The sequence below is a fragment of the Oncorhynchus nerka genome, linkage group LG5, assembly GCF_034236695.1.
Source record: "Oncorhynchus nerka isolate Pitt River linkage group LG5, Oner_Uvic_2.0, whole genome shotgun sequence".
NCBI classification, from domain to species: Eukaryota; Metazoa; Chordata; class Actinopteri; order Salmoniformes; family Salmonidae; genus Oncorhynchus; species Oncorhynchus nerka.
Genome location: NC_088400.1, coordinates 58292387 through 58364475, shown reverse-complemented (window position 1 = coordinate 58364475; position 72089 = coordinate 58292387). Strand labels below are relative to the sequence as shown.

General features: G+C 42.6%; 1 protein-coding gene across 1 annotated transcript; it reads right to left on the bottom strand.

Moving 5' to 3' along the window:
- Positions 1–22426: 22426 nt before the first annotated feature.
- On the bottom strand, positions 22427–51083 carry LOC115129727 (inactive dipeptidyl peptidase 10-like). Its single transcript, XM_029660392.2, has 26 exons — positions 50726–51083; positions 44689–44803; positions 44311–44406; positions 40434–40528; positions 37634–37708; positions 36599–36651; positions 36337–36418; positions 34365–34485; positions 33483–33637; positions 32033–32130; positions 29963–30086; positions 29808–29846; positions 29504–29611; positions 29270–29361; positions 29028–29075; positions 28678–28799; positions 28295–28342; positions 27673–27771; positions 27417–27486; positions 26944–27138; positions 25507–25561; positions 25322–25418; positions 24976–25034; positions 23899–23995; positions 23694–23767; positions 22427–23400 (listed from the first exon to the last, which is right to left on the bottom strand). The coding sequence occupies exons 1-26, from the start codon at positions 50750–50752 to the stop codon at positions 23260–23262; spliced, it is 2385 nt and encodes a 794-aa protein (XP_029516252.1). The 5' UTR covers positions 50753–51083; the 3' UTR covers positions 22427–23259.
- Between the last annotated feature and the right edge of the window lie 21006 nt (positions 51084–72089).

Below are 72089 nucleotides of genomic sequence, written 5' to 3'. Positions count from 1 at the left end.
GCTCTTTAATAAGCTTTAGGTATCACGCCAAGCTTATTAAAACGGCAATGATCCTATCAAGAGCAGTGCGCAGTCTTCTAGTTTTGCAGTCTTTTGGTTTTGAATTGAACCCTAATGTGTTTGTTTACACACTGCAAAATATACACTGCAAAGGTCAATGAAGCAGATTCTGTCCAAAGCCTATTTTAATGTGGCATTTTAATTAAGGCACTGCAAAGCCAGGCACACACACACGCACGCACGCACGCACGCACGCACGCACGCACGCACGCACGCACGCACGCACACACACACACACAGACACACACACACACACACACACACACACACACACACACACACACACACACACACACACACACACACACACACACACACACACACACACACACACACACACACACACACCAAGGCCCTTTAACAGTTAGCGCCGAAGAGGTTGTTGTGCATTGGGCCCTCCCTCCCTCAGATAACGATTCCAGCCTCCTTGACACCCTAATAGAATGGCTCTCCCCCTACGAGTGCAATTGAGCTGGGCGCTGGAGCAAAAATCATTAGGTAAGCAAGATAATCAAAACCAAATCAGCCATTATCCCCAGTGCATCTGTGTATCCTGTGCTCTGACAAGCTACCGGTATCTCAAGTCTCCCACTCAACATTTTCGTCTCCCCTCCTTCGCGGCTCAACCCACCTCAACCCACCTCTCATCCTCCCCTTGTCTTCTCAGGCTACTTGTCACATTCCCCCGTATTCATTTCCGAACGTGTAAAAGAGATGCTGACTTTGCAGCCTGCGCAATCTGGGAATGACTATGACCCTCAGAGTGGCTGAGGAGGAGCGGCGAGCGCTATCGGAGCCATAGAACTATGTTATCACCGCTATTAGGGAGCTTTAAACAGTGGCTGGGAGTGGGGAGACACAGGCGAAATTGGAAGCTTATTGTGATTGATGGGTTCCTATTAGTGGCTGTGGGTTATCACTATGAGGGTGGGGCGAGATGGGGGGGGGAGAGAACGGGCACTGAGTTGTAACACAACAGATTACCTGAACCTCCAGTCGCTCCCGTCTCTCCCTCAAGGATGTTGAAATAAAACAGAGCATCCTTCTTTTTTTTTTTTTACCGAGACTCTCATTTTCACTCTCTCGGGCACTCAAACTGTTTCACGTCGGGTGCAATTTTCCGTCGCCACTCAATAAACTGACACGGGATTCATATTTTCCATTCATTTCCTTCAGGTAACGGCGAGCCTATTTCGTCAGAGGTTTCTGTAAAACAGGAACAGCCAACAGGAATTGTGTTTCGGGTCCAAGTTGCTTCACTCTGATTTTTTTTCTCTCCCTTTTATCCTTTTTTTTGTTTGTTGCCAGTTTTTCGGTGCACAGTTGCCAAAATGATTGATTGTGACTAGCAAACTGGGTGTCCGGCATCATCCAACAAATGACTTTGGCCCGTACCGGCAGACCTTGGCTGGACAGAAATCAATAATTCACCATTAAAATCTATCAAAGAAGAGTTAAGGCTCCAGCTGTCTTGCCCGCCTTTTTTGCGGCCCTCCGACATGAAACCCGACACTTGTAGTACATGAGTAATCAATATATAGTGGTCCACAGATCATCTGTGGTCACCTCGTAGCCAGTGATGGATGCCTTGAGTAGTTGTGATTCATTTTGTCACCCCCATTAAACTGGATTCGGCCGAGTTCTTCCCCTGATTTCACTTTAGAAGAGAGGCAGAAGGGAAAGGAGAGAATAGAGACCGATGCTTTCAGTTTTTTTCCATTTCCCTATTCCAATATGTCAGGTTATAGAGATTTTAAAGCTCACCAAGTGTGAAAATCCCATGGAGGGTCGAACAAACATGCTTTCGGAGCCACTTACTGCATGACTTATGCTGAGTGCGAAGTTACCTATGGTAAACACATTTACCTATCTACTCGCTTGCGTGCCTAACCCATTCACTCTGCTCAAAAGATGTATTTTCACTCTGTGTAAAAGTATAAGGGGGTAAATGGGTTCTAAGAGCTATATTATTGTATATTTAAAGGTTGCTGAGTACAATTTTCACACGGAGAAGTATGCTACACTACCGCAAACTCTGTCCTTCTTTTAAAACAAACATGCTCAATGTAAGACCACATAGCCTCATTTGCAGAGAGCACCATCTTGTACACAGAAATTGACCACCTATTAGCAACGAACGAGAAAATGACAGAAAAACAAGTGTGTTGTTGATGCAGAGCGGGACATTGTTTTCTCTCTTATTTCTCTCTTTCCCTTTTCACCGCTCATTTGCTTCAAGGACAGACCGTGTGTGTGTGTGTGTGTGTGTATGTGTATACCTGCTTGCGTATGTGTGTGTGTCCTTCCCTGTCTGCCTCCCTGTGTTGGACCGCAGCCCAAAAACACACTGAGCGTGCTCCGTAGCTCACTGACTCAGCTACAACAAACAGCTGCTGGAGTAGTTGTCCTCCTTCAGCTCACCCCATATGTTCTTCCTCACCTGCTGCCGGTGCTGAGAGGATTATTAGGTACAACCCTTATTAAAAATGGATTTGTTTCACCCTAACTGGGGGGGCCGCATGTGTGTGTGTGTGTGTGTGTGTGTGTGTGTGCGTGTGTACACGCTTTAACCCACATGACTCGTTCTAGGCCCACGCCCTTTACAAAATCACCTACCCAATTCCGAGCACATGTACACTCAGCCCTGTGCATGTTGACATACTCACACGTAGACACAATAACACACATACATACTGTACAATAAGCCTCAATTGACAACCTCTTTAAGTAATTGTAATTCCCCTTTGTCAGCTGAATGTTTCTCTCGAACCAATCACGTACCGGTATCCCATCATGTAATGATGGCATAGCAGAAGCATCTTTTCTCATTGTGGATCATGATGCCTGAATACGATGCCTGAATACGATGCCTGAGCTGAGCCCTAGAAGAAGCGATCTGTGTGGTGTTGTTGTAAGCTCAGTATGTACAAATGATCTTGACCCATTCAGTTTTAGTACTAGATACTGTACTGGCGCAGTAATGATTCTGACTATCATCGTTGGCAGCTAAATAGCTACTAACAAAGATTGCTTTCAATTGAATTGTTTCTTATGGAACACACTCCTTTCATTTGTATTTCCAAAACAATTCACAGTTGTATTGTGAAAGAGATGATACCAGATGGACTGCCAGTTTAATTCTCTAAGTAGATGCAAATGTAAACCAACCCCATTCACAACCAGCAGGAGGGCTAATGGCTTTTCTGATTTGGTCTAAATGGCAGAGACTCCGATTCAAAAGAGAGAGAAGAAGATATAATATGTGCAGTCAAATCGGTAGCGTGCAATACAGCTGCATCACCAGGGTTGAAAAGGGATACACAAAATGTTTTAATAGGAAAAGAAGACAAGGGAAAGTTACTCATCTTTCAAGCACACCAAAGGTTTTGGTGCAAGCACTTTCTCCTTGGAGTTGACCCTCATCGACTGAACATGATTTTTGCAGAACGTCAAGAGTGAACCAGGACTCGTATGAACTAATAACCTGCAATAATAGACTGTTTAAGCTTTTCAAACAGTGAGCAGCAGTGTCATACCACTTACTCTATTTCACACTCCTGATGAAAATGACTCCACAAAACAACTACCCTTGAAACTTTCCACATGATCTGCTTTTCAAAAGGGGAGAGGAGATAGGGGAAATTGGGGATTATCGCACACACAGAACAGCCCTAAATGGAGAATATTCATCTTAATTGCTTGTGGTGGTGGCAGCCAAAAGGAGGCCGGCAGCATTCATTTGCATTAGGACAGGCAGACAGAGGAAAGGACACTCTGGCTTGAGTCCCAAAATGACACTCTATTCCCTATGTAGTGCATTACTTTTCACCAAGGGCCCATAGGGCTCTGGTCAGAAGTAGTGCACTGCATATGGGCTAGGGTACAATTTGGGACGTAGCCTCAGTGCTGATTCATGGTCATTTAGGCTGCATGTTACTAAAGTGATAATACTGGACCTTGAATAAAAGATCAGGGGATTTATTAATCCACCTTCCAGTCAGGGGAGTAATATCATTCCAATTTTCAATACACGCCAGTGTTAGAAACCAGTGAATGAGGGTTTATCATAAGCATTGGAGAGGTGATGTCACGCTATTTGCAGTTTGGTGCGATTTTTCATATTCTTCTGTTGCTGTGCTTGAACATAGAGGACTAGAGGACTGAGTGTGTGTGTGTCACAAAGGCCAGTCAGTAGGCTGTGTGCGTGTGTGTGTGTGTGTGTGTGTGTGTGTGTGTGTGTGTGTGTGTGTGTGTGTGTGTGTGTGTGTGTGTGTGTGTGTGTGTGTGTGTGTGTGTGTGTGTGTGTGTGTGTGTGTGTGTGTGTGTGTGTGTGTGCGTGCGCGCAAACCTGTGTGTGCACCGGTATCATCCAAGGTGGTATCTCTGGGTGAACTGAAGCCTGTCTACCACACACGATGAGGGATGGGCCGATAAGGTCACACAGAGACACAATATTAATGTAATTAAAGGTAATCCACTTAGCTCAGGTTTTATCTGCTCACAGGGTCCTGCTCAATCTAGGATTTACATAATTTACTGAGACCCAATGTCAAAGAGCAAACTCCAGCACTACGCTGAAATGTGGCCCGGATCAACAAAAGGGATTGGGGGGAATGGGACAATGTCACAGTCGGAGAGGACGAGAGAGGGAGAAGAAAGAGAGAGGGAGAAGAACGAGAGAGGGAGAAGAACGAGAGAGGGAGAAGAAAGAGAGAGGGAGAAGGGGGGTTGAGGGAAGTAGGGGACGATTATTTTCATAATGCCCATATTTTGAATGATTGTATTGCTAATCAACCTTTGAATTTATGGATGACTGACATCATACAGGAAAATATTGACTACTTAATAACAGTTGAAAATGTACTAAATAAGACATAATGACAGGGACAAAAATGCTAAATCAGAGGCAAAAAACACACAACACTGTTGTTTTCTATAGGAAATGTTCAGCGTTTTCATCACTCAAGGTTACCCTACATGGCTCCTAAGGGCCACTGCATTAACTTCTAGGAGAGGGTCAGACTGGAGGTGAGGTGAAGTGACTGCACGGCTCTGGAAGGACCGTCAGACAGCTCGAGTCGAGCAACATGGAGGACGTTAGTCGTGGGAGGTCTGTCTGCTGCACTGCTCTACTGGCGTTCCACAGACAAGTGTTTGGCACCTGCTGAGGCTTGCTCAAAGACCCGGCTGTGGATCATGGAGGAGGGTCACAACATCCTTTTTAAAAGCACATCTTGTGTGACGCTGTTGATTAGAAATATTCAGGGTAGTCCTCACAAGATTCTGCTGTCATTTGTTTTGTTAGGTGTACTCTATTTATTTTTGTATTACATTTCTTAATTGAATACAAGAAAATAATCCCAATATGCTAAAATATTATGTATTTATTATAGTGGGATTCCTTTTCATAGGAAGATTTTTTTTTTGCGGATTACGTTTCTGATAAATGATATGACATAAATCATTGCAGCAAGAAATCAAGGCGCCAAGCGGTCAGTCTGACCACAATCCCAGCCAAATTGATTACAGGGTTGGAAAAAATATATATATATATGCTGGAGAGCACTGGTTCACACCAAACAAAACACAGAACTATCAAATGTGTGTGTGTGTGTTAGCGTGTGTGTTAGCCTTCCAGTGTGAGAGCGTATGAATGTGAGTGCCCAACTGCCCATCGTTTGAACTGTAACAACATCTTAACAAGGCATGGCACAAGCTGCCAAGGGGTAGTCTATGGAGAATGAGTCAAATACACAGAGGCAGGACACAAGTGAGACAGTTGTGCTTTTGGATGCTACAGATGTAGAATCTTTATTTGAGCCAGTTTGCTACAGCAGGAAAATAATCCTGCAGAAACAGGAAATGTTCATTAATATGTGGATTGTAAATGAATGGACATTTTTGTTGGGATCGTCACATTTTCGTGAGGGCAAATCAGTCTGAAATTTCAAAGTGTAAAGGACAAGGTTCAGAAGACATGTTAGATCTCAAATTCACTACAGGTTTTACATTTCCTACATACAGGGTGATCAAATTAAGATCCTACACCTGTACGCTGGCGGTATGGTAAGTAGATGGGGCTCCAGTAGGCAATGTCTGACAGACAGGTGCACATTTTCTAGGCCTGTTCACAGCGGATCAAGGCGTTTGGTCCTTCTCCGCATCACCCCTCACCGGCCTCCAGGGTCTCTACAGGGGCTCACTACAACACCCCGTGGACAACACACTGCTGCTATTGTTGCCCCCCGTCAGATGAACTGCAAACAGCTCATGATTTATCAAGCTGTCTGACTGCATGACTCTGGCTCTAATGGAGTATTTCAGCTTTTGGATTTCACATCTTGGGCTGAGCCAAATACTCAAGAGGATGAAAACAAGTTGGTCTCGCAAGAGTTCAGCAATATGATACTGGCACTGCAGTCCCTGTAATGAGAGAGCACAGGGGTTACAAAAAGACACGTACTGGGCAAAATAACCGTAACATTTCAGATAGATGGGATGGCACCTTGTCCGAGGTGAGTTCTGAATACTCGAACCAAGCGGTTAGACCGACATCACATGGAACAGAGTTGACTTTTCAACCGTGTAGTGCTACTTTGCATGAGTCCATCTAATGTACTAGCCTGCTCAATGTGGCAATCAGGAAGAGCACAAGGGGTTGCTACATGTCTACCAGGCCCTATTGTATGTTGCCTGGGTAATTTATGACACGATGCCTGTGTCGACCAGTTGAACTTCCTTCACCGCCGTGCGACTCCCACCCGCTGCAGCTGCCCGCCAAATGCAGCCTTTGAGAAATCGATCATTTCACACCTCGTAAAGCATTTTTCTTCAAAAAATGTGGATCAAGTCTGCCCCCCCCCCCAGCGCCCCCTTAGCCCCAGCCCCTTCAAAATGCATAATCCAACCGACACCGCAGCAAATCCAAAACTCATATTAGTCTCAGGCTCCCAGTAAAGTTTAGAATTGAGGTGGCCTACACAAAAGTGGCCATTCCCTTGGCGGCACCATTTCATGCATTTGGCAAATGGATACCCCTACACTTGGCAATGCAACGTTTTACAGGTGTACCGTAAAGCCTGACCCATAAAGTCATAGGGTGAAATATTATGAGTGTACAACTCAAAACATGGAAATTAGATTAGAGCAAAATCGTCTGCTATGAGCAACTCCAAATGCACTGATCCTCATGCAAGCCTCTTTTCTTGTATGGGTTTCTATAAGGATTTCTAAACCGTTAACCCTGCACAATACACACTGTGTAATACCCTCTAAAGTATAAATGGTAAACTCTTGGAGTGACTAACAAAAGCAGGAATCAAGTGCAAACTGCAGAGATTTCCTTAATCCACCTTGATTTTTGGTTGTTGTTGTTACTTAGCAGCTTAGCCTTAAATCCTTTAGACCTCATGCTTGGGTAAATCATATGTGTTAAGTGAGTAGTTGTGAGAGACTAGAGGGGAACAACAATTATCACGCACGCACACGTTTTCCAGGGATTCAGTGTGCTCTGCTGGAAACAAGTTAGGGACATTCAGATTAAGTGGAGCCAGGCCGCCATTCAGTAAAACTGTCCCTATGCCTCTCTCTCTGGTCAATCCAAATACTGAAAATGTTCCCACTCGCTGTCCTGTAAGTTGCCTCGAGTCGGATAAGAGCGCCTGCTAAGTGGCATATAATTCCTATTTCCTGGAACCCTAGGAAGAAGACAGCAAGACACAGTATTTCTGTCAAGGCTGAAAAATAGTCACGGTTGTATTGTAATGGAGGATCCATGTTCAAAGCCTTCTCATCCTCTCAACAGCACACATCATGACCTAGGTTGAGAGGCAAGTGCAATCAAATGATAATGCAGCATTTGCAATAAAGCAGAGCCCCGGTCCTTCTCCCATATAATTACAGTGATACCGCGGCTCCTGCTCTTCAGCGGGAGGCTCAGAGGTGTTGTTCCTGTCCATATATATGAAGGGGTTATCACTGCTTAATGGCATCATTGCTTGTAAATTAATTCAGGGCTGTCAGCAGCTCACCGCACTTATCAGTTAATGTGAACGAATAGGCTGGGGGGGGTTATATCTCTAGAGGATAGAGGGAGGAAAAAGGGGGATAAGGGGAAGGATGAGATGGTAGAAAGAGGGAGAGCGAGAGGGAGGGAGGAGGAATAGAGAGTGAAGAGATAGAGATAGAGAGAGAGAGAGAGAAAGTGAGAGAGAGAGAGAGAGAGAAAGTGAGAGAGAGAGAGAGAGAGAGAGAGAGAGAGAGAGAGAGAGAGAGAGAAGATGGGTGGAGGGATCCCTATTAGGGTGTCAGATGGGTCGGTAGTAGCAGTAGCCTCCTCCGGATGATAAGTGAATCCGACCTGGCACCCGATTCATCATCCCGGCTGGCCCAATATTGAGGGTCCTTCAGCTATCAGCACTATTTGTCCTGTGTCACAACCCTGGCATAAATCTTCTACCGGGGTCCGTCTCGTTAAAATGACCCCCCTCAGAATGAGTAGTGCAGTTGCCCCCACATGATCAGCCACCTCCAGCCCCCCGACCCCTCAGTTGTTTCTTATTAACCCTTCACCCCCTGCATGTAAGTTCAATCCCCTGACGAAGATTTTGTATTTAAACAACCTTAGCCCAGATCCCATTGACGCCGAAGCTCCGGTGACAAATTGGGACAGACAGTGACAAATTGTTGGGAAAACACTCACTGCAGGGATTACATTTAGCACGGTGGAGGAGCCATTGGGAATTGGATTATGTGGGATAATGATGATCCAGAATAGTGCAGAAAATGCAGATGTAAATGTGAGTTAATTACCATTAGCTGATGTGTTTTTTTTCTTTCACAAATCAATTTTACAGGAAGAAGATAATATGAAAATAGATAGAGCATTACGAAGTCTTTATCAAAATCCATTTAAAGAAAACAATGTCAGAACTACTTGAAGTGACTGTCCACACACGCATCTTCTTCGGTTTGGAAGTGAGGCACGAGTACCATATGGCCAATTGTTCTGGTTGCCTCACATCCTCAAGTATTTTGTTGTTCAATAACATTTCCCACCCTTTTTTACACAATGGAAAGTGGGAGATACAGTGGGGCAAAAAAGTATTTAGTCAGCCACAAGTTCTCCCACTTAAAAAGACGAGAGAGGCCTGTAATTTTCATCATAGGTACACTTCAACTATGACAGACAAAATGAGAAAAAAAATCCAGAAAATCACATTGTAGGATTTTGAATGAATTTATTTACCTGTATTAATGGCACCTGTTTGAACTTGTTATCAGTATAAAAGACACCTGTCCTCAACCTCAAACAGTCACACTCCAAACTCCACTATGGCCAAGACCAAAGAGCTGTCAAAGGACACCAGAAACAAAATTGTAGACCTGCACCAGAATGGGAAGACTGAATCTGCAATAGGTAAGCAGCTTGGTTTGTAGAAATCAACTGTGGGAGGAATTATTAGGAAATGGAAGACATACAAGACCACTAATAATCTCCTTCGATCTGGGGCTCCATGCAAGATCTCCCCCCGTGGGGTCAAAATGATCACAAGAACGGTGAGCAAAAATCCCAGAACCACACGGGGGGACCTAGTGAATGACCTGCAGAGAGCTGGGACCAAAGTAACAAAGCCTACCATCAGTAACACACTATGCCGCTCTAGGGACTCAAATCCTGCAGTGCCAGACGTGTCCCCCTGCTTAAGCCAGTACATGTCTGTCTGAAGTTTGCTAGAGAGCATTTGGATGATCCAGAAGAAGATTGGGAGAATGTCATATGGTCAGATGAAACCAAAATATAACTTTTTGGTAAAAACACAACTCGTCGTGTTTGGAGGACAAAGAATGCTGAGTTGCATCCAAAGAACACCATACCTACTGTGAAGCATGGGGTGGAAACATCATGCTTTGGGGCTGTTTTTCTGCAAAGGGACCAGGACGACTGATCCGTGTAAAGGAAAGAATGAATGGGGCCATGTATTGTGAGATTTTGAGTGAAAACCTTCCATCAGCAAGGGCATTGAAGATGAAACGTGGCTGGGTCTTTCAGCATGTCAATGATCCCAAACACACCGCCCGGGCAATGAAGGAGTGGCTTAGCCAGTCTTCAGATCTCAACCCCATAGAAAATCTTTGGAGGGAGTTGAAAGTCCGTGCTGCAGCAACAGCCCCAAACATCACTGCTCTAGATTTTTATTTTTTTATTTTACCTTTATTTAACTAGGCAAGCCAGTTAAGAACAAATTCTTATTTTCAATGACGGCCTAGGAACAGTGGGTTAACTGCCTGTTCAGGGGCAGAACGACAGATTTGTACCTTGTCAGCTCTGGGGTTTGAACTTGCAACCTTCCAGTTACTAGTCCAACGCTTTAACCACTAGGCTACTCTGCATGGAGGAATGGGCCAAAATACCAGCAACAGTGTGTGAAAAGCTTGTGAAGACTTACAGAAAATGTTTGACCTCTGTCATTGCCAACAAAGGGTATATAACAAAGTATTGAGATAAACGTTTGTTATTGACCAAATACTTATTTTCCACCATAATTTGCAAATAAATTCATAAAAAAATCATACAATGTGATTTTCTGGAATTTTTTGTCTAATTTTGTCTGTCATAGTTGAGGTGTACCTATGGTGAAAATTACAGGCCTCTCTCATCTTTTTAAGTGGGAGAACTTGCACAATTGGTGGCTGACTAAATACTTTTTTGCCCCACTGTATATGCGAGAGCCCCCAATCTCCTACAGAGTAAGGACAGATCAAGAAATCGTTCTAACTACTTGTGACAAGTTGCGGAGACCAGCTAGACATCTGCTGGGCAGCGTCTGAGCCAGGGAAGAAGCAGTGGAGGGGAAACGACAGGTCCAAATGAATAGAGAAATATGACTAATAGGACTGTATCTTCCCAGGAGTCTCCAGGGGAAGCTATATGTATGCATAGACCTAATCTGATCTAGCGTCTCCTTACCCATATCTATCCTGTTAACATCGTGAAGGCACATAAAGAATGGTATTCCCTCTCTAGTCAATGTGTTTGGTTCAGAAACTACAGATGAGGCCGTCTTTAGTCGGAGCGTTTACTTGACAAAAAAAAATAAAAAAAATAGTCCTCTCATTGTACTTCCCGAAATGTCTGTCTTTCTGTATTTAAGTAATCGGTGTATTCGCTGCTGTGCAGGACATTAATTTCACCCCAGAATAAAGTGCAAATGTCCTCACAAATACATTCCAACATACCCTTTAACTGACGGTATGAATGGCTGAAATATATTCACAGCAAAATGGGTTTGGCAAAACGTCAAAGACTAAACAATGCCAGCTTTTTAGCCACTGTAAAGACAACAATAAGGTACTATGCATCATCCTTAGTGATCGATTCTGTGGGACCATTATAGGCTATGGTTTCTGAGACAGCAACCCACAAAGCATTAGAGAGAGGTAATATCGGTGGTGATTTCTGCACATTCTGCTTGACTCTAAAGCCGCATTTCAGCTGTAAGCAAATGAAGCCAAATGAATAAAGCAGTCAAGCCATAAATGTATAAAAATTAAAAAAAACATGCTGTTTGTTTAACATGTTGAAACTCCTGTGGATCGTCACTATTGGAGCGCTGGCCACCTTGTGCCCCCTAGTGCTAGTGTCTGAGCACACACACACGTGCACACACCTCGATTGAGAGGGGAAAACAACACAAATCATCTCAAGTAATAAAAGTCACAGGAACAATAGCAGAAGGCCGCCACTGCAGTGGTTGCAGCTGTGTTTTCCCCTTCTGTGTGCAGCTGGTTTTCAGAGGCCTCATCTCAGGGTTTGCCTCTACTGTTTGCTGCCCTGCCAGCTTGAAACGCCTTGCTAGCTGTTTAAAGGTATCATTTGTTAAACAGTAGCACCGACTACTGCCTGAGATACAGTTATATAGGCTGAGGAAAGGAAATACTTTTTTGTTCTGTCTGCTGGCTGGCACATTTAGGTACTAGAGTCCACGCAAGCACGACCACTAGCCAGTACATCCCCCAGCCACTCCCCCCACCTCAGTTATCTAATTAGCCCAGACCCATCCATTAAGAATACTGGGCAGCAGGCCGGCAGCCATACGCGCATTACGAACCATACTAACCGTGCTACTTAGAGCCCATGAAGGCAATACATTCTAGTCTTAAAGCTGCGTTCTGCCCTCCTGCACCTATAATGATCGCTAATTGAATGAAGAAAGAGGAAGTCTGCGCTCTTGAGAATGGTGGATTCTGATTGGCTGGCGGATTGCGAGCCTTTCGGTTGCTCCAAACTGTCAGTGTTAATCAAGTCTCATCTCTTAACACTGGGCTGGTAGTTATCAATGAGGTTGAGATTAATATTCGGGGCGAAACAGATGATAAATCATTTGTGCGTAATTAGTGCACACGGCAAGGTTACAGCTGACATGAATTTTTATCTTAATTACGTGGGAAATTTGTTCCATTAATTTAATTTGGCTTGCTCGAATGAGTCCGACACCTAACAAAGTTAATCTTACACCTGTCATTGGCAGCAGGAGAGGAAAGGACTATGTGGGTTTGGGAGGAAGAAGGAAGTAGGTTCTTCATATTGCTAGCTCTTTTAAGGGGTGTGTGTGTCTGTTTGTTTGTGTGTGTGTGTGTGTCTGTTTGTGTGTGTCTGTTTGTGTGTGTGTGTGTGTGTGTGTGTGTGTGTGTGTGTGTCTGTCTGTTTGTGTGTGTGTGTGTGTCTGTTTGTATGTGTCTGTTTGTGTGTGTGTGTGTGTGTGTCTGTTTGTATGTGTCTGTTTGTGTGTGTGTGTGTGTGTGTGTGTGTGTGTGTGTGTGTGTGTGTGTGTTTGTTTGTGTGTGTGTGTTTGTGTGTGTGTCTGTTTGTGTGTGTGTGTTTGTGTGTGTGTGTCTGTTTGTGTGTGTGTGTGTCTGTTTGTGTGTGTGTGTCTGTTTGTGTGTGTCTGTTTGTGTGTGTGTGTGTGTGTCTGTTTGTGTGTGCTCGTGAGTAAGTGCGTGCGTGCATATGTGCATGTGGCCATAAATAAGCCAAGCAGGAGCACCTCAGCCTCTGCCCATCTGTTCTAGAATTTCCCCCAAATCACCAATTCTCTTAGTTAACAACTAGGGCATCATGTTGTTGGAAAATTATAACCTTGATTTGTAGAACTGACGTATCGAATCAGACATTTTGCAATGGAGGGTTTAATGAGCTCCGTTTCATGGAAGTCACAGAGTGTGACAGTACATTGAGTGTATTATTATGTCTGGTGTCACCAGACAGTGTCAAGGCTGTTCATTGGCTCTCATCAGGGAGAGGAGGCCGCCACAAGGCCCTTTGTCATGGATAGCTGCTTCATATAATTAGCATACTTGATTAAAAAGTAGGAATTGGACAATAACCCTGGAATTATTCAATCAGATGCCTCATTTTTCTCGGTACCTAACAGGCTGACTACACCGCTCGCGTCATGTGCGCGAGCGTTGCAAAATAAATTTAGAAATCTATATTATTCAATTATTGCACCCACACTGCTCGCGCGCACCAACGAGCGTCTGTGTTGCCAAGGGCTAAAATAGAAGTCAGTTCTATTTCTGACGCAGATCGTGCTGCAAGTCCTGCCTCTCCCATCTCCTCATTGATTTATAGAAGCAGGTACCCACATGCCATCTCCTCATTGGTTATACCCACGTGGGTGACTGAAAGACGAACGAGGTCGGTGGTGGTAATGCACCTAATTTACGAAAGTTGCCAATCGCAATATAAAGTCAGGAGAAGAAAAATTCTGGAAGAGGAGAGATGACTAGAAATGATTCGGTTGACCATTTTATGTGTGGATTAATTGGCGGAGTAGAAAACATTGTGCCTTTCAGGTAAAATAACAACTCAATGTTTATATCCCAGGACAAATTAGCTAGCAACAGCAAGCTAACTAAATAGGACAAATTAGCTAGCAACAGCAAGCTAACTAAATAGGACAAATTGGCTAGCAAGTGCAAGCTAACTAGCTCAATTGCCATAAATGTTTAATGCTTTTCGACCTGTCCCCAAATTAATATAACTGGTTCAGAGTTTGTTTTGATATTTGAACCTGAATGTCGTGATCGCGTTTGGTGTGGGGGGAAAAAATCAATTTATGCACGATGGCGCATGATGGCGCACGATGGCGCACGCGTGCAGCCGGTTTGGGTTTCGTGTATGAATCAGATCATTTAGTAGCAATATTGCAACAGTTTTTGTGAACATAATATCGAAATGGGCAACACAGAAAACAAGATAACAAAATAATAAGACTTCAAAACAAATCATAGTTTTAAAGTGGATGTCCTTTGCATTTAACATTTACATTTAAGTCATTTAGCAGACGCTCTTATCCAGAGCGACTTACAAATTGGTGCTTTCACCTTATGACATCCAGTGGAACAGCCACTTTACAATAGTGCATCTAGGTCTTTTAAGGGGGGAGAAGGATTACTTTATCCTATCCTAGGTATTCCTTAAAGAGGTGGGGTTTCAGGTGTCTCCGGAAGGTGGTGATTGACTCCGCTGTCCTGGCGTCGTGAGGGAGTTTGTTCCACCATTGGGGGGCCAGAGCAGCGAACAGTTTTGACTGGGCTGAGCGGGAACTGTACTTCCTAAGTGGTAGGGAGGCGAGCAGGCCAGAGGTGGATGAACGCAGTGCCCTTGTTTGGGTGTAGGGCCTGATCAGAGCCTGGAGGTAGTGAGGTGCCGTTCCCCTCACAGCTCCGTAGGCAAGCACCATGGTCTTGTAGCGGAAATACACCTTTGGTCAGAATGTCTTTTTTTAAGTAGTGCTTGTAGTCCATTAGTGCCATAATAACAAGCACAATAGTACTACAGGAAATAACTGAATTTAATGACCTCAAAACCTTACTACCGATTAGAAGAGAAGGGGGAACCTGAAGGGAGCATCAGACATCCCACTCCCTGAGGGGGTCTCAGGAGTTGGGATATGCAAAATACACATATTTCTAATTCACACATGCTATACTACCCGGGACAGGTATAAGCATCCACGAAATGAATAATTATTCATATTATTATCACGTTCGACATTAAGCCATGATAATTACACGACCAATCCCGTGACACTGAAGGTTAACCGAACGGGAAAGCCCCGAAAATGACTGATTTAAAAACAAAGGGGCCTCACCTGCTCCTCAGTCATTAAAACTGGCAACTCTATTACCTGGCCGTAATTCACAGTCCATGATGGCCTCTGCCATTCTAATAGAACGTCTCTCCCGCTGTAATACAGACACCTCAGGTTTTGGAGCCATTTGTCAAGCCTGTGATTTCACCTGGAAACTAGGTTTTTACCCCACGGAGCAGCTCTCAGCTCCTCAAACACTTACTCTGGCACGGAGCAGCTCTCAGCCCCTCGCCCGTCACTTACCCTGGCACGGAGGAGGGCGAGCTAATGATCGACTGATTCAGAAAGAGACACGCAGGAAAATAAAGGGGGATTGGTCAGTTCTAGGTTACATTACTGTCTTGATATTAGATCAGATGGTGATGCTTGAAGACGCTGCTGAGGATGATGACGAGGGGGAGGAAGATGATGACGAAGAGGACTCTGAGTATCACAAGTAATATTATTGATTTGAAGTTTTTCACACATTTTTACCTCAGACTGCAGCCTCAAGACACCGCGTCAGCATATAACGCCATAGGGAGTCTCAGAGCTGCTCTTGAGACCAGGTGAAGACAGGTTGAAGCCAGATGAAGGAGGCTCCCTGATTAGAAACAGACTACCGGAGAACATCTCCTCTCTCTAGTTCTGCTTCATTGGCCAGGTGATGACCTCTAAGAGCTGGAGAGAACATCATTATGGAGCTGCCTCAGTACTAAGAAGACAGACGGGAAAGAGGACGGAAGATCTTAGTCTTGCTCAAGTATCCAAGGATTTCAGGCTCTGTGGGATAGTAGGAACACCAAACTACAGATCATCAATACAGTGTCTTAGAATCCTATGTGGGCACTTGATTAATGAAATCAATGTAAAAAAAAAAATCCCTATAATCCAATGTTTTCTGGGAGGGCAATGTATAAGCAGATGTAGGTAGTCCTATTTCTATTAAATGAACGTCTTCACAGCGAATGTGCCGCTATTGTTTTCACAGCGGTGCTGTATTAGGATTAAATTACATTTATAATAAATGAGTAACTGCATAAAAATAAATGCATGTTGTTCCCTTCTGGTGAATGTATAAGGATTACATTACAAATACAATTTGACTTTGATAGATTAGGATATCCAGCATTTAGCCTAGGCTTGGACAGCATGTGGACAACAGCGCTCTCCTGTGGTGAGCAAAAATACTCAAACGCACCTGTCCAAAACGAAATAGTTAGATTAGAGCACCACCTGCAGGTGAAAAGGCACCATGTCCATATAACATGTTCAGCACTGTAATTTCATCCTTAGCTACAGTCTTTATCTCCATTCTACTCAGTGTCATGCAAGACAACATGCGTGTATTGTAACACTGCACTCACATCTCTATTTCATTCATAGACTGTTACATATTTCTAAATGTCAAGTACTTAGTTCAATTGTTTATAACAGCAGTGGTTGATGAACGCTGACTGCTGAGCTGTCCATCTAAGCATCAGTCCCCGTCACTGTGCCCAGTTTCCACCCTGGCATTTTTCACACCAGAGTTGAGGTGGCACTGGCAAATGTATCCACCATTATGGCTCTGGCTCTATAAATCCCTAGAGCCTCCGTTGCTCATTAATCTAGCAGTGTGTTTAGGATGACTGGGACACAGATGGCATTGAACTAGAGCCACTGGAGCCCTGCTAGCTCTTCAGTAGGCCTGGCTAGTTGTCACCAATGGGGTGTGAAGGTGTTTAGAGCTGAGCAGACCTCCAGACCTCTATGTCCTGCAGAGTACCAGATAAGCAGCCTCTTTCTATCTCGCTTTGAGGGGAGCCTGGAGGGGCTGTCTTGGCGAATTAGAGAGCCAGGAATCAGTGGTTACATTCCACTCACTGTAGTAACATCATATGCACAGTAAGCTGTAATCTATCAAGTGGAATGAAAAGAAGGATACACCTGTATGGCAGGAACTGACTGATAATGTCGTCTGTCCCTCGTTGTAAGATCGTAGATGGAATTCATTTGTATTGAATCAACAGACAATCTATTGTCAATCTAGTTCATGTTCAGTGGCTATTGTATACGTGTGTTCATATACAAGCCTGATGAATGCGCAGGTCGAAATGCACTCATGCACGCAGGTCGAAATGCACTCATGCACTCATGGTTTGTGCTTTCAGCAGCTGAAACACTGTCCAAGTGGACTGTCTGGTTCTCTGTTTCTGGAATGACAAACTGTGGCAAGAGACCTGATTGGTTGACCAGAACGAGATGGCTTGATGCAACCTGGGCATAACAGGTGCCCCACTAGCTATTCAGGACTCATGGAGGTCCCACCCTGGTCCCTCCCCCTTCCTTCCCACCCACCCTCAGTAGCTGAGAGCAGCTGCTCCAGCATACAGTAGAGCTGATCTGCAATAGCCACGGCTCCAGATGTCTCTGCTGGGAGGTATTAGTGGAGGGTCATGCTCTGGAATTTACTGCAAATCTTCCCCATCCTTCACTGCCACCAGAATGCGCAGACCCCCCTGGAGTTTGGCCCTGAGACGAGTTAGGGGGAAGCATTTCAGTGCGACACCTACTGGATTTTTGTAGATCCTAGCATTAGGCCTAGGCTATATGTGTATGAGGTATGGTGAGTTTGAAGGGAAAGCACTGATTAATAATGGTTTACTGACTGTAGTGGCTCCCACATGTGTGACAGGTCCAGTGAAATCCCCATCCAGTGAAATACAAACCTTGTTAAAGCTCAACTCTGTTTGCTTTTTAAAGCCAGGTGGTGATGGCGATGGTCACTTAAAGGTCAGAGGCCGAGAGAATGGGCAATCTATTACTCGGCACTGACGGGCACTATTTCCACCGCCAGGTGTGGTGAGCGCTGTGACAGCGATTGTTAATGGTTGGCATGGCACTAATATGGTGCAGATGTCTTCACATGTGGTTCCCTCACCGCCGAAAGTGAACGAATTAGAGTGAACGAATTAGGCAGGCGGCCGCAGAACTGAAACTCAGACACAACTGGAGGTTATTCCTTAGGGCACATCGTAGCAAAACGCTTCGCAAGAAACAAAGATAAATGTCTTATTGGAGGTGTTCAAATAGTCCCTCCCGGTTTCAGTCAGTTTTCTTCTGTTTGGTGCCGAATGAATACAACCCTGACAATCAAAAGTGATAGGCCTACTTCCTCTCTCATAACTGTCTGTATGGATATTCCGTGAGAAAACCTATACCAACATGCTGTTTAGAGGCAGGTCTCCATTATGGAATGTATGACAATGTATGCTATTACACCACATGTTTACTGAAGAAAATAGGCAGGTTGGTTGAACAGCTGAAAAATATAGGCCTACATCAGGAACATGATTGTGTCCAAAATGGCACCCTATTTCCTATATAGTGCAATACTTTTGACCAGAGCCCTATGTGTTGTGATCAAAACTAGTCCACTACACAGGAAATCGAGCGCTATTTGGGACGCAAACCTGGTTTGAGGAGCATTTCGCTAATGACAAGAACTGAGCCCTTGGTCATGGTGAAAGGATGCAAATTGTTGAGTCATAAATCCTCATCTTGTCATCCTCTCGATTTTTTCTTGTCTGAGGTAAGAGGGTTTGCAGAGAAACACGCCATCAGGCCCACAGGGCTTTCATTCTCTCCCCTGTCTGGTCTTGTCTGGAGAGCCAGAGCAATAGGACAAATTGTTATTCTGTAGGGAAGACTGATGGTGCAGCAAGTTGAGCAGTGCTTTCGCTTTTATCAGAAAGGAAGATATATTGAGCAATGCATACACGTCTATGGCTTGGCTTTATGTCTGTACTGGTTACGTTTGGCTTTCGGCTTTGCTATCCCCATCTTTACCTGAGGATGGGATTGGAAGCTTCTTCCTTATAGGAAACATATTTCTGGTCACTGGTCTTATCACAAAAATAACGTCATGTTTAATAGTATTAAAAACCTCCACCACAATAATACATCTGTTGGCCGTCTGCTGTAAAGGGTTGTGTGTAAGGGTTCACGTTGGTAGGACTATTTCAGTACATGAGTTCAGGGCACTTTACTCAGAAGTCAAATGGACTACGAAACAAATCAATAAAGTTGATATTACACACAAGTATGTAATACTGAACCGACATTTTGGCACAAAGCCTGTGTTTACCCAGGCAGCACAATTCTAATTAGTCTTTTGACCAATCAGATCAGCTCTTTTGACAATAATTGGAGAAAATATCTGAATTGGGCTGACTGTCTAAACGCAGCCATAGTGACTGCCTGAGGGCTATGACTTCGTTGAAACAGGTTATTTGTATGCAGTGCAATCAGCGCAACCAATGGCAATAGTGAGAGGTAACACAATCTTAGTGGTGTACTCTGTGATTTTTTAAAACAATTCATATCTGGCTTCCATTCGATAATATCCAAAATAATTGAATGAAATACTCTTTTATTGAGTGTTTATTGAGTGTGGTTTGTCTGAGGCTGAGGGAGGAACCAACATGCAGCCAACTAAGCCACATTCCCTCTCCCCACTCCCCACCACAGAGTGAGACATCCGACCAGGTAGGATCATAGCCTGACAGATAGGATCAGGGAAGACCCGGGGCCCCGTACACTGAAATGGAATCTGAACCTTGGAAGGGCATTTGAGAACTACTTGCAAGCCAATTGATCCCATTTATTTTAGATGGCAGGCTTATGAACTCGATTTCAGCCATTTATTCAACATAGGAACATAGCATAGGTCTAGGTCTGGAACCAAAAGTGTTCTACCTTGAACCTGAAAGGGGTTCACAAAGGGTTCTCCTATGGGGACAGCCTGTAGTGCTAACATCCTTCTTTGAGCCACTTAACCATGACATTAGCTTCCTTGGAAAAAGGAAGAAATAGGTCAATGGAATGTACAGTACATAATGTTAAGTACATGCAAACAACAATACTGTGTGTCTACTCAGATTTAGCTAGTGCAAAGGGCTTGGAGATGTTTTTCAAATGTTTTCCCCTCCAGATAATCCAGCCAATATAGACGGAATAATCCATTTGTACGCATGCATACACACACTGTCGGTATAGGTCGTGCATTGTTGTATTCATTCAATTACATAGCAAGATGATAGGAACGGGAGGAGGTGTTAAGTAACACGAATAAATATATACAGCTAATCATTTATGGTTGAGGCAACATCTATTCCTAAGGAGAGCTTTAACAGCATGGAGATGTGTGACTTTTAGTTTAAACTTCACATTGCATACACAGCGCAAGTGGCAAGTGAGTAGGATGCAGAGCGTGGAAACAGACCCTCAGGGCCTGCAGAGGCTAACATGGCCCACAACAACCCATTATTATTTACAGCTTTGATACAGGTGTAGGATCTTAAATGGATCACCCTGTTGCAAGAGAACGTTCCTGCATGCAAGACATGTTCAACGTGCAGTGTATTTGAGGTTTAAAAAGGCTTCTGAAGTTTGTCATTTCCACTTTGAAGATGCAGACCAGATTTTCCCTTACGAAAAATGGATCAACCCCTACAAAAATAGCCATGAATTATAATCCACATAATAATTCAAATTTCCTGTTGTTGCAGGATTATTTTCCTGTTGTAGCAAACTGGGTCAAATTCAGATCCTACGTTTGTATAGGGGCTGCAACTGTAAAAACATGAGGAATATGGGGGTAGAGGAGGATAAAAAGCATAGCTGCTGACAAAGAAAAATGTCCTCAACATCTCTCTCACAGACCTTCACCAGAACTGACAGTGGACATAAGAGTATTATCAAGGCATTGGGAAGGATCGCCTCAGAACCAGGTTATTTGTCCTATCGTACCAACTCCTCGCCACTCATTGTCATTGCCAAACAATATTTGTCTCGACAATGAAAGCAACGGAGTTGGCAAGAGAACAGACAGATCTGGGACCAGAGTATGAGAAGGAGGCTTCAGGTGTAAGAATGAGAAAGGGATCTTACAGACGCTCCATGTACTGTATGATAAGATGTATTCTGGAGATAAGCAGCTCTTCTGTTTTGAACAATACAATAAACCAATCCAGCTAGCACAGTTTAGGCTCTTCCGTTGATCCATGTGTAAAAGCGTCCTCTGGCTAAGTGGCTAGGATTGCTCATAATAGCCTAACAGGCTAACAAACCATGCAGTGCTATGGTCAATGTCCATTTGACATAGTATCAGCCAGGTTGGAATTGTATTCCTATCTAGGGTGGTGAGAGCGACCCCCTACGTCACAATGATGAATGACCTCATGGCGACGACTTTAAAGAGAAAGAGGCAACCGACAGAAACCCTAAAATGCATGAATGGTAACGAAGTGCAATGCCCATCGCAAGTGAATCCGTCGTGCTTACAGTGGGATCTCCTCATATAGAGATGGGAGAAGTGTGCTATTGTCATTTGGCTCTGTATCCCTCCACATCACAAAAGCTCAAGGCCTATTTTGTAGCCTGGTTAAACCAGACTGAATGCTTCGCTCACCATTGTCTCACACAATGGGGAAGCCTAGACAACTCTGTGTATTTATATACATGGCTCTGAGGCTACCTAATTGCACTTTCCTTCTCTCAAATAGGTTCATTCGGTCAGAGGAGACGCGGTATGAAGCTGACTCACAGGGCAGTGTTTAATTTGTCCTGTAAAGTAATTACATTTCTCTCAGTTACTGCGTCCCAAATGCCACCCTATTCCCTATGTAGTGCATTACTTTTGACCAGAGCTCTATGGTTCTGCAGGTAGTGCACTGAAAAGGGTGCCATTCAGGACGCAAACAGTCAGTCTGTCTGTAAAATAATCACACAGGCCACTGGCTAGATCCGTGGGACTACAGTAGTCGGCTGGCTAATCTGGCACAGATATTTTCACACATGTTGATTAATGTGCATTGCCCCTGTCAAATCAAATCAAGTGAAGATGAATGGGAAACAACTACTATAACAGGGATATCATACCCAATGTGTGCATTTGCTTGTATTATATGCAATAAATGAGGAGAACAGCAATAACCTCCAACCTGTATGCTCTCATAACTTACCCTCTGAACCACTGGGACACTGAGTAGCCAATGGTTACTCAAGCAGGATTAAAGACCTCAGATTCACGGTCGTTCCAGACATCTGAATTCTGTGCAGAATATATCATTTTGAGCCCCATATTTACTTGGCTCTCAGATGGAAAAGTCAAACAGAAAGTCTCTCAATATGGGACCCAGAGAGACCTGTCATGGACATTTCATTGGCAGAACATAGTTGTTTTCTTAAGTTCTTTATTGTTCAATTAATCCAAAGACAATGGCTATTCATCTGAAGTGTAACAAACCGCAGCAAAAACAAAGACTATTCATTCACACAATAGTCTAATAGATCACCCCCCTGTAACACACATCTCAAAAATATACACACTGTATACTGCAAACGTACAGCTGAACACAGCGTATCATAAAGACATGAAAAATAGCACTTTATCAAATAATATGGACGCTATATCGTATGTAACGTCACCTAATATGTGTGCATGTCAGTAACTGAAAGTCAAATTGAAGCATTATTAGTGCACAGATAGGAATGGGATAAGACAGACGGAAAGCGGTGGAATTGTGTTGATGATGCTTAGTACAATTGGAATAATGTGGGTAAACGTGGGCTTCAACAAAAGCTTTTCACAGTATGACGATACAGCTGATGGTAAAAGCTGTGGAGGGAGAAACCAGTGTATCACTAAGTGGAATTTAAAAAATGTCAAAAATAACATTTAACTCTCAGATTTTGTCCATCAACCATTGTGCTGTTCTACCAATAGAAAGCCTCCATGATCTGTAGTCCTGCATTTTGCAAGCACGCACGCACGCACACACCAAACACACACACACCACATTACCCCACATCAGCTATGTCTTGCCTACATTGGACACCTAATCAACAGCCAACAGCCCTCGCGAGGGCAGAGCAGTCACTGTACTGCTTCAACATAGCGATCCCAGATCCACACACGGCCCGTCTGCACGTCCTCCTGTCAGTCACCATCTAAACCTAACCCTGTCAGTCATCATTTAACCCTAAACCTGTCAGTCACCATCTAACCCCAACCCTGTCAGTCATCATCCTCTTTGCCTATCTCTTCAGGTAGCGGTGTGCTGAAGTCCTGAAAACATGTTCTGAAGTAGCCAACCAGGGACTCAGACAGGTGCTGTAGGCTCTGCAGGGACAGGAAGTGGCCCTCGTCTGGGTAAAGCTGTCTCAAACAAAGGTCAAAGGTCAAACACAAGGTCATTGGGACTGTCATTCCTGTAGTGAAGTGTGGTTACTCGTTTATTAGTTAGAAGGAACAAGAAAGTCACTTAATGTTTTTCCTGAGTCGTATTGTGTGTGTGTGTGTGTGTGTGTGTGTGTGTGTGTGTGTGTGTGTGTGTGTGTGTGTGTGTGTGTCGCAAATATATTGGCTAGCAATCAAATTCACTTCAATAATCACATTATGTAATCACTCATTCAACATTTTCATTCAAATTTGTGGATCACGGCTCGTACCTGCATTGTGTAGTTCGCTCCAATTTTGATCAAGTGCTTAATCAACTCCGCTGAATGTTGGAAATGAACATTTGCTGAGAAAAGAACAAAAAATACACCAATTGGTTTCGCAAATTGTCTTTGAAAACAACACAAGGCCAACCGCTGATTACGACGTACTTAGGATCGTCTATTTTCCATTTCTGTTGGACGAAAGGGTAATTACCATCAGCTGTTCCGTGAATCAACAGAAAATCCGGTCCTTGGGGTCCTTTCATCATGTTTCCTTGCAGTCCTTTCATATTTGGAAGCACTCTAGAAACCTTAGAGAATAGACATGGGAGACAGTGTAACCTCAAGGTTTTCTATTTTATTGAACCTTGATCTTGACAGGCAGGGAGTCATGCTGAGACCAAGGTCTCTTTCACAGATGAGCCCTGTAAACAGTTCAATACACACATCAATGTTCCCATCAATATTCACACCAATATACACATCAACACACACATCAATGTTCCCATCAATATTCACACCAATATACACATCAACACACACATCAATGTTCCCATCAATATTCATACCAATATACACATCAATATACGCATCAATAGTCACATCAATATTCACACAGCAATATTCACATCAATATACACTATACACATCAATATACACATAAATGAGAAAAACAAAACCTCAGGTTTGAACAGAAAACAATATCTGAGGGAAAACCAACCACAGCAGTGAATAAAGAGTTTGTGAAAAGATTACGATATACAACTAGCCTTGTTGAATCAGACTGCTCACTTATTCCTTCACTTCACAATCAATGCTGAGCACAGTGTCCAGTCTGGTTGAGCCAGGCTACAATACAGGACTGGATCAAACCTGTCTAGCACCCCCAGGCGATCCAGTGTGTTGCTTCATTAACAGAACGTGTTCATGTCTTTTTCCATCTACCTCTCAGGACTGTATGAGTGATGCCCTGCTGTTTGTTAACGATCATTTTGACCTGCTTCTCTGGACTAGCATCATTTACATTTGAAATGGCTCGAACTGTGTGGCCCACATATCAACAACCCACTTTCAGGGGAACACTTTCACCGATTACACTGTAATCTCCGACAAGTTATTATTCTGACTGATGAACAATACCTGGCCCATGAACACCCGACACACACACACACACACACACGCTTCAGTGTGACAGTTCCCACTGTTCCCCAATCTGCTGTGATAAACTGTAGAACCCACAAATAGAAAACCATCAATAACACCAACAGATTGACTGTGACAAACAACTTACTTGATATCTGTTGTCGTTCTTTGACGTCAGGCCAAAGTACCGCTCTGAAAATGCCGAAGCTTCGTGTAGAGAAAGTGCACAACGTTTCAAAAAAAGTATTCAGTTCTTTCAACTCCAAGTTCATTGATAATCAAATTTGTACAGTATTTCATGTCATTTGTTGTGGAAAATGTACTCACACAAAACACACAGCACCGGTCTCCCAATCCTTGATTGAGCCTAAACCTAGACTGAAAAGCTATTTCAATGGAGATGGTCCATTCAGCTTGCTTTTCAATCCAGGACTAGGTCTAATCTCTGTCAAGGAAGCTGAACGAAAGGGTAAGATCATGGAAACATTACTCACCGTAAAGTTTCCAGTCAATCACTGGGGAATTAGCAGCTGCACACTTAATCAGCGCAGTGGACCTCAGAAGCATCAAGGTGAGGTAAGCACCGTATCCCTGGAAAGAGAAGAAACACCTTCACTTGTTGAACACGCACGTGAGTGTGAAGCATGGTGATCAACTGAAAGACAGCAGTTAAACTTGCCTTTCCGTAGATTCCGATCCGCGCGCGGTCAATGTATGGGAGTGTCATCAAGTATCTGTAATAAGTCAATAAAAACAACCCAAAACCGAATGACTAATTCTTTTTCCAGACATTTCATGAGGGCTTTAACACAGATGACTGACAGGGAAGTTTAAGAGTGTACAACCATGCCATACATTTTCAATGGATTTCAATGGAAAGGGGAAAATACTGTATCATATTACATCATATTGTATCATATCACATCCTGTCTTATCTTATGGTATTGTATTATATCATATTGTATGGCATCATATTACACTGTATATCACATCTCATATATTGCATTGTATATAGTATATTATCATCTAATAGTGTATATCGCATCGTATATTTTTATTTTATTTGACCTTTATCTAACTAGGCAAGACAGTTAAGAACAAATTCTTATTTTCAATTAAGTCCTAGGAACAGGACAGATTTGTACCTTGTCAGCTCGGGAATTCGAACTTGTAACCTTTCGGTTACTAGTCCAATGCTCTAACCAGTAGGCTACCCTGCCGCCATATTGTATATTATATATATTACATATATATATATTCTTTCTATATTCCGTCCATAATGTCTATACATCCCATCATATGTAATTAAATATACATATACATATATATATAGTTCAGAAGTTTACATACACTCAATTAGTATTTGGTAGCGTTACCTTTTAACTGTTTAACTAGGGTCAAACGTTTCAGGTAGCTTTCCACAGGCTTCTCACAATAAATTGGGTGAATTCTGGCCCATTCCTCCTGACAGAGCTGGTGTAACTGAGTCAGGTTTGTAGGCCTCCTTGCTCACACACGCTTTTTCAGTTCTGCCTACAACATTTCTATAGGATTAAGGTCAGGACTTTGTGATGGCCACTCCAATATCTTAACTTTGTTGTCCTTAAGCCATTTTGCCACAATTTTGGAAGTAGGCTTGGGATTATTGTCCATTTAGAAGACTCATTAGCGACCAAGATTTAACTTCCTGACTGATGTGTTGTGAAAAACTGAGTTTAAATGTATTTAAATGTATTTGGCTAAGGTGTGTGTAAACTTACGGCTCCAACTATATATATATACTTATTTTCCACCATAATTTGCAAATAAATTCATTACAAATCCTACAATGTGAATTTCTGGATTTTATTTTCTCATTTTGTCTTTCATAGTTGAAGTGTACCTATGATGAAAATTACAGGCCTCTCTCATCTTTTTAAGTGGGAGAACTTGCACTCTGGGCTTCAACATAGCTCATCCTAATATTTCTACATATTTTTATTGCATTCTTTTACTTTTATATTTGTGTGTATTGTTAGATATTGTTACACCCGTAATACGTCTGTTAAATATGTGTATGCAACCCGAAAATGATGTCATATCTCATCACGTCACATGCTGGTCGGAGGTTACATACTCCAATGCAGCTATCTGGTCCTGAACATCCACGGTACCCAGGCGCTGGTGGACCTGCTGCAGGACTCTCAGGCCCCGGAAGCCTGTCCCCCTGCCATCCAGCCTGGCCACAATCACCTCATCACAACTGACCAGCACCGAGTCCCAACCCAGCTCATACTCATCACTCACCGACTGACTGCCAGGCCCACCATCACTAAGAGAGGGGCGGAAGGGGGAGGGAGAGAAAGAGAGAGAGAGAGGGTGGTTGATTCAAGCTTCTCAAACAAGTTAACTCATCTAAAGTTCCATATTATGTGAAAACATCTTCCCTGAATTAAAGAAAGCGTAATCTCACATCATGGAGTTGGAGTTAGAAAATCATTGTGTTTGTTCTCAAGGTAAAGTGTTCAGTTCTAAACGTATTGCTGAATGAAAATGTACTTATGACTGTGTAACTATGTTAGAACGCTAGGAAAGAGGAGCGATGCTTACACAATCAAAAGAAGGCCATAGAGAAGAGATTCAGAAAAGTCAAGGGGATAGGTGAGTTTCAAAGGCAGCTCTGTGAGAAGAAAATATTGAATTACAGTAGTTATTCAAATAAACAATACACTGTAGCGAGAGAGCGAGAGAATGAGAGAACGAGGAATAAAACGTGACCGGCAGACTATATAGCAGAGAGAGAGAGAGAGAGAGAGATAAAAATATACAAATAAAGAAATATACACAGAGAGAAATGGTTAGTTACCAAAGTCTTCACTAGGAATAACCCTGACATCTGACTTCGAGATCTTTTTCATTTCCAAGGCAGCTCTCAGAGGCATGTTGTTGTCCAATATAAAGTAAGCTGTGAGGATAAAGTGTGAAAGTAACCATTAACACACTGTGTGTAAAGGGACACAAGGACACTGATTATATTGGGTATTAAACTGTGATGGGAAAATCAATCAACAGATTGTTTCAAGAAGCAGGTTCATTTGAGTTGTACATTTTTCTAATACAGTTGGCTGACTTCACAAAGGCCACTGCATCTAAACCAGACGCCCTGTGATCCTTTCCTTTGTTTTAGACGGTCAACAATCACATCATTTCAGTACAATTATGCCTCATATTCAGGATCATTGAAAAGCACCCAGGCATAAAAAAGACAACTCAATACCATTGGCATTAAAAACACTTCCCAGATGCTCATTTAAACCTTGCCAGAACATTTCATTTTGGACAGCTGTTGAAAATCTATTTCACACGATGTGAAACAAAGCCAACAATCTTGTGGCCAAATATGAAATAGGAAACCATTAAAACAGGCTGGAAATAGCACAGTACACTACAGGAGACGAGAGTTCATATCAATACTTAGTATTACTCACTGTTTACATCGTTAAAACTCTGCAGCATCACAGATGGAGCACCGGGACCTGTGTAGCAGAAGATACACTAGCAATACTGCTTTGCATCGTTTTGAGACTGAACAAACACTATGATATTCTAACATAGTAGTATTGTAGCTACCCTAGCCTATGTAAGCCCCGTTGGGATATAGTTATTAGAGCAGTGGTTAGGAGACCCGGGCGCCATCTGCTACTATATCATAAAATACATAATGGCATAATTGACATAATTACTCCCTAACCATATCTCATACATTACCCAGAATAGGTTGGGTTTTTACTACAGTGTCTGTAACATATCCACATGAAGCTGTATTTGTCGGAATGATTTCCAGAAGGAAAAACACAGACCAGGCTCGTACCTTTACACTGTAGAATAACATGCTGTTTGTTCGGGCTGATGTCTGCATCAAAGAACGTGCATGCTTCCTGGTTCATCTCACAGGTCAAACATCGTTGAGAGAACAGACCAATAGTAGATGCACTGAAAGAGAGATTGTTTTTTTTTTTGTTTAGCAACTTCTTCACATTCTTGAGATAATTGCATTCCAACAATGTACTACATCTATGCAATACGGATTGGCAAGTCAAACTGGAGCTGAATAGGGCTAACAGCTACTAGAATGCGGCTGAAATGTCTGGTGATATTGAGCAGAATATTTTCACCATGCGCATTTCTTCACGGGGAAAATGTTTTAGAATCATTTCTCACCTGTACACGTGTCTCTTTTGTGGGGAGTCTTGAGTACCGATAAAATATCTATGTAGGTGAAAGCAGAATGACTTTAACTAGGGCAAGTACAGGAATCTATAGTAACAAATAGAATAGTTTCAACAGAAGAGATGTTTGAAAAGAGAAAAAAAGGTCAACACTTGTTGAAGCTCATATCTGTGACACGAAATATGACATGAAATTATTCTCATAACTGATCTGAAAGGATCTGACACACTTACATGGTTTGCTCCCCCTCATCATAGGCTAATATCTTGGTGACCTCCCAGTTGCCTGATGTCAAGTGACGGGCATCATTTTGATCACTTCTGAACTGAGAAAAGACAAATTGTGATTTTTTTTTCGATAAAAAAACATGTTTAAAAAATGTTTAAAGACAAAGTGAGCACTGAAAAATCCGGAGAATGACAAGACAATCAATGTGTGTTTCAGAATTGGAGTATGACAGCACCCACCGATTTGGTGAACATGGCAATATGATGGAAGTCTCCTTGTCCCCCCTGCTTCACCGGTATGGTCAGGAAAAACCTACTCCCGTCCTTTGAAAACACTGGCTCCTGGTTCTGAGGACATTGGATTTAAGGGACAGTCAACGTGCATCAATTTCCTCTTTACTATTAGCATATAGATACAATACTCACTGTTTTAAAATTGCAGCACAATTTGGAGCAAATTGAGCCCACAATAGCATTCAAATAAAATGCTACTCGGTGGAAATATGAATTGCTAATATTATAGAACATTTATATTTCAGCTTACCTGTCTGGTGAGCCAGAGATCTGAAGCTTCCTCATGTTTCTGAAATTCAAGTGAAGGAACACGTCTTAGATCCAACATGGAGTACGACACAGACGACACCAATAAAACCCATTTCTAGTGAGGACCATCTTAGTGTAGGTGAAGGAAAAACCCACCTGTACACAGGATCCAACGGTGGCGTCACACACAGTGATGAAGGACACGTTCTGGGGCCGGTTGAGCCATCGAACTGCTGCATGGGTGTTGCTGATCCACTTCACCATACTCACATAGTGTTCTCTGGGTCGACGTCAGACAAACATTCAGACGTATAGCAACTACTTCTCTGGGCCATTTGAATCATATTTCTGAATTATGGTTGTGTACTTGTGAATAGCACTTGATCAAACATGCACTGTGTCATGACATTGCCCTCTTTGGGTACAGCAAGCCCCATCCCCCTCTCCCTGTCTCCTACACACAGGCTGCTGTGGTCAGAGAGAGGTCGTAAATTCCCGGAGGAGATTATCTCCTCATGGCCACAGTATAAAGACAGAGTGAATTTTCATAGAGAACAAAGGAATTTCTTCCACCTCACAGAACTTGAGGTCCGAGCAACATTTATGTTCTGGAGAAGGTATAAAAGATCGATGAAGAATCCAGCTACGAACTGGTCCGTTTGGTACAATTCGGTGAAACTCATGGGAGACAATACGGCCACATTACCATAATGCTGTTTATATAATAGTCTCAGATATGAGGTTTACATCTAATTGTTGTATAAGATGAATGAGTGAAGATGATACTGTTTGATTTTGGACTGTTTAATGAAGGAAACTCCAATTCCCTTTTGAGTTTAACTAAATAAGAGGACCACCCATGAGCCCAGTTAGGGTCGGGCATCCCGGGACAGGCCCTTTTCTGCAACTCCCGAATAAAAGACCCACTTTGAGAATTTCTCAACAGACCATGTTTCTCTCCATTACGAGAGGACAAAGGTTGCAGACCAGCTTACCTCGATAACGAGAGGGCCAAGGTTTGAGACCAGACTGCTGAATCTCTTAACCATCCCACATGGTTAAACTCTGAGACAATCGATACCTACCGAATAAGAACAAATCTTTGATATGAATTACTAGTCTGCAGCTAGGAATTCGGTATCATTGAACGCGAAGACCGACAACCGCCGAAACATCCATCCATAACGACATGAATGAATGTTACTCTGAACTATCCATTCTAACCACGACAGAGAGGGCGGACAAACTCTCCAACAGAAATGAACTTTTCAGCAGAGATCCCGAGGACACACTGAGCGTAAATATATATATATTGATTGCAATTGTTCCTGAATGAGTGAGCGTTCATGTGCATAGGATTAGCATTTCAATTGTTATAATTATCAACTGTGTGTTGTTTTATCTCAGCTGTCCCCCACTTCCCTTTTGTACATCAAGCTGCCGTACCGGTTTAGCCCACTAGGGCACATTCCCTTATCATTTCTTGTAACCATATTTACTTTGTTTGTTTGTGTGTGCACTTCTGTGATTGTTTAGTTAGTTAATAAATAAATTATTTTAGACAATTGATGTATGGATGACTCATAGTGAAGACTGGGTTCGTGCAGATAACCAACAATTTACGATGCTTGGAATGAGACTAATGTGAGGTAAAATAAAGAATTCATTAATTCAGAAGACTATTGATCAGATATGAAAATTTTTGAAAAGTTATATTAGGAAAATTATAACTTTGACTTCCTAGTTAATTACAGTTAACAGTACAGTACATGATTAATCAGTTTAATCGCGTAATAGTAATTACAGAGAATCTAAAAAGTCTTCATTTAATGATAGTAAAGACACGACAACTGCAACAATCAGGGGCAGACTGACTGCTTCATTTTTAGTCTATGAGCCTCTTTAACTTGGATTTGTCATGCAAAATGATCACTTTCTGGCTAATAATGGGGGAATATCATTTATGAATATAATGGACAGGTGTGGGGGTCTCAAGGAAAAAATGGGCCGGTGTGTTAGAAATGACAATACCGATTTCTGGTCCCCGTCTGCCCCTGGAAACAATTAAACATGCAGCCATACAGATTCAATTGTCCAATACTGGTCAGAACGGTTAGTAAAGAAATAACATGCAAAGACTAACCTGACATGCCTGGTGGCACCACAACAATTACAAATGCAGATTAAAAGAACTAAGGGGCTGCCAGAATGATGTGTCTTCCTCACCTTCCTTTCAAGCCATCAGGTGGTACCAGCTCCTGAGTGTGTGCGGGGCCGTACAGGTTCACCACCAACAGCCTGACTGTAGGGTTGGGCTGGCCAGCCTGTCAGCAAACAGATCCTCATAAAGTCAATTATTAAGTATGCTGAGAAAAACAAATACTGTCGCTACACCGCTTTCAAACCAAGGTGCATAAACAGTGGATATTCAGCAACTCATTATAAACTATGCTAACAATCAATGTTTCAAATGACCTCACAGGTTATTATCTTCTTAACATCTTTGTTTTGCCTGGACCATTTGGATGTCTGTCCTAGCTTAACATCTTTGTTTTGCCTGGACCATTTTGATGTCTGTCCTAGCTTAACATCTTTGTTTTGCCTGGACCATTTGGATGTCTGTCCTAGCTTAACATCTTTGTTTTGCCTGGACCATTTTGATGTCTGTCCTAGCTTAACATCCAACCAGAGATCATCTCAGAGATGACCGAGCAAATCATACATTTTTTGAAAATCCCTGGAGGTAAGGAATGAACTGGCAGAATATAATTGTGAATACTTCATAAAGGCAGGCTTCTTTGTTCAGACAGATTGAGATGTGATAGAAGTAGGGCTGGCACGGTAAACAACGATTATGGATGAAGAACGTTATGTCTAAGTCGACAAACTTCACCTAAAAGCAGTAAGTAAGAGTAAGCCTGATTCACATCTAACAGCCGATGTAAGGAGAGATGAGAGAAGATAAAACTAGCCCGTTTGGTGTTCTGGAACGAACAGCTGACTGTAGACAGCCGGGCATTCAAAAAGACCAGACGTGCAGTCAGGAGCCAAAGGAGAAGATGTGCTTCTTCTTTTTTTGTTGCTATTCGAACAGTTATACTTGTAACTATAACCGTGACCATTTGGCTGACAAATAACCGTAATCCAAAATTCCATAACCATCACAGCCTTTTTTAGAAGCGCTATTACCTCCTCCTATAAAATCTGAGCAGTGTTCTGATCATTTTGTCTAGTCATTTATTCAGTTTCCAATTTCCCTTTTGTTGAGGCTCCATAAATACTTGATCTATCAGAATATAAGACCTTGATGTGTGCAGTGTTTGTAACCAACTCCATGCACAGGATAATCAAGATAACTGGACAGCCATAGTTGTTGTTTCGACATGCAGTACACATAATACAACGCAGTCGATAGCACAGAGACACGACTTCCAAAGCTCAAATCTAGCATGCTGTGTGTATCAACAAAGACACACAATACTTATATCATCAGAACTGAAATGACTTTTTCTTGAGCCAACAGTTTTGTTGTTGTTGTTGTTGCTAAAAACCAATAGTGTTGTTTTTCCAACAAACAAGCACGATTTCACCAATGGGGGGCAAAATAATGACACAGGCAAATGCATGCACTTTCTACAGCAGCATGCGGTCCCATTATATTGCGTCTTTCCATTACCTTGGGGTATGGGTACTCCTGTGATCTGGGGTAGGGGCTGCCAGTGAACCGAGGCAGGAACATGTTGGGTACCAGGGTATCGTTGATCATGAGGAAGGCCAGTCTCTCTCCGTCAGGTGACCACCAGTGTGCTATGTGTGACTGCAGAATCTCCTCTAAAAACACAAGGTTGAAACTACACTATCATTTTTTCCCCTCTGGATCTCGTCCTATCCACGTGAATATAGGCTGCTTCTGTACACCAGCACTTGAAGCTGCTATATACTGGATAAGATCAATTTGTTGTTGTCAGTGAAGTTTAAGAGAAAGTTCGAATTTGTATCTGCATCAATTGGAAATCGTTTTTTTTACACAACCTCGCTGAAAATATGTCAAAAGGATGACAAATTAAGAATCTTACAGTTTTTTTATGGAACTTGATTTGGGTTGATGTAGATAAAAACATAAAATTGGTCTTAATTAAGTCAGGGCTACAATCCATCATTAAGGTGTAATTAATAAGTGCAAATTATGAATGAAATTGTCTCTGCCATCCCTGAGCATGGAACAATGTGTAGATTATGGCCCATTCATGAGGAGACTTAACACTGCTGTAGTGAAATAATGACATTCCTTCATCTATATTTAATTAACTTTGATAAAAAATTCTGAGTTAGTTCTCATTTATTCAATTATTCTTCGGAAATGGGACAAATATCGTTAGTAGTATTAATTTTGAATTCTTATTCCATCCGTCCCCGAATGCGACTGAGAGCCGTTCAACTGTGAAAGTGATGAATTCCTTTGTGGCTGAACATTATTTATTTCCAATGCCTGGAATACCTTTCCTGACATTGTGTCCTTGGGTACGCCCTGAACCTGTAAATTGGCATTCAGACAAACCTTCATACAGCCAGTCAGCAATTCCATTAAATATGACTCCTTCCTCTCCCGACGAAGTAATCCTAAGAGAATTGCTCTGCACATCTGATTGGTAATAGATGTTGTTTTCAAAGATGTAGATCTGAAATGAGAGTAAGGAGAATTGCAATTGTGCTTTGCACGGTGGCTAAAAAAACTATAACACAGCAAAAGCCAGACTCTGATTCCCATCAGTATCCTGCTTCAATACAGCACTAGCTCACTGCCAGGGAAATATGGTAGTGATTTTATTTTAAATTATGACTTATTTCTATCTATGATCCATATCAGGAATTAAAGTGCACCACGCTCTCCGCAGTCGATGTGAGTAAAACCTTTAGACAGGTCAACCATTAGACAGGTCAACATTCACAAGGCCGCAGACGGATTACCAGGACGTGTACTGTGAGCATGCGCTGACCAACTAGCAAGTGTCTTCACTGACATTTTCCAACCTCCCTGTTCGAGTCTGTAATACCAACATGTTTTAAGCAGACCACCATAGTGCCTGTGCCCAAGAACACTAAGTTAACCTGTCTAAATGACTACCTAAATGTTTGTAGCCATGAAGTGCTTTGAAAAGCTGTTCATGGCTCACATCAACACCATCATCCCAGAAACAATAGACCCACTCCAATTTGCATACCGCCCCAACAGTTCCACAGAGGATGCAATGTCTATTGCACTCCACACTGCCCTTTCCCACCTGGACAAAAGGAACACCTATGTGAGAATGCTATTCACTGACTACAGCTCAGCATTCAACACCATAGCGCCATCAAAGCTCATCAATAAGCTAAGGACTCTGGGACTAAACATCTCCCTCTGCAATTGAATCCTGGACTTCCTGACGGGCCACCCCCCAGGTGGTACAGTAAGGGTAGGTAACAACACATCCGCCACACTGATCCTCCTCACAGGGGCCCCTCAGGGGTGCGTGCTCAGCCCCCTCCTGTACTCCCTGCTTCCGACCGCAAGGCACTACAGAGGGTAGTGCGAACTGCTCAGTACATCACTGGGGCCAAGCTTCCTGCCATCCAGGACCTCGACACCAGGCGGTGTCAGGGTAAGGCCCTAAAAATTGTCAAAGATTCCAGCCACCCTAGTCATAGACTGTTCTCTCTGCTACCGCACGGCAAGCGGTACCGGAGCGCCAAGTCTAGGTTCAAGAGGCTTCTAAACAGCTTCTAGCCCCAAGCCATAAAACTCCTGAACATCTAGTCAAATGGTTACCCAGACTATTTGCATTGCCCCCCCTAACTGTTGGTTAGGGGCTCGTAAATAAGCATTTCACTGTAAGGTCTACACCACACCTGTTGTATTCGGCACATGTGGCTAATACAATTTGATTTGATATTGATTAATTATTATATATTGCTAAACTTCAGTATTCGCTTTTTCAATCAGTTCCTTGAACACGTTCACCTTTGTACCCTTTTAACAATCAAGTGTACTTCGTTAGGTCGCCAGATGTCTGGCCAGACAAAAATCACATGCTGGGTTTTGTTTGTGACCAAACAAGCTCTGAACAGAGTAACAGAAACTCAAAGATGTCTGGTCTGGATAAGTGTAGTCTGCATCCCCATCTGTAACAGGACCACCTGCTTTCAAAATGGCTGCCTGATATACAACAAATGGTTCTTTCTACTGTACCACAACTGGCCATCATAAGAAATATAAATACAGCAAATTTGATACCAACCCCTAGTGACACGACTGGGTTTGAAACCGGGTCTCCTGCATGCCATAAAAGCACATTCAACACATACTGATGGAACCCTGTACAAAAGCCGTCAATAATGCTCACACCTATCAATTTCTTTCATATTTGCGATGAGGCATCTATGACAGCCTAGGAGCTGTGCCCATAGGTTGATTTCCGATTGGGTGAGAGAGAGAGAGAGAGAGAGGGAAACGAGGAAGTGTATGGCATCATAGAAGAGGAGAGACTCACCAGCTGCTGTCCCTTCACACCCCACGCTGCATGCTGGAGCACTGCATTCTGGACCTCCGGAGGATTCAACTCCCACACCTCCCTGAAACACAAGCACACACACAAAAGTACACAAAGACAGGCAGACAGGCATGAACAAACCCCATCTGTTGTTGAACTAGAGGCGTCAAAGATGGGGTGTATCATACATAGTACGGTATGTTCTTCAGCATGCATGTCCATACAAGACGCGAAGCATCAACCAGTCCATTCAGTCTCTTACCTTGTGTGGCTGTTGTAAACAATGTAAGCTGCCGTATAGGAATGTCTATACACCTGAAATGAAAAGTATTGACAATTAATGTTACAATAAATAACAGACAACAATAAAGCATATATGATGCAAATGAATCATGTTAGAAACCACGTGTCGGGATTCAACAGTGTAATTGTTTCCAAAAGGAATTGAAGACTGTGTTAGCCCGCACAGCTCAGGGAGCCAACGCAAGTCTTCAGTTGTCAGGTAAGGTTAATCATCACGCAAACTTGGCTGCACACCACCGATACTGCATAATAACAATGCATTGCACAACTAAACAACATTTGCATCAGTCCATTCTCTAGGGAATCCCATTCTGGTGCAATGTTTCCAAGCCTTTGGTTGCCATGCGATCCATCCATTAAAAAAAGAGGAAATCAATGAGAGATCCTTGGTTAGGGCCTAAATATTTCAAACGGAAAACCACATAAAGGATGAAGAAAGAATGAAGAATGAGAAAGAAGATAAAACTCAATGAGGTTAGTACACCTGCCGTTAACCCAGGTGGTACAATCCGATTTCTGATCAGAGCCTATTTGCTGTTTGGTCTCCTTCCCGGTCAGACTATGGGTGAATCTCAATTGTAATTTCCTTGAATCCTTGAGTCCTCTCTCCTCAACTCCTTCTCAAAACGCATTGAAACAGAAGATGGCGATTTCTTTCGGACCATCTCCTGCTATGCATTCTCAGAAGGAGGCGAGGAGAGAGGAGGCGAGGAATCAAGGAATTGCAATTGAAACTATGCTTAGGGTCATGGGAAACACTGATTCATTCTGTAGTTGTTTGGTTATTTATATCATTATTTGTTTGGCTGAAAGGTGATCCATATCTCATACTGCTCTGGTGGAAGACAATTGTATTCAGTTGACATTTGGTGCACTAATAACGCCCTGTGACGTTGTACTGTATGTGTTGACATGTTTATCTCTCGTAACTGTTATTTCAAAGTGTAAGGGTAATCAACAAACAACAGTCATTTAACGACTATTCATATCCTACCTGTTTCACTTCGTAAGCAAATAGCACATATTTCATGTCTGGAGAGAGAGAATATTTGGCTACTTTGAAAGACACCTAGGACAAAGGAAAGACAGAAGTCACAAATAAAGCATCTCAAGGTGAATAATACATATTGTACATAGATCTAGGAAGTATCTTGTACATAGAACTAGGATGTATCTTGTGCACACAGTACATTGGGAAAGTATTCAGACCCCTTGACCTTCTCCATGTTTTGTTACGATACAGCCTTATTCTTAATCTACACACAACACCCCATAAGCAAAAACAGTGTGTGTCAAGCTTGTTTTCTTAAGGTCGTTGTACAAGCTTGACACAGCTGTATTTGGGGAGTTTCTTCCATTTCTCTCTGCAGATCCTCTCAAGCTCTGTAAGGTTGGACGGGGAGTGTTGCTGTAAAGCTATTTTCAGGTCTCAGAGATGTTCGATCGGGTTCAAGTCCGGGCTCTGGCTGGGCCACTCAAAGACATTCAGAGACTTGTCCCGAAGCCACTCCTGTGTTGTCTTGGCTGTGTGCTTAAGGTCGTTGTCCTCTTGGAAGGTGAACCTTTGCCCCAGTCTGAGGTCCTGAGTGCTATGGAGCAGGTTTTCATCAAGGATCTCTATGCACTTTGTTTCATTCATCTTTCCCTCAATCCTGACTAGTCTCCCAGTCCCTGCCACTGAAAAACATCCCCACAGCATGATGCTGCCACCACCATGATTCACCGTAGGGATGGTGCCAGTTTTCCTCCAGGCTTGGCATTCAGGCCAAATAGTTCAATCTTGTTTTCATCAGACCAGAGAATCTTGTTTCTCATGGTCTGAGAGTCATTTAGGTGTCTTTTGGCAAGCTCTAAGCGGGCTGTCACGCTACTTTTACTGAGGAGTTTCTTCCGTCTGGCCACTCTACCATAAAGGCCTGATTGGTGGAGTGCAGAAGAGATGGTTTACCTTCTGGAAGGTTCTCCCATCTCCACAGAAGAACTCTGGAGATCTGTCAGAGTGGCCATCAGTTTCATGGTCACTTCTCTGACCAAGGCCCATCTCCCGCTGATTGCTGTTCAGTTTGGCTGGGCAGCCAGCTCTAGGATGAGTCTTGCTGGTTCCAAACTTCTCCCATTTAAGAATGATGAAGGCCACTGTGTTATTGGGGACCTTTAATGCTGCAGACATTTTTTTGGTACCCTTCCCCAGATCTGTGCCTCGACACAGTCCTGTCTCGGAGCTCTACGGACAGTTCCTTCGACCTCATGGCTTGGTTTTTGCTCTGACATGCACTGTCAACTGTGGGACCTTATATAGACAGGTGTGTGCCTTTCCAAATCATGTCCAATCAATTCAATTTACCACAGGTGGACTCCAATCAAGTTGTAGAAAAATCTTGAGGATGTTCAATGGAAACAGGATGCACCTGAGCTCAATTTCGAGTCTCAAAGAAAAGGGTCTGAATACTTATGTAAATAAGGTATTTATTTTTTATTTTTGTATTAATAATCCATTTTAGAATAAGGCTGTAACGTAACAAAATCTGGAAAAAGGGAAGGGGTCTGAATACTTCCCGAATGCACTATGAATCTAAGAAGTAATTCAGATGACGGTAAACCAATACACAGCCTGTATACTGTACTTTGCCCCTTAGGGCCACCGTACTATTACAATCACAGGCATATGACCATTCCACCCAAAATTGTTGCTAGCATGTCCAAACATTAAACAGGGATTAATGGTGCCCTGCCTTCCGCACAGTTAGATTATTAAATGGCAAATAGCAAGTCTGCCAATGACAGTACAAAGCCGCTTAGCCTTATGCAACACATAAAACATGACCTGTCAGATGTTGTTTTTGTTTTACGACTATTATTATTTCTTTAAAAAAAAATAAATCTCAAACAATATTAACCATACATAAACAAACGACAATAAACAGACAGACACAAATTTCAACAAACATCAATGACATCACACCTGCTCAGGCGCACGTTCCCACCTCAATGTCTCACAACCACACCCTCCCCCCATCCTTCATCCCCTGGAACTTTCCAGTGCTTGTAGCAGTCTATGCCATATTTTTCTCCGTAGCCCACACCTTTTCAATATTTAAATTGATTCATCACAATGCTACAGGAGGCAAATAATGACAATGTGCTGGGCTTTGATATTTGTATGCAATATGGTACTGTGTTATGAATGCTGATGAGTCAATATGGTAATGAGTAATTAATGCTGATGGGTCAATATGGTACTGTGTTATGAATGCTGATGGATCAATATGGTTCTGTGTTATGAATGCTGATGGATCAATATGTTATTGTGTTATGAATGCTGATGGATCAATATGGTATTGTGTTATGAATGCTGATGGATCAATATGGTTCTGTGTTATGAATGCTGATGGATCAATATGGTTCTGTGTTATGAATGCTGATGGATCAATATGGTTCTGTGTTATGAATGCTGATGGATCAATATGGTTCTGTGTTATGAATGCTGATGGATCAATATGTTATTGTGTTATGAATGCTGATGGATCAATATGGTATTGTGTTATGAATGCTGATGGATCAATATGGTTCTGTGTTATGAATGCTGATGGATCAATATGGTTCTGTGTTATGAATGCTGATGGATCAATATGGTTCTGTGTTATGAATGCTGATGGATCAATATGGTTCTGTGTTATGAATGCTGATGTGTCTATATGGCACTGTGTTATGAATGCTGATGTGTCAATATGGTATTGTGTTATGAATGTCAATTGAGATTGGAGAGGGGGGTCCATAGGTGGCAAGCTACTTACAAATGTGCTATTTCTCAGGATCATTTCTGTTTCATTTAAAGCAAAGTTGAACTTGATGACGTGGCCGTCTCGGTTCCTGTACAAAACCTCTGAATCTGTAAAATGATACAAGAAAAATGTTGTCAAATGTTAATTTGATAACCATATTTTAGATAAGAAGAAGAAGAAAAAAAGCCTACACATTCTGATCCATGTCAGACCCCAAATAGAGAGAGGGAGAAGGAGATGGAGAGAGGGGGGAGAGCGTTCTCTTAGTCCCCCATCGCTAGACAGACTGGCACTTCATTTTCCAGCAGTTCATTTCAAGAGTGCCTCTCCTCATTTCCACTGAACAAAACCTTTTTGACCTGCAGTCAGCCAGCCAGCCAGCCACATTACCGCAATGGCTTCCTTTGATTTGGCATTACAAATCTCACTCTCTATCTTTAGGAATATGGCTCCCAATTCACTGTTGTTGCTCTGAGTAAAAATGTGATCTTAAATGCAGCTACATAACTGGTATGATAAATCATGCGGAACGAGTGTAATACACTTGATCAGCACTATATTCAATTATAGAACTGAATTCCTCAAATCAACACAAAGCAACAATAGAACATGTAATACAAATCTACAAAGCCACCTGGCAATGCTCAAATGTGTTAAATGGCAAGGACATTGCGAGGTCTGGAACATTAGCTTACTGCTTGTAAATACACCTTTGTGTTTTCACTCAAAACATCTCACAAAAACATGCCAAAGCACGAATTATTCTGGAGGGGCGGTTCCTAAAACGTGGAGGATGTACTGTACATGTCTAACTGATCCATTGGGAGGTTGATGGAGAGGAGAAGGAAGCTACATGCTTCACAGATCCAACACAATTGTAATATTTGAATGACACCTCAGCTTGTACTTTCGACATGATAATACAGGTAAACCATGATGATATTCCAGCAACTATGGTGGATGTGTAACCAGGCCAGCGCAGTACAGCTTGGCTCAGACTGGCTCAGTAGTGTGAAAAGGGTAGCCTACTACAGGGTTTCCCGAAGTCGGTCCAGGGGCCCTCCGTGGGTGTACGTTTTGGTTTTTGCCCTAGCTACCACACAGCTGATTCAAATAATCAAAGTTTCATGATGAGTTGGCTATTTGAATCAGCTGTGTTGTCATAGGGCAAAACACAAAAAACGTGTGCCCAGCGAGGACCCCAGGGCTGAGTTTGAGAAACCCTGGCCTACTATAGACCATTTAGTCATACTTTGAGTTCAGGAGAACTAGGAATAACACAACCAACAAGCCCAGTTCGAAGCCTGTAGCCTATGTGGTGAGTCACATTATCTAGCTGGAGCTCATGTGACTCTATAACCTTTAAATGGCCCGTTCGCTTAGCCACTGCAGTCTCTGCATCAAGTGACATCATTAGAAATATATTTTTACTCAGTTAATGAAAATCCCTCCTATGTCCACAAGGCTAGGCAGTTATAATATTTAGATAGCCTTCCTCACATGACATTCAACCATTATCTGTGTAGACCATGATCAGGTAAAAGGTGTGTTTCCGTGGGGCTCAAACGATGGAGTATGGCACTAGCAAGGTCAGAATTATGAGTTCGATTCCTGCTGGGGCCACCCATGCGAAAATGTATGCACTTTGGATAAAAGCTCCTGCTAAAAATATGTCTTCCAATTTGAGATACTACGACGGTATTCATGATGAATAGAAATACTGTGTCAGTCACCAAAACATGGACATGAGAATATATATGAATACAGAGTTGAGCATGAATAATGAATTATTACAGAGACACGTCAGGGTTATGGAATCACATATGTTGGTAGTCATGATCACGCTGGGCACGTGTATGGACAAGCTAATAGGGTATGACTGTGTTGATGAAGTTGATGCTATATTGAATCACTCATCATATCCCCCAGGGTATACCTACCACAGCTTCCAGTCTAATGTCTGGAATTATAGTTTAATTTACACTTCATATTCTATGTTTATGGACGACCACTTCACATTCTATATGTTCGGACAACCACATTTTAACGGGGTAAACAGAGTGTGCGTGGTGTTGACATTTCCGAGGCTATAATTGGCATGAACACTGTGTCCTCTTCCCTGATTAAAATGCATGAAGACGTGTTCTGACTACTATGTCGTGTGAAAATGTAGGGTTTAGTTCTCATTTACATCAGTCACATATACAGTACATCCCACTGGCCAGAACAAACAGTTCTTTATCCTTCCCCAGACTGTAGAGAATCATATACACCGCGTACAATATATTCAGGAAATCGGGTTACACAAATGAATTGTATGAGATTGAAATCAATTGTTGGGATGCAGGTTGTTTGGATGTTCATGTAGTGTATGCACTAGAAAATAACAAGGGCCATACTACATATCATGATCAGCAAGAGTACGTTTACTACTACAACACTGCTTACAACATGTGAAATGAACACGACATGTGATACAGACATGTGACACAGTTAGTACTGATCATTTCAAACAAGGTGTTAAAAAAGTACAATTCAGTTAACGAGTTGTATGGTGGTAATAGCCTAAACCTGAGCAGCTTTTCTAAGGGGTTCTGTCTACTTAGAAACAGTCTGATAGTGTTGTAGCATAGCACGCTAGCAGCAGGCAGACAGGGAGCACTCACCAAGATAATCCCCCCAAAATGTAATGAGTTCTTAGCAGGAACTGTCTCTGAAACTGTGCCATGGCAGACCACTGACTTTCACCATTACATGACTGTCTGTCTTTCTTTATGTCTGTCTTCATACCACCTGTTAGCTTGGCTCTAATCTCACCAATATTTACCACTATAACGTGTAATGTCAGCTAACATGAGAGAGGTGGTGATGATGAAATCCCTGAGGGGGGGGGGGAAGTTTTATTGATGTGTCCTACAGAAGGAGAAACGTCGGCGTGAGCGGACGAGGGGCGGACAATATGGCTTGATCCATCACGGAAGGCGTTGTGAAAAACGACGGGAGGCCCATAATGCAGTCCATCAGGTCAACACAGTGTGCGAGAAGGAATCACACTCCAATCCCCATAATGAGAATCAACAGGCGACTGAAAAAGTCATTTGTATTTGCTACCCTTGGATGGAAAAGCTCTCCGCAGGCTTCCAGGCCTCCATTTCATACACAGGCTGGAAGACAGCCCGCTCGCTGTGGCCAAGAAGATGGAAGAGGAACCACAACTAGCTCAGGCAACAGAACAGACACCAGCGCTGCCACCCCAAATTATTCTCTCACACTATTATGAAACCTGCTAGGTTTTGGAGAAAGGGGTGTTGTCCTGGATACGGGGCTGGGAGATTTGACCTGAGAGTATATCCCAGAGGGGCTCCCAGTGATGGCTTGAGATAGAGTCCACCCGGTTTTGGCAAACCGGCCAGAATTGAGGCATGACTGGGAGGCCATCTGTTTTACTGAGACTGGTCAGGAGGTGTTGCTCCCATGCCATGCTAAACTCTCAGCTGTCATTATAGCTCACGATGAGATGGAAGCTTGCGGGAATACTCCCATGCTTGATCTTCTGAGTGAAACAACGTTTAAAATGTATAACAACAAACTCAAATCTATGATTTAATCGTTTCTTTATGATTCTTAGGATGATATTAAGAGAATGGAATCTCTGTCACCCTCATCCAACTATCAGATAGACTGTAGCGTAATATCTTCCAGAAACTAGCCAACCTGTCCACACCCTTTCTCTTATTATATAGTAGCCTCCTGAGCAGACCCTTTGTGGGACTGACGAGGGCTTAAAAAAACCTTTTCACGTGAGACTCAATCCGATCGAGAGGATAGGGATCAGTCTAAAGGCTTCGTTACAACAGGAATGTTGGACGGTTATCCTGAAAGTACTTACCACTTATCCACCTGGCCTCAGGATCGTGCACCGAGAACTCTGGCTTGAACAGGTCCAGCACAGTAAGTCTGGAGTTAGCCGCACCAGGAAGTTCCACTGCAAATAGGATAACAGTGTCAGGCCAGTTATCAAAATACGGATATTACAGCCTGATGAGGATAAAATCACACGGGAAAATAACTGATATTCATACACACATAACAGTTAATATTACCCTGATCATGAAACTGTTTTGAAAAACTCAGGGCGCTGACTACATAACCTGACCAGGAGAAAGTCTGATTCTTATATTCTGTTAGTTAGAATACAGGCCTACAGTAACTATGACCCTGCAAATAAACTTCATGAGGTCTCTTGGTCCCCTGTTGGGTACAGTACCTGGTGTGAGAACAAAGACAGACATGGTGATGAGGGAGCAAACTGCCACTATGACCAGCAGGGAGATGGCTATTCCTTTGTAGTTCCTCGATTCAGGGCTTACTTGCACAAAGTCCTGGAAAAAACACACGAAGCAAACTGAGAACACTCTTCAACTAACAAATGTAATGATTACTATCAGACATAAACATGTTTGGTACTAGAGGTTCCGATGAAACATAGAGGCTCTTATGGAACGGGGAAATAGTGTGTTCCTTATGCACTTGTGAATTGTTAATAAAACAATATTGTAAGATTCTAATTCCAAATTGGAATTAAGTAGAGTCCACTTTAGGTGTCAGCAATGGGATCCAACCCCACCACTTCCTACAATATAATCCCTAATATAATTACAGTGCCAGGCAGTCACTGCAAGCTTATGGTTTAATTAAATGCGATCAGACTGCTATCAATGGACATGTCTTTGTCTCAAAGCAGTAGGCGTCCACCTTTTCAGGATGAACATTCTGAACATGCCAAAATGAATAGGTGTATGTCGAGCAAATATTTGGACTGACCAGAGCTGACGTGATTAGAGCTGAGAGGTGTACAGATGGGTGTTACAGTACACCACCTAGCCTTCCCTTCGCAGCACATAAGGGACGCAGGGAGGGCAGAGAGTGGTGGAAACACAAACTATCGATTGCTCTCAAGGAGCTATCTCCAGAGAGGATACTCCCCGAGACATTCAAAGGGCCCTTTCATTTCTCCTCTAAAAACACTGAGTCATAGCCACTGAGTCATAGAGGGAGACCGTTTTAACCTGGCTTGATGCATCGATTTCTGGGTACGTCTATATTCTATACATAAATACATTATGTCCATTTAATCTAATGTTGGTAATTATATAGAATTACAGCTGTACATGGTTGGTTGAATTGATTTGGGTAAGAATGGAGAATTACTGTAAAAGCATACCGGATTAACGTGATTGGTTCACAGCCTGTAACCTATGACCTGTTAATATAACATGTATAACAACTATAAATCCAAACAGATTTTTGGTAAATGCGGTTCTAGGTGTTTTTTCATCCTTTGCTAGTTTGTCATGAGGTGGTTATAACAATTCAATAAAGAAAATAGTTGGGGACGGAAACATCCGGACAATCATGTTTCCTGCCTGTTACATTTTGGAAACAAGACCATCCGTCAGAACGACGCAAATAGACAAGCAAGGATGCAAAACAGACAGGCAGTCCAGCGCAAGGTAATCAACACCGTAAGTAACAACCGTAACGTGAGACACTGCTGGGCAGACAAACATACTAACGAGGTCATGTTGCAGGCAATTGTGGCATGAGTCATGGCTCTGTGAGTCCGAACCTGTTCGTCGAGCCTACCATGGAGAACCTTCTGTGCTTTCCCAAGAAACCAGTTAAGGAGAACATTGTGTTCACCGGAAGCAGAACCTTACTAGCCTGGATTTAAAGTGAATTCACAAATTGTAAATAGAACAATTTAGTTTGGGTCCAGGCTAGAACGTACAGCTGTAGATATAAAGTCCTATATAATTCTGTGCTTGACGTGAGAAATCTACTGTACAAAAAAAACACACTTTGTAACACATCATCCAGTAGAATAGTGATTTTTTTTGACAGACCATCTTCTCAAGGCACTGGGATTTACAGAGAGCAGGGAGGATTCCCCATGCAGTCACTGAGTCTCATTAACTTCCTGACTATGTGCCAGCCACTACAAACAAGTGCAATTAGGGCGAGTGAGGCCTTGCCAAGTCCTTACAGAACACATCTCCCCTCCACTCTGCTGTCAGACTCTTCTTGTTTGTGACCAGAGGGCCACCTGTCACTGCCTGGCCCCTAATGAGCCCTTTTATGACTCCCAATTCATAACAGATATTCATGTAAAGCTAGCTCTGGTCCAGGGTGTTAGTGGGACTTGCTAATGCTGAGCCTGTGAAGGAAAACACACTCACACCCAGGACTAGAGCTAATATGAATATAATATTTACAGATACGTGCCAAGAAAATAGATGGATTTGATTTCCCAAGGCCCCCGACTCAGCCTTAACTCAGTCTAACCTGTCATGAATGTATTGAATCAAACAGGTAGGTGGAGTTACCCCTGGGCCCTATACAGTACATACCCATAACTCCCTACTGGGCAGCTTTCAGTGAATTTTGAATTATTTAGAGGTTAGTTGTACTGTTGTAGTGGTTTCATTATGAGATCTGTTGGCAGTACATTCAGCTAGCCAGCCTCACCATACATCAGAGCGGAGCTGTAGACAGGTATAGACTAGTAATGTCTCACTCTCTCCCTCTAGTTCACTGTAATTCAGCCCATTGAAAAGAGGACCATGATGTGAGTGAAAAATAGGCAGCCTATAGGGAAGTCAGAGACCTGGCAGTGTGGTGCAAGACAACAACCTCTCCCTCAATGTCAGCAAGACAAAGGAGCAGATCGTGAACTACAGGAAACGGAGGGGTGAGCATGTCCCCTATTTACATCGACGGGGCTGTAATGGAGCAGGTCGACAGCTTCAAGTTCCTCAGTGTCCACATCACTAAGGAATTAACATGGTCAACACACACCAGTACAGTTGGGTAGAGGGCAAGTCAGTGCCTCTTTCCTCTCAGGATGCTGAAAAGATTTGCCATGGGTCCTCAGATCTTTCTAATGTTCTACAGCTTCACCATTAAGAGCATCTTGACTGGCTGCATCATCGATTGGTATGGCAACGGCAAGGCACCCGACCGCAAGGCGCTACAGAGGGTAGTGAGTACAGCCCAGTACATCACTAGCGCCGAGCTCCCTGTCACCCAGGACACATTTCAAAAGACTCCAGCCATCAAGCCGTAGACTGTTCTCTCTGTTACCGCATAGCAAGCGGTACCAGTGCACCAAATCTGTGACCAACAGGAGCCTGAACAGCTTCTACTTCCCAAGCCATAAGATGGCTACCCAGACTACCTGCATTGACCCTTTTTTTGCTCTCTTGCACTGACTCTATGCACACACCCTGGACTCGTCCCACACACTCACACATACTTACACGGACATCCCAACACACACATAGCACACGCACGCATGCATACTGGCATCCCGCAACCACAATCACACACACATTCACACACACTATACGCTGCCGCTACTGTCTATTATCTGCATTATCCTGTTGCCTAGTCACTTTACCCCTACCTAACTGTACATAGACACTAGTGTTTTTTTTAAATTATTTTTTATTTTTTACAAAACCTAAGTCTTATTTTACATACGGTGAGCAATATGTTTGGAACATCGAATCGCAATAAAATCACAGTATCGATTTGTAATGTACAAAAACGTATCATATATCATACATATCACATAGCATGTCGGCCAACTAAGTATCGTGATCATATCTTATGGTGAGTTCCCTGGCAATTCCCAGCCCTAATAGCTACCTAAAGTCTCAGTACTGGTACTCCCACGTTACCTGTGCCTGCTACTGTTATTCATTATTCACAGTGTATTTATTCCTCGTGTCACTATGTACATTCTTCATGACATTTTGTATCATTATCTTAACTCTACATTGTTGGAAAAGGATCCCGCAAGCAAGCATTTCACTGTTAAGACTACACCGGTAGAAACATGTGACAAATAACACATTTATTTGATTTGGGAATAGGCTACTACACTATGACCTCCAGTCATTAGGGGCATTCTCCTTTGGTTGTGTCGGGACAACCTTCAGAGTTCAAATATGCATCTAGGCCACACACGTATGAGGACGGTTCTATCAATGTCAGAGTATTCACACAAACGAGGTTGGTGTAGTGTAAGGGAAAGGCTGAGCATGTCACACACACACACACACACACACACACACACACACACACACACACACACACACACACACACACACACACACACACACACACACACATCACACACAGACAGACACACACACGTCACACACACAGAAACACAGAGGGCCAGATTTGTATAATGCTCCTAATCCAGTGAAGATATATAATAAATCATGTTCTTTCCTACTGAGACTACATGTCTGTCAATAGGATTTCTGCTGTACTCACCAGCTGCCTGAGCAGTCACTGCAGAGCACTGGGCTTTACAAGTCCCAGAGTATTTGTTAAACACGCATCGGAGCTATCCTTCTACTTAACAAAGCCAGATAAAGCCCAAGCAGAGAGCTGGCCAGATTCTCCTGAAACCGCCTAAAACTGTGTTTGAAAACGGGAATCATGAATGAAAACCAGAGAATAAGGCCGGTATGAACTGCAGTCCAGTGGTTTTACATAACATTAAACAATCTAGATTAAACAGCAGGGGCTGGCTGAGGAACTCTACTCCTTCTCAATGTGTTCGGCTAATGAAAGGATTTGTACAACAAACATACAGTGATTGTTGTGTAAGAGATCAGTTGTGTAAGAGATCTCAAAGATTCCCTGACATCGAATCATCATTTGGGGAGCGTTTTTCAGCTTGCTGCTAAGCATTTTAAACAGCATGCCTACATTTGTATACAAACCTGACCATAGTTATTTCCAAAATGTGCAATGGGCTAAATTATTTCCTTTGTCCCTGTATATGAAGTTTATCATCTTCATGGATCCCAGAGAGCTGGAGTTATCACATGGCAGGGTTGGTCGGACACACACACACACGCACACACACACACACACACACACACACATATTAAGAAATCTCCCTCTACTCAATAGCACTTCCTACTCAGACAACTACAATAGCAGTTAGAGCTTTGGGCCTAGAGCTGGGCGATATGGACAAAAATCCGTATTGCAATAAATAATTATTTTTAATTTGTGTGGTAATGATAAATAGGTTACATGTATAACATTATTACGCCGCATCCTTTAAACTAATACTACTAGTTTGATGGTTGTAGCCTTTCATTGTCCCATTAACGATCACCCATATTAGCAATCCCATTTCATTTCAAACTTCATATTTCTCTGGTATAGGCTACTAATCATAATGAATGATATCAGTATGGTCTGTGTCGATCATTTTCGGGTTTATCATCCCAGCTCTAGTTCAGCCAGTAACCAAAAAGTCGCTGGGTTCAAATCCCAGAGAAGACAAGGTAAAATATATGCTGATGTGTCCTTGAACAAGGCACTTAACCTTAATTGCTCCAGGGTCGTCGTTGATAACCGCAGACCCTGGCCGCGACCCAACTCTCCAAGGGTGTCTCAGAGGGAGTTAGCCAGGGAGGATATGCAACAAAAAAAAGGATTTTCTATTCACACATGCTTATAATGCACACTTGTACATGTGTGAAATAGGACAAATATAAGCACCCACCAAATGATTACTATTATTAGTTATTCATAGGAATCACTTTCAAGTAATAAGATCTCACCTTGAAATAAGTGAATTGCCTCAGATAATGATCAGTGTGTCTTGGTCTTGAATCCATGATATATCAACTAAACTTATGTTCGATTGAAGCTACACATAACTGAATGGGGGTTTACTGAGGTTGACACATCTGTAATGAGACTAAGTATATGTGGCTCCTCTGCATGCATGCTCTACTTCTCTGGGAGTTGGCTTAACAGCGTTCATATTGGTTTGAGCATGTGCTGAACTCGAATGTTCAGGACATTGTTATTGCTGTAAGTTGTGATAACATAAGGCAACTTCAGAAAACTACGACACAGTTCATCTTAGCAGTTAAGGTGTAGTAGCCAGGGTCGTGACGGGAAAGATGTCAATAAAATACGCATCATTGGGAGTCAATGAATAAAACTACCACGAATGGTAGGCTAAATCTTAATTTAAAAAAGAGTGGATTAAAAAGAGAGTGCCTATCCGAAGAGATAAATACATCTCACGTCTTTTCCGGCTAAACGAATCCCTTGCATTATGACATCGGTTCTGTTTTGCATGATGACGGATCTGTTGCATCCATCACGCAGTTGACACCGACTCAACTGAAAATAAGCACTTCATCTCTACACAAACACAACGCCTCAATCAAAACCAGTATTAGCGTGTACCATCCTACCTCCTCTCCTTCCTTTGAAGCTGTCATTGTGGGATCTTGATTTTCCCGACCTCCTCGGTCAGATGGACTCGATAATGTGTGCAATGTATGCACAGACCTTTCGGAGTAGCTGATATATCTACGTATCAACCCAGAGAATGGCGAGGGGCTTGACGCACAACACAATCCAGAAATACTAACCCAAGTCAAGCAGGGAGCATCACGATTTCAATAAATCTACCGTAGCTCGCGTTTCAAAAAAGCATATATGGAGAAAAGGTCAAACCCACAGTGTATCAAATATCCCCTCTCTCTTTCAAGCAGAAGAAAGCACGCAATATCCCGTGAAAGAAAGTGCGTGATGTGTGTTGCTGACGCTGTAAACATCCACGACCACGAGTAGAAATATCCCCCCCCCCCTCACTACAATAAAAGAGACACACACTCAGCAAAGGGGGCGGGAAAATAATGCACTTCGTGTTCACGACAAGAGTTTTCAGAGTACTGGATAAAATTAGACTGGCAAGGGGTTCTGTCAATAGTGTGATGTGTCTTTTCTTTGTATCATAATCCAGTTTAGTGTGAGTGTTAGATTGAATAAATGAATCTCTCACTTTGAAGGATACAGCGCTCAATGTGAGCTGTCCATGGTGCTGAAGTTCCAAACTAAAGTACGGCATTGTGCTTTGAAAGAATGGACACTTGTTCACTGAAACAAAATATATCTAACAAACCAGAAATATTACATTTACATTTACATTTAAGTCATTTAGCAGACGCTCTTATCCAGAGCGACTTACAAATATTACAAGGAGTATTAGATATCACGTACATGGACATTGAGTAAATAATCTTGCCAGCCTTAAACTAGCGGCCTATAGTGCCTTTCATGCAGAGGCTTCCTGCCCATATGGGGCACGTGGCCCCTCAGATTATTTCTGTAAAAGAAAAACTATAATAGAAAAATATTGTACCTTTTATTTTTTTTACATTGTTACTGTTTCTCTGTAGTACTACTAGTTCCTAGCAATTTTATGAAGTTGGCTTTAGCTAGCCCAGGTAGGCTCCCAATCTCCCATCCTCATAACTAGGTACAGTACCAAGAAGCCATTTCAGGCTATCAATCAAGTTAGAGTAGCAAGCTTGTCTAACTAACTATTTTAGGCAGAATCCCTGCTAGCAAGGTCGGTAGACTTTAGAAAAGCAAGCAATTACTAAATGTACTAAATAAGACTCACATTCATGTCAATTATTTACCCAGATATTATAATTTGGACATATAATTAAGCATAATGATTATGGCTCTAGATTACAGTAAGAAGCTGTTTCAACTCTCCAGCCTGAGTTAATGATGCAGATTGCAGAGTTCCTTTATCTGCTGCACTGCCAAGCAATCATGGTCCACATAGCAGCTCTAAGAATAGCCATCCATCCCCAGTCCTGTTGAATGACTCTGTGAGTCATACGCGGGCCTGCATATTCTTCACAACATCATTACTCTTCCAAATGAGCGCCATGTCCTGCAAGATTCTATTTGTGGTTTACAAATTGGTACAGATTCCTCGTTGCTCACAAACACAGGGCTGATTTGTCATTGAGTTAGTGTTGAAGGTGTGTGTGGGGTGTGTGGAATGGTGTGGAGAGAGAGAGAGAGACAGAAATACAGTACCTTCAGAAAGTATTCAGACCCCTTGACTTTCTCCTCATTTTGTTACGTTACAGCCTTCTTCTAAAACAGATTAAATAATCAGCAATCCACACAATATCCCATAATGACAACACAAAAAAATATTTTTATCAATTTAGCAACCTGTTTGGAAAGGCACACACCTGTCTATATAAGGTCCCACAGTTGACAGTGCATGTCAGAGCAAAATCCAAGCCATGAGGTCGAAGAAATTGTCCGTAGAGCTCCGAGACAGGATTGTGTCGAGGTGGGGAGTTTGGGGATCTTGGTCAGGGAGGTGACCAAGAACCCGATGGCCACTCTGACAGAGCTTTAGAGTTCCTCTGTGGAGATGGGAGAACCTTCCAGAAGGAAAACCATCTCTGCAGCACTCCACCAATAAGGCCTTTACGGTAGAGTGGCCAGACGGAAGCCACCCCACAGTAAAATGCACATGACAGCCCACTTGGTGTTTGCCAAAAGGTGCCTAACATCTCTCAGACCATGAGAAACAATATTCTCTGGTCTGATGAAACCTAGAAATAACTCTTTGGCCTGAATGCCAAGTGTCACATCTACAGGAATCCTGGCACCATCCATGCGGTGAAGCGTGGTGGTGGAAGCATCATGCCGTGGGGATATTTTTCAGCGACAGGAATTGGGAGACTAGTCAGGATCGAGGGAAAGATGAACGGAGAAAAGTACAGAGAGATACTTGATGAAAACCTGCTCCAGAGCTCTCAAGACCTCAGACTGGGGCAAAGGTTCACCTTCCAACAAGACAACAACCCTAAGCACACAGCCAAGACAACGCACGAGTGGCGTCGAGACAAGTCTCTGAATGTCCTTGAGTGGCCCAGCCAGAGCCCTGACTTGAACCCGATCTAACATCTCTGGAGAGACCTGAAAATAGCTGTGCAGCAATGCTCCCCATCCAACCTGACAGAGCTTGAGAGGAACTGCAGAGAAGAATGGCAGAAACTCCCCAAATACAGGTGTGCCAAGGTTGTAGCATCATACCCAAGAAGACTTGAGGCTGTAGTCGCTGTCAAAGGTGCTTCAACAAATTACTGAGTAAAGGGTCTGAAAACTTACAGTTGAAGTCAGAAGTTTTACATACACCTTAACCAAATACATCTAAACTCAGTTAATCACAATTCCTGACATTTAATCCAAGTAAAAATTCCCTGTTTTAGGTCCGTTTGGATCACCACTTTATTTTAAGAATATGAAATGACAGAACAATAGTAGAGAGAATGATTTATTTAAGCTTTTATTTCTTTCATCACATTCCCAGTGGGTCAGATGTTTACGTACACTCAATTAGCATTTGGTAGCATTGCATTTAAATGGTTTAACTTGGGCCAAACGTTTTGGGTAGCCTTCCACAAGCTTCCCACAGTAAGTTGGGTGAAGTTTGGCCCATTCCTCCTGACAGAGCTGGTGTAACTGAGTCATGTTTGTAGGCCTCCTTGCCCACACACGCTTTTTCAGTTCTGCCCACACATTTTCTATAGGATTGAGGTTAGGGCTCTGTTATGGCCACTCCAATACCTTGACTTTGTGTCCTTAAGCCATTTTGCCACAACTTTGGAGGTATGCTTGGGATCATTGTCTATTTGGAAGACCCATTTGCGACCAAGCTTTAACTTCCTGACTGATGTCTTGAGATGTTGCTTCAATATATCCACATCATTTTCCTACCTCATGACACCATCTATTTTGTGAAGTGCACCAGTCCCTTCTGCAGCAAAGCACCCCCCCAACATGATGCTGTCACCCCCGTGCTTCACGGTTGGGATGGTGTTTTTGGCTTGCAAGCCTTCCCCTTTTTCCTCCAAACATAACAATGATCATTATGTCCAAACAGTTCTATTTTTGTCTCAGCTGACATTTCTCCAAAAACTACGCTCTTTGTCCCCATGTGCAGTTGCAAACCGTAGTCTGGCTTTTTTATGGCGGTTTTGGAGCAGTTGCTTCTTTCTTGCTGAGCGGCCTTTCAGGTTATGTCGATATAGGACTCGTTTTACTGTGGATATAGATTATTTTGTACCCGTTTCCTCCAGCATCTTCACAAGGTCCTTTGCTGTTGTCCTGGGATTGATTTGCACTTTTCGCACCAAAGTATGTTCATCTCCAGGAGACATAATGTGTCTCCTTCCTGAGCGGTATGACAGCTGTTTGGTCCCATGGGGTTGATACTTGCCTACTATTGTTTGTACAGATGAACATGGTACCTTCAGGCGTTTGGAAATTGCTCCCAAGGATGAACCAGACTTGTGGAGGTCTACAATGTTATTTCTGAGGTCTTGGCTGATTTCTTTTGATTTTCCCATGATGTCAAGCAAAGAGGCACTTTGAAGGTAGACCTTGAAATACATCCACAAGTACACCTCCAATAGACTCAAATTAAGACAATTAGCCTATCAGAAGCTTCTAAAGCCATGACATAATAACCCCTACAACTCATCCAGAACGCCGCAGCCCGTCTGGTGTTCAACCTTCCCAAGTTCTCTCACGTCACCCCGCTCCTCCGCTCTCTCCACTGGCTTCCAGTTGAAGCTCGCATCCGCTACAAGACCATGGTGCTTGCCTACGGAGCTGTGAGGGGAACGGCACCTCAGTACCTCCAGGCTCTGATCAGGCCCTACACCCAAACAAGGGCACTGCGTTCATCCACCTCTGGCCTGCTCGCCTCCCTACCACTGAGGAAGTACAGTTCCCGCGCAGCCCAGTCAAAACTGTTCGCTGCTCTGGCCCCCCAATGGTGGAACAAACTCCCTCACGACGCCAGGACAGCGGAGTCAATCACCACCTTCCGGAGACACCTGAAACCCCACCTCTTTCAGGAATACCTAGGATAGGATAAAGTAATCCTTCTCACCCCCCCTTAAAACATTTAGATGCACTATTGTAAAGTGGCTGTTCCACTGGATGTCTTAAGGTGAACGCACCAATTTGTAAGTCGCTCTGGATAAGAGCGTCTGCTAAATGACTTAAATGTAAATGTAAAATGTAACATAATTTTCTGAAACTTCCTAGCTGTTTAAAGGCACAGTCAACTTAGTGTATGTAAACTTCTGACCCACTAGAATCGTGATACAGTGAATTATAAGTGAAATAATCTGTCTGTAAACCATTGTAGGAAAAATTATTTGTGTCATGCACAAAGTAGATGTCCTTACCGACTTGCCAAAACTATAATTTGTTCACAAGAAATTTGTGGAATGGTTGAAAAATGAGTTTTAATGACTCCAACCTAAGTGTATGTAAACCTCCGACTTCATCTGTATGTAAATGTGATATTTAGCAAAACATTATAAAAACCTGTTTTTGCTTTGTCATTACAGGGTATTGTGTGTGGATTGATGAGGGGGAAAAAACATTTAAACAATTTTAGAATACGGCTGTAACATAAAAGAATTTGCAAAAAGTCAAGGGGTCTGAATACTTTTCGTAGGCCCTTTAGAAGTGATTGAGAGAGAGAGAAATAGAAAAGATTGAGAGAGAGAGAGAGAGAGAGAGATAGATAGATAGAAGAGATTGAGAGAGGGACAGGGACAGAGCCAATACTACTATGACAAGACATCTCAAGGCACCACTATATGGAAAGTGATCCAACCCACCAAATCTGCGTTAAAGAACTCTAACTTACAAATACGACCAATCAAAATATCAGAATAGCAGCCAGGTTACATCAGTGATAGAACAGCAGCAGGTGTGACTGAGATTGACCTTTACATATTATTCAAGCCAGCTCCCGAGCTCCTCTCTAAAAAATCAAATGAGAAAGGAAAGGTAATAAACAGCCCGGGGATATTTTTCTTTAATTGGCATTTTGTGGAGTTGGGAGATGCTGTATAAGTGACATTTTTGTTTTATTATTTCACTTTCATTTATTCCGGGAAGCCCATTTGAGACCAGGGTCTCATTCTCAGTATTGTCTTGAGAGCAAACAATTCCCAAATCGACATGATAACACAATAAAACAGCCAAAAAGGAACGACGAAATACTGCAGTTACGGACACACTACGTTTCAACAACGCAAATACTTTATTACAATCAAGAAAAAAACACTCGCGGACCTCAGTGAATCCATTCCTCCCTTGTGCCCTATTGGCACCAGTGATTCAAGACGTAATGAGGTTCGTAAATTCTTCCAAACAAGGGATGCATTAAAGCTAAAGGCTGATTTAACTAGGCTGGTAGAGACACCAGGAACCTCAAGAGTTAACCAACCCCGGGAGCGGATTTGGTGCCTTCTATTTGTCTACTTCAACAGAGAAGTGAGATATGTTGGACGCTGGTGCAGCAGAGCTTTGCAAAAAAAACAAAAATGGGAATTTATAGAAGTCCAGCCGACTTTCTGATAAAGCCGACTTTCTGATAAAGGATGCAGTGATGAGTATTAAAACCTGTCGCCTGTGATAAAGCGAAGCGCGCTATGGTACACAGTATCCAAGGGTTTTAGAGTAGTGGCTGCTGCGTTCTGATAAATGGTGTCACCACAATCAAGAGCAAGCAGGAAGGTTTCCTGTACAATCTGCTGCCTGCTGTTTAGGAAGAGGCATGATCTATTTCTATAAAAGAACCCTAACTTTAGCTTCTGCTTCTTAATTAGTTCATCTGTGTGTTTTTTAAATGTCCATTTATTTTTGTCAATTCAAACGCCCAGTTATTTATAGGCAGGAACCTCCTCGATGAGAGAACCATCCAATCCATAAATGTGTAAATTATCTCAAATATTTCTATGAGAATTAGAAAACAACGTAAATGTAGTTTCTCCTGCATTAAGTTGACATTTTAAATCAACAAGGTCTTTCGGCAAGGCAACAAAATCAGATTGAAGCTCTAACATAGCCCTGTCAGCAGTAGGGGCAATCGTGTACATAACATGTTACAGGTTTTTGCAGATAGACCAATATTGTTTAAATAAATAGTAAAGAGGACATGTCCCAAAATAGACCCCGGCGGGACACCTTTAGTAAAATCAAGGTAACTTGACTTATAGCTCCCTGGTCGAGGCCCATTTCAGACAACCTCTGCATGAGTAGGGGATGTTCGAACAGTATCAAAGGCCTTGGATAGGTCTATAAATATGGCAGTGTAACACATCATTTAAGACAAGCGTAGCTGCTGAAACGGTGCTATGTCCAGGTCTATAACCAGATGGGTGCACATTAAGAACATCATTTGGAATGAGCAGGAGAAGAGAGAGAGAAATCAAAACCACTCACCCATTAAATATTTAAACAGAGAAATCAGAGACTGTGTGTGTGTGTGTGTGTGTGTGTGTGTGTGTGTGTGTGTGTGTGTGTGTGTGTGTGTGTGTGTTGCATTCGCGTGTGTGCATGCGTGCGTGTTTAAATCCTCTTCGCTCGGACTCAAGGAGAGGTGTTACCTCCACTAGAGTGCTGAAGTTCAGTCATATCCTCTAGACTGGACTGAGTCCACGTTGTGTTGTTCTATTCTAAATGAACATGTATAGGGAGCCTTCCTCCCTTCTCTCCTTACTCATGCCCTGACTAATTGAGGCAATTTACATGGCGAACATCCGAAGAACACAATGCAAAACAATCCCGTATGAATATCTTGCTGTGGCAATTTGAAACACCGTAATCATCATAGCTCAATTTGAATTGACCTTGATGTGTCGGCTACACCATTTATAGATAGTGGATGAATAGGGTTCGTCTATAGCTCCAGGTGGTTTTCTAAGTGTGATATCCTGGTATTTTTAGCCTGGTGTGCTCTCCCAGCGGGGGAGAGGCTGAGGTAGGGCAGGAGTCTCGTCTGTCTATTAGGATTGTAGGTCATTGGAAACGACTCAAACGAGAGCTTGCAAGATGCAACTCTATTTCCTAAGAGGTGTCGTCACTTAGTCTCTACTTCTTTTTTTTTTTTTTTGCCAAGAATCTTCACACTGATCTTTAGTTGGGCAATGTCAAAGACATATTATCGTTGTGGAGAGACAAACCGCCTATAATCTTCATTTTCATTCCTCTCTTGTGCAAGGAGAAGACACATGCTTCATGTGTTACTCACGGCCCAGAGCTCCGCTGATGTCAGTAATCAAATATTCTCATCTGAAATACTCTCAAACTGCCGACCTCCAGGGACGTGTTCCAAATAACACCCTATTCCCTATGTAGTGCGCTACTTTTGACTAGGCCGGCATAGGGTTCTGGTCAAAAGTAGTGCACTATATAAGGAATCGGGATGCAGACCAGGAGTTCCTAACCGCCAGGGCCCAAATGAGAGCCTGCAAGACCGTGTTCCGGAAGACAATGCACAGACAATATTATCCTGCAGGAGGCTGTCGATCTCTCAATCTCAATTACGGCTGCAGATTATAGTCTCATAACTCAATCATGCATTAAACAGACTAGGCCCTACGCATTGGCCTACTTCGCCACTCTGAGGCACGGGGTCAAGAGTGCATCAACTACATTTACTTATTAAACAGACGCCTACAGTAGCGATGAAAACAGCAAAGCACTCAGACAACAGGACTGCAGAACAACATGAACTCTGAAACAGGTTACGTTGCCTCCTATCCAGAGGTAGACACTAGAGAGGAGGAACAAGACAAGAGTCCTCATCAAGTCATCTGTTATTATGGCAATAGACTGACCTAGCCAAAGAGCATTTCCTCTGAATACTTAAACAGGCAGTGGACATGTACTGGAAGACAATGAGCATGGTTGAGTTGGGATGTGCTGCCCACGGGCTAGCCTAAGCCTTTGAAAAGCCCAAATACACCAGTGTAGCGAGTCGGCGCTCAACACCAAACTGAACACACAGTGCCTCAGTTACCCTGGGTGCATCCCAATAATATCTCCTTTCTCCTGAAGTGTGCACTCGTTCACTACTTTCCAAAAATCGAAAATCATAGAATGAGGTGGAGGCACGGGCTAGTGGGAGCTTCCACCCTATTTCTGATGCCAGCCATTTCCCATTCAACCCAGTGAAGGGAAGTGAAGTGCACACTTCGGGAAGGAGGAGAGATAATTGGGACATAGCCCCGTTGCCTCACATAAGCACTATAGTCAGTGAACCAGCTCAGAAGGAGATTGTCGGAGCGCCAGCTACACCGACTATATCCCTGACTTTATCTACTGTGTGCGGTTAATGAGGAGGTGTAGTGGCATACAGATAGTTACACTGAAAGTCACAGACAGACAGATAGAAATATGAGGAAGTTTCAACAACTCTAACCCACTCCTGTTGGCACTAATAATGCACAGGTCAATTGTTTTTGTTGACCCGCGCTGCCCTGACCATTTGAACAAGTAGCCCACCTCCCACCAAACACGAGTACAGCACAGCTAACATTTAAATCAGCACGCAGACCATTAAAAAGGTTCACTTTGATGTGGTGATGATCTCCTGTGATTAGAGAAATCGAATGAAACAAATGAGAAAGAATGGAAGAAGATAAACATGCCACTAGGATTCATCTTCGCCCAGAGCCAGTTGACATAAGGATGCATTATAACAGGGAACTGAATTAACATCAAAATAAACACCCAAAGCAGCTAAAGTACACAACTGGCAAAAGCAAAAGCACAACTATCAACAGCATAGTGATAATCGCTTCAAACCTTACATTTACATCGCAGTCATTTAGCAGACACTCTTATCCAGAGCGACTTACAGTAGGGAGTGCATGCATTTCCATACTTCTTTTCCATACTGGTCCCCTATGGGACATTGAGGTCTACATAGAATATAAAAATATATTGCCGTTCAACAGCTGTCTATGTATGTCAGTGCAGGGAGACAATTATCTCTGGGATAGAACAAGTACAGCACTGACACACTTCAGATCCCTCAGGGTCTGTGTCTACGTTTCACATGGCCCTCTCTCTCCCAGGGATCCAGACCAGCCACCGGGCCTGTGTCTATGTTTCTCATGGCCCTCTCTCTTCCAGGGATCCGTTCCAGCCAGATTCTTACTCTTCACATCCCTTTCCCCTGTCTACCCCTTCCTCTGTACTGCTCTTAATCCAGCATTCCTCCAGGGACTACAGCCTGTCTGGTAGAAATCCAGAGGCTGTTTTCTCAAAAGCAACCACTCTCTAAACTCCCTTCTGACATACTGGGGAAGAGGGGATGGGAGAGGGGGTAAGTGGGGTGTTGAGATCCGCCAAAAAACACACTTCACCTCTGTAATGTCCTTCTGGGTCGTCTTTGGAAGCGTTTATCGAAATATTTCCCCCATTCAAATCCTCCTACCAGAGCATTTTTTTCTTAGATCCCGTGACTCAGGACAGGACAGGATATATGCTGATTTCCTCTCCCCTGCCCGGTGTAGATTCACTTTTAGCACTGAGCTTTTTCGCCTTAACGGTTGAGTAATTTGTCCAGAGGTTAACACAGCCAGTAATGCAGTGTAATTTGTTCCAGTGTGTTTCCAAACATTGCATCAGCGCCACTAATCTAGCCTGCAGATGTCACAGGGAGGAGCCCTGGCATGGCCTCTTAATTTTTTACTTACATACCCAGAAATAATCCAGTACCTCAATATACATTATGACAAGACAACCAACCATCAAAACTCCCTTCTATTCTGTTTACAGTACAAGTAATATTGATTATAATTCCATTGTGTTCTTCCACATCAAATTATTTACATTTTCCATATCAGAATGCCCTGGTCTGGACACTGATACTCCTCTCCACCCCTCCCTCTGCTTTCACAGTAAAACAAACGAGAACAAGAATGGCTAATAGCAGCATTTCAAAAGATGAGGCTGATGGGGAAGGCCTTTGCCCCCACTGACCCCGCCCTTGTTCAAGCTCCAGAAATAGCCCCCCCCCCTTCTCTGTCTGCTCCTGGAGTGACATCACGGATCATGGAGGGCTCTACTTGTTTGGGCAAAGCTTTACTAATAAGGAATACACAGCAAAGGCAGCCAGGCAACATTGTATGTCCTATAGTGATGCTCTGGGGCTGGTTGCACCAGGTGGGCTTACACCTGTTCCTGTTTATACTGACCTGACAGAATGAGGGAACAGAGTGGGGAAGCTATGGGCAACTACTAAACATATAATGTCCCCAATATTCACATAACACTTATTCCTATACTGTAAACTGCAATGCTATGGATGGAACAAAATAGGGATTACTGATTAATTGACATAACACCAACAAATCGATTTCAAGATTTACTCGATTTCAAGTTTACAATTCAAGGAATCATCTTCTGTTTGCCCACAGTTTCATAACTCCCTTTCATTTCTCTCTTGGAACACAGACATCCTGAAGACCCAAACCCTTTGTGAAGCTTACAGTAGGTAACCTTGTATATTAATTAAATCCAGCAGAATTTTAATAGACGTTTCTGAATCAGGGCAACATCTATTGAAAACGACAAAAACACAAACAAACAGGAAGTACAGGTCAATCTAAGGTGAAGATTTACATACAACTACATATAGTCTATTACAGCCAATGTTTGCACAGAGTTCTAGGTTTATTCCTGCCAGAAAATTGGTACTTTTAATGAAGTTTAAGGTTGATATAACAGTCTGGTACTCCAGTCTATCAGCACACTATCCACAGAGAATTCCTTCTTGTTCCAGAACATCTTGTAGAACTGATGGATACAGCCTACTGTCATAACTCAGTGGAAAAACTGTATAACAACTCACAAAGATGTCCATTTATCCAACAAGAGCACCTAGCTGAGGGCTTTACATTTTCTCACAGATTGCTGTGAAATTGTCAATTTCTTACATCAGCCTTTGATGTTCTCCACAGTGATTTCATGAGCAGGGATGTTGGGTAGCCACAGAACGTTTCATATTTTTGTTTACCCTAAAGGGTACTCTTAACCTTGTATCCCATCAGTCCTCTGTCCTTGGCCTGTACACTGTGAAATGACATAATTATAATCCTCAATGTTGGGTTACATTAATTTACTTCAGCCATAAAGATGTAGTTCACTTTGATGGCAGTATAAATAAGATACTGTTACCCTCTAGTGGCCAAGCATGAGATGTGCATGTATGTGATTCATACAGCAAGGATGACTTCAATATAATGCATTACCGCTATGCGACAGTATTACCTGCCTTAGTTCTCTTTCTCTCTACGTTTTCACTCTGTCTGATCGAAACGACATGGTCTGTGGATCTACAGTGTGTCAACTGGTGGGGGTGTGAAGCACGCTATGATACTCAGATACTTAACGGGCTCCCAAGTGGCGCAGCAAGAGATGTCACTACAGTCCCTGGTTCGAATCCAGGCTGTATCACATCTGTATCACATCTGGCCATGATTGGTCCAGCGTCGTCTGGGTTTTGTTCGGGAGCCATTGTAAATAAGAATTTGTTCTTTACTGACTTGCCTAGTTCAAATAAAAAATGATCTTTCTGTAAAGACAAGAGACACTGACAGCTTTTGTTGAGCTTCTGACAGTCTTTTGATCCTGCTTTGTGCTTATTCCCAATGCATACACACTGAGTGTAAAAAACATTAGGAACACCTGCTCTTTCCATGGCGTAGATGACCAGTTGAGTCCAGGTGACAGCTATGATCCCTTATTGATGTCACCTGTTAAATCCACTTCAATCAATGTAGATGAAGGGGAGGAGACCGGTTAAAGAAGGATTTTTAAGCCTTGAGGTAATTGAGACATGGATTGTGTATGTGTGCCATTCAGAGGATGAATGGGCAAGGCACACTATTGAAGTGCCCCAATGAATTTAGGCTGTTCTGAGGGCTAAAGGGGATGCAACTCAATGTTCCTAATGTTTTGTACACTCAGTGTACATACTGAGTAGATGAAACAAACTTGTGAGCAGGGTGTTAATCTGTGAACTTGAAATCATGTTAAAAGTAATATCCGAATGACATAATTTCTCGTAATCTTTAGAAATGTCTTTGTTACCGAAGTGTCAACACTAAAACAAACACAAATTAGTTGCTGACAATCTTGCAGTAGTCAAGCCGCAATAATAGAATTATTTGGTCACATCTACCCTCCAAAACCTGCTGTAGTCCACATTAGCATTTCTGGAGCAGAATTCTGAACAAGAATTCACACTATAAATCGTGCATTTAAATGAGGGGATTAAAACCTGCCTGTCACACTCAGAGACAGCTTCACTGTATAGAGTTAAACACTTCCTTGGGCAAATCCTAATATAACAGCTTTTTTGAGGATCAGAGTTTTCCTTCTAGTTTTATTTGTCACATGCACAAGTACAGTGAAATGTTTAACTTGAAAGCTCTACTCCACAGTGCAGCATTCAATATAACAAATAATATATATTATATACTATATATTATATATATATATATATATATTATTTGTTAAATTATCCTGTGTGTAGTGTAGTGGCTATTATATGAAGGTTTGATTTGGAAAGGTTTTTTCGCCTGGTCACAACCAGCTCTCAAGCGTCCACAAGTCCACAAGTGAAGGGAAGAGGTGAGAGGAGGAAGGCGCGTTGATGCGAGAAGGAATTATCCAACGATTAAAGGGGTAGAGCTTTCAAGTTAAACATTTCATTGTACTTGAATATAATATATATATAATGAAAACACAAGAGAAGTAAGAGAGGAAGCTATATGCGGGGTCAGTGCCAGTACCAAATGTACAATGTGCAGAGATGTGAGGTAAATATGTATTATTTGTGGAACAATCTTAAAAATGTTCTTTAATTTGTTGTTTGGAGGGCCCTATGGTGCAGTCGATGAACAACATTCTCACATAGGTATTCCTCTTTTCCAGGTGGGAGAGGACAGAGTGGGGTGCAAATTCTGGTGGTACGCAAACGTGAGTGGGTCCAGGATGTCTGGGATGATGGAGTTGATGTGTAGTGATCAGCTGTTCAAGGCACTTAATAATTACAGATGTGAGTGCTACAGGGTCATTGCGGCAGTTTTTGGGAACAGGGATGATGGTAGTCAGCTTGAAACATGTGGGAATTCCAGACATGGACAAGGAGAGGTTGGAAATGTCCGTGAAGACGTCTACCAGCTGGTCTACACATGCCCTGAGGACATGCCCTGGAATACCGTCTGGCCCTGCGACCTTACAAGTGTTGACCAGTTTAAAAACCTTACTCACGTCAGCTTCGGAGAGAAAGCTCCCTATCCCCCTTCCAATATCACAGATTTAAACGTACAGTATATCTGTGCCAAACATGCTCTATATCATTCAGAGGTGAAGATAAACCAAAGCAAAAAAATATATATTATCTTTGGTTAAGCCAATGAAATGTGTATATTACTTGCCCAAACATAACACTTGCCTTGAATAGATGATGCAGCCTTCTATGTCTCTAGCAGAAGAGGCTCCTCCTCAGAGGAAGGGGAGGAGAATCCTCCTCAGTGAATTTCAGAAAAATATAAATAGTGAAACATTAAAAAAGTTATCCCTTTTAGAAAAAGCTATACTAAACATATAAACGTCACCAAATAATTGATTAAAATACATTGTTTTGCAATGGAGGTCTACGATAGCCTCAACAACACTGTAGGGCAGCACCATCGTGTAGCTGGAGGACAGCTAGTTTCCGTCCTCCTCTGGGTACATTGACTTAAATTCAAACCTAGGAGGTTCATGGTTCTGACCTCCTTCCATAAACTTACACAGTAATTATGAGAACTTCCGGAGTACATCCTCCAACCAATCAGATCTCTTGCAGCATGAACTGACATGTTATCCACCCAATCAAAGGATCAGATAATTATTCTAGTACTGAAAGCATAAGCTACAGCTAGCTAGCACTGCAGTGCATACAATGTGGTGAGTAGTTGATTCAAAGAGAGAGAAAGACACTAGTTGAACAGTTTTGAACAAATTAAACTGCTTGCTAACTGTTCACTGTACTGCATGGTTGTAGCGGGTTTACTAATGCGTTAGTTCAAGTAGTATGTTGACTTGACGTTAGCTAACATGGTGACAACAATGTTGGCTGTCTGTCGTGGTTAGTGGCTATGATATGAAGGTTTGACTTGGAAAGTTTTTTCCGCCTGGTCACAAGCAGCTGATGTGCTGTGCACTGAAGTCCACAAGCGAAGGGAAAAGGTGAGAGGAAGAAGGCGCGTAGATGCGAGAAGGAATTATCCAACGATTAAAGGGATCATGCTGTTTGTATGTCGCTGCTATGAAAGTGAACTGCGTGTGAACAGGGGTGTATTCATTCCGCCGATTCTTCCTGAAATGGAAGCAAATGTAACGAAAAAGGGATAAACAAACCTGTAGTTGTCTAATAGAAACTTTCATTTGCAAAAGTTGGATTAATAGGTGATTTTTATCAATATATTCGGCTCTATTTAATCTCAGATTTAAAAAATGATAATTCGCGTCAGTAGACATCATGCAAGACTACAAATCCTAGCAAGCTCCTGAACGTCATCTCTAGCTGACACCTTTTATAAGAGGTATTGTGTCAATTTAAAACTTGCACAAGACAGTTCACAGAATTGTCTATTTAAAGTAATTTTGCAGATTTATTCATTACTACATTTAGCTAGCATTTGATCAGTCTTGTCCAGATCCTCATCTGTAGTTCTTTATGATAGCCACATTAGCAGCTAATTAGCGTTTCATTTTGGGGGGGTAAATTCAGGCAAATATATTGATAAAAGTCACCTTGTCCTAGAGTGATTTACACAGTTATCAAAACATCACACTAAGGTAAGCCTACACGAAACACAGCCCTTATTTTAAGTGTTTCTAAAATCCCCTATGGGAAAAATGAATGGTGGAAAAATTATTTGTGAACTATTTCAAATCAAATCAAATAAAAGTTGATTTGTCACGTGCGCCGAATACAACAAGTGTAGACCTTACAGTGAAATGCTTACTTACAGGCTCTTACCAATAGTGCAAAAAATGTATTAGGTGAACAATAGGTAAGTAAAGAAATAAAACAACAGTAAAAAGAAAGGCTATATACAGTAGAGAGGCTATAAAAGTAGTGAGGATACATACAGACACCGGTTAGTCAGGCTGATTCAGGTACTATGTACATGTAGATATGGTTAAAGTGACTATGCATATATGATGAACAGAGAGTAGCAGTAGAGTTAAAGAGGGGTAAGTGGGTGGTTGGTGTCGGGACACAATGCAGATAGCCCGGTTAGCCAATGTGGGGGAGCACTGGTTGGTCGGCCCAATTGAGGTAGTATGTACATGAATGTATAGTTAAAGTGACTATGCATATGCATATATGATAAACAGAGAGTAGCAGCAGTGTAAAAAGAGGGGTTGGGGGGCCACACAATGCAAATAGTCTGGGTATTTGTTCAGGAGTCTTATGGCTTGGGGGTAAAAACTGTTGAGGAGCCTTTTGTCCTAGACTTGGCACTCCGGTACCAATTGCCATGTGGTAGTAGAGAGAACAGTCTATGACTGGGGTGGCTGGGGCCTTTGACAATTCTTAGGGCCTTCCACTGACACCGCCTGGTGTAGAGGTCCTGGATGGCAGGCAGCTTAACTCCAGTGATGTACTGGGCCGTACGCAATACCCTCTATAGTGCCTTGCGGTCAGTGGCCGAGCAATTGCCGTACCAGGCAGTGATGCAACCAGTCAGGATGCTCTCAATATTGCAGCTGTAGAACCTTTTGAGGATCTCAGGACCCATGCCAAATCTTTTTAGTTTACTGAGGGGAATAGGCTTTGTCGTGCCCTCTTTACGACTGTCTTGGTGTGTTTGGACCATTCTAGTATGTTGTTGATGTGGACACCAAGGAACTTGAAGCTCTCATCCTGCTCCACTACAGCCCAGTCAATGAGAATGGGGCGTGCTCGGTCCTCCTTTTCCTGTAGTCCATAATCATCTCCTTACTCTTGGTTACGTTGAGGGATAGGTTGTTATTCTGGCACCACCCGGCCAGGTCTCTGACCTCCTCCCTATAGGCTGTCTCATCGTTGTCGGTGATCAGGCCTACCACTGTTGTGTCGTCTGCAAACTTAATGATGGTGTTGGAGTCGTGCCTGGCCATGCAGTCGTGGGTGAACAGGGAGTACAGGAGGGAACTGAGCACGCACCTCTGGGGAGCTCCAGTGTTGAGGATCAGCGTGGCAGATGTGTTGCTACCTACCCTCACCACCTGGGGGTGGCCCATCAGGAAGTCCAGGATCCAGTTGCAGAGGGAGGTGTTTAGTACCAGGATCCTTAGCTTAGTGATGAGCTTTGAGAGTTCTATGGTGTTGAACGCTGAGCTGTAATCAATGAATAGCATTCTCACATAAGTGTTCCTTTTGTCCAGGTGGGAAAGGGCAGTGTGACCCAATAGAGATTGCATCATCTGTGGATCTGTTTGGGCCGTATGCAAATTGGAGTGGGTCTAGGGTTTCAGGGATAATGGTGTTAATGTAAGCTATTACCAACCTTTAAAAGCACTTCATGGCTACCGACGTGAGTGCTACGGTTCTGTAGTCATTTAGGCAGATTGCTTTTGTGTTCTTGGGCACAGTGACTATGGTGGTCTGCTTGAAACATGTTGGTATTACAGACTCAATCAGGGACATGTTGAAAATGTCAGTGAAGACACCTGCCAGCTGGTCAGCACATGCCCGGAGCACACGTCCTGGTAATCCGTCTGGCCCTGAAGCCTTGTGAATTTTGACCTGTTTAAAGGTCTTACTGACGTCGGCTATGAAGAGCGTGATAACACAGTCATCCAGAACAGCTGATGCTCTAATGCATGCCTCAGTGTCGCTTGCCTCGAAGCGAGCATAGAAGTGACTTAGCTTGTCTGGTAGGCTCGTGTCACTGGGCAGCTCACGGCTGTGCTTCCCTTTGTAGTCTGTAATAGTTTGCAAGCCATGCCACATAAGACGAGCGTCGGCGCCGGTGTAGTATGATTCAATCTTAGCCCTGTATTGGCGCTTTGCCTGTTTGATGGTTTGTCGCAGGGCATAGCAGGATTTTTTGTAAGCTTCCACGTTAGAGTCCCGCACCTTGAAAGCGGCAGCTCTACCCTTTAGCTCAGTGCCAATGTTGCCTGTATTCCATGGCTTCTGGTTGGGGTATGTACGTACAGTCACTGTGGGGACGACATCCTCGATGCACTTATTGATAAAGCCAGTGACTGATGTGATGTACTCCTCAATGACATAGGAAGAATCCCGGAACATGTTCCAGTCTGTGATAGCTTAACAGTCCTGTAGTTTAGCATCTGCTTCATCTGTCCACTTTTTTAATAAACTGAGTCACTAGTGCTTCCTGCTTAAATGTTTGCTTGTAAGTAGGAATCAGGAGGATAGAGTTGTGGTCGGATTTACCAAATGGGGGGCAAGGGAGAGCTTTGTACGTGTCTCTGTATGTGGAGGTGATCTAGAATTTGTTTTCCTCTGGTTGCACATTTAACATGTTAATAGAAATTTGGTAGAACTGATTTAAGTTTCCCTGCATTAAAGTCTCCGGCCACTAGGAGCGCCGCCTCTGGGTGAGTGGTTTCCTGTTTGCTTATTTCCTTTTACAGCTGACTGAGTGCGGTCTTAGTGCCAGCATCTGTCTGTGGTGGTAAATAAACAGCCACAAAAAGTATAGTCGAAAACTCTCTAGGCAAGTATTTATTTATCACAACATACTCTACTTCAGGCGAGCAAAATCTAGAGACTTCCTTAGACTTCGTGCACCAGCTGTTGTTTATAAATATGCACAGCATTCCCACTCGCCTTTTCCGGGTCCTGACCAGGCATCCAGCTGTTTGTCCTCTGTACCTGCATCGCTTCCTCTTGCAAATAACCCGGTACGTCAGCCCTGTGGGGTGTTTGGAGAATGTCTTGTGCGTCCTTCTTGTTGTAGAAAAATCTTTGTCTAATCTGAGGTGAGTGATCGCTGTCCTGATTTCCAGAAGCTCTTTTTTTGCCGTAAGATACGGTTGCAGAAACATTATGTACAAAACAAGTTACACATAACGCGAAAAAACAAACACATAATAGCGCACTTGGTTGGGAGCCCGTAAAACTGCTGCCATTTCTTCGGGCGCCATTTTTACAATTTTTTTTACCACTAGATGTTATGGGTATCATGACTGTGTAACTCTATGATTACATCCTAGATCAGCTAGATGCAGGCAAAATTTGAGTAATCATCTTGATTACTCAAATTTCTCTCGACCTGTGCACCTACATTGTACACTTTCTTTCACAGGGTAGGTTGTAGCAACCTCACGATGGGTATAGGCGAAAATTTGATTATCGCGTATGTTACATTGAGCTGGGGGAATGGAATATGAATGACAGTCATCCAATATGCTGTGATAGAAAAAAGGCCATGCTCATTAAAACAAAAATCATCGTCCTCCCTGATCTTAAACAGCACCGACCGCCACTGGTCTCTAGAGGGACTACATTTGCAGACATAGAAATAGAACCCATTGGATTGTAATTCTATGGTGCAGACCATGCAATCACCGTTGTTGCTAAGAGACCAGTTGTGGTCACTTTATTTTTGGTATTTCCGATGTTGATTAATATACTGTAATATCCATTTAATATGCAGCCACCATAATCATTTCATATGACAGGGTTTAATTGTTTGCATAGAGTCTCGTGACAGATTTATAAATGACACACACAAGATAGGGTTCTGGGTGATTAGATTGTTTGAATAACTATTTTCTATAAAGGCAGAAGCTGTGCAGATACTCATTCATCTTTCAAGTCCAGAAGAGACAACTTTTAGCCTGAGCAACCCACCATTATGATTGACAGTGATGGATAAACGGAGCTATGAATTCGATTTTTTGCACAGACCTGTTCAAACCATTGCTCACAATGCCTTTCTTATACAGGCAACATTGTAAGCTACAGGATTAGGCTACTGTAGACTTTAGGTATAGGAAAAATATGACATATCTCTGCATTTATAAGTAGGTTGTGCACATCGTGCATTATAAAATAAACACACTTACCATATCCTTAGATGACTGGCATGGTATTTGATGAGAGACGCAGGCTGTTTGATTCATCTTGGACACAGTTTCCTTTGACGAAGGTAAAGACAAATTGATAAAGACAAATGAAATGTGGTCTAGACTTTTCCAAGCTCAGGGTGCGTGTTGCTATCAAATGTGTTCGGTGTCTAGAATACTTTGCAGTTGCTGCATTCGATCTTTGTTGCCTCCCGGTGATGAGTTTTTCAGTCGCTACTCCTCTCTCTCCCTCTGTGGAAAATATATCTGACACATCTCGCTCCAAAGCAGATTCGGAATATGTTACTTGTTTTACTGGGGTTGCTTCACGGGGGAGAAGGGATAGTAAAAAAATAAATAGCTACAGCTGATTTTTCAAAAGATATTAAAGCTGAGGAAAAGGGTTAATTCAATTGTTTTGTCAAGTGTTTGTCTTTTTTTGGTCCCTCTGAATTTTAGAAGTAAGACTTGAAATGTCATGTTTTGATATGATGTATTTCTTGGTTCAGATTAAAATACTGTTATGCGCCGCTGAAACACTGTTCCGTCGCCTTCACTGATCTGCTTCGAGGACCACAATCTGTTGAACACTGCAGTAGCCTAATACATTTCTCACAACGTTTCACTCACATTCCCTGAAGAGCTAACCTTAGATGAAGTCCCGCTGGAGAAAATGGTAAAACACGTGGACTGGAGGATTTCTGGCGTGCCTACACACTGCCTGAATATGTACACGGGGAGCTATCTTCAAGATCCTCAGGCTGTTCCCAAAGGCATGTTGAGCCCACTCACTTATGCCCTCTCTTTCCAAATACATGTTGTACATTTACTGAATGGTTGACAAGTGGAAATGATGTTACTGTAAAATAAATCAACAGAGCTCATTATCTGTTTGGTTATCACATTCATGGGATTGTGCATTGCGCTTGCTGAGATGATCCATGACTGCTGTACGTTAAGTATACACTGATTGTACAAAACATTAAGAACACCTTCCTAATATTGAGTTGCAGCCCCTTTTGCCCTCAGAATGGTGTCAATTTGTCGGGGCATGGACTCTTACAAAGTGTCGAAAGCGTTCCACAGGGACGCTGGCCCATGTTTTCTCCAACGACTCCCACAGTTGTGTCAAGTTGGCTGGATGTCCTTTGGGTGGGGGACCATTCTTGATACACTCGGGAAACTGTTGAGTGTGAAAAACCCCAGCAGCGTTGCAGTTCTTGACACACACTGATGGAAGTGGTTTTAACAGGTGACATCACCTGGATTGACCTGGTATGTCTATGTCATAGGAAGAGCAGGTGTTCCTAATGCTTTGTACACTTAGTGAACAGTACCTTTGTAAGGACAACCAATTTGGCATCAGTTCAATGTCTAGTTTTGATTTGTCAACTAATGTGAATTCAATGTGAATTCAACATTTCATTAGAGTTAGGTTAAACATTGGGTGAAAAAAATCCCAAATTCACTTAAGTTGATGGCTTTTTGCAAATCCAATCAGTGTTCCATGTATATTCGAACTTATTACAATTTTTGGTTTATAGTTGAAATGACGTGGAAACAATGTTGATTCAACCAGTTTTTGCCCAGTGGGAAATGAATCATTGCCAGCTTCTTCACATTCTTACATAACTAACAATACCGCTGCTTTATCAATGAGCTATTATGCATATCGTCATGATGAAAAATAACCAATACCTGAAAGTCATGAAGCTGGGGGAGGTAATATTAATGCATGTAAATACTATTCATGTGACTATTATTCACAGTGCAGACAGCACAATTATTTAAAAACTGCAAGTGTACAAGTAGGTTTTCACTTTGTAG

Excerpts from the sequence above, each read along its gene's own strand:
- LOC115129727 (XM_029660392.2), bottom strand. The coding sequence starts at position 50,752 with ATGACAGCTTCAAAGGAAGGAGAGGAG. Across the intron at positions 44,804-50,725 it reads CTTCAAAGGAAGGAGAGGAG|GACTTTGTGCAAGTAAGCCC; the intron begins GTAGGATGGTAC and ends TGTTTTTTCCAG. Across the intron at positions 36,652-37,633 it reads TTGCTTACGAAGTGAAACAG|GTGTATAGACATTCCTATAC; the intron begins GTAGGATATGAA and ends TTTTCATTTCAG.